This window comes from Trematomus bernacchii, unplaced genomic scaffold (assembly GCF_902827165.1).
Source record: "Trematomus bernacchii unplaced genomic scaffold, fTreBer1.1, whole genome shotgun sequence".
NCBI classification, from domain to species: Eukaryota; Metazoa; Chordata; class Actinopteri; order Perciformes; family Nototheniidae; genus Trematomus; species Trematomus bernacchii.
The window spans coordinates 297416-358363 of NW_022987513.1; the positions used below are offsets into that span (position 1 = coordinate 297416).

At 40.8% G+C, this 60948-nt stretch overlaps 2 protein-coding genes across 2 annotated transcripts; one reads left to right on the forward strand and one right to left on the reverse strand.

Annotated features, from left to right (window-relative positions):
* The first annotated feature begins 25512 nt into the window (after positions 1-25512).
* LOC117499987 (beta-galactosidase-1-like protein 2) lies at positions 25513-37569 on the forward strand. Its single transcript, XM_034152709.1, has 19 exons — positions 25513-25604; positions 26084-26269; positions 26851-26919; positions 27506-27601; positions 28264-28372; positions 31862-31954; positions 32105-32186; positions 32700-32764; positions 32880-32964; positions 34249-34386; positions 34586-34666; positions 35355-35464; positions 35557-35703; positions 36406-36477; positions 36625-36703; positions 36806-36893; positions 36975-37086; positions 37194-37310; positions 37483-37569. The coding sequence occupies exons 1-19, from the start codon at positions 25513-25515 to the stop codon at positions 37567-37569; spliced, it is 1908 nt and encodes a 635-aa protein (XP_034008600.1).
* Positions 37570-38558: 989 nt separating this feature from the next.
* LOC117500047 (galactosylgalactosylxylosylprotein 3-beta-glucuronosyltransferase 1-like) lies at positions 38559-45588 on the reverse strand. The gene is made up of 7 exons (XM_034152741.1): positions 45551-45588; positions 42970-43012; positions 42274-42416; positions 41249-41760; positions 40459-40755; positions 40044-40149; positions 38559-39241 (listed from the first exon to the last, which is right to left on the reverse strand). The coding sequence occupies exons 3-6, from the start codon at positions 42383-42385 to the stop codon at positions 40063-40065; spliced, it is 1008 nt and encodes a 335-aa protein (XP_034008632.1). The 5' UTR covers positions 42386-42416; positions 42970-43012; positions 45551-45588; the 3' UTR covers positions 38559-39241; positions 40044-40062.
* Between the last annotated feature and the right edge of the window lie 15360 nt (positions 45589-60948).

Below are 60948 nucleotides of genomic sequence, written 5' to 3' on the forward strand. Positions count from 1 at the left end.
TTAACCTGTTTCACACCTTCCCCCCGGTACCGGGCGGATAAACGCGTCATTTGCAGGAAACAACGTCTAAGGAATCTTAATATTGAATAAAACTATGAATGTGTTATATCCATGTAACGGGAAGAAGAAACTCAGCTAACTGATCTTTTTAATTTTTTTTTTTTTCAAAAAAAACCCCACAATGCTAGCACTCAGCCTCTGAATTAGCCTCGATCGAAAAAACGGGACCGACAAAGGCACTTAAACTCACTCATAACTCCCTTATTACTTATCCTAGATGCACAACCAAACACTATTTTTTGGTGTCCTGGAGACACTGAATCTACCGGTGCCCACCTCAACACTCAGTGATAAACATTCGCGACGCTATCAACGAAAGCGTACATCATCACATGTGGAGCTAAGAAGCTAAACATGTAAATATGGCTTACCTTGGTCAAAAGTGGTCTTCAATGGCATTAAAACGATAAAAAAACGATGCTGCAGTTAATCCATAGGTTCATCCTATGTGTCTGTGCCTTCTTTGAAATTATTTCTGATAATCCATAAGCAATACAACTGCGTTTTAGTTTCCAAACTCCAGAAGGAGACATTCCTCCAGTTTAGTTTCGCTTTCCACACGCGAAGCGGCCACATTTTTTCTTTACAATGTATGTGTATGTGAGTCTCCTCCTTCGATTCTATTGGCTCTAACGGTCACAAGGGTATGTCAACCAACCAGATCGAGCAAGGGGGGCCAGAGATAGGTCAAATCCACCCCAAATGACCCCAGATGGCCCAGTTTTTGGCTAAATCTCTCTAAAAAGGTCAAATTTCACTTGTTTTGCATCAATCTTGATACAGGGTACTTATTATATGTTGTACTTTGGATTCCTAAAGCTTTTAGTCTACTAACCCATCATCCAAAGGTAGTTTTCACTATCTGTAAAAAATAATTTTTGGACGGACACTATAATTTACAGTTTTTTACTATGTAAAATCTGAATTTTCTTTAAAATAAAAAACATTTATATTGATTCTGACACTTCTACATCCAACTCACAGGTTTATCATTACTTTGAGAAAAAAGATTATTAATTTAACCCTTTTAGAAGGGAAGATATGGTCATTTGTTCTGGGAATGTCATTTTCGAGCCTGAGACCTGAAAAACAGGCTCAGAGTGGAACAGGTTAACAGTGTTATGGCTACTTTTGTTCATAGCCTAAATGGTGCCATTGTTGACCACTCCAACATTAGACATGACAGTCCTGGGCTTTTTTTGCGAGATAGAGTTCATTTCACCCCTAGGGGAAATGATATTTTTTTAAAGTCACTAGCCAATTGCCTGAAAGACCATCTCCAAAGACTGTGAACTGCTAAAATGTCACTATCACTGTTTTTGGATTTGGCCTTTAGAGTATGTTTTCTAAGGCCCTTGCTAAGCCCAGACTGTCATGGCTAATGTTGAGTTAGATATTACATCTGTAGCCATAACACTGTTAACATGGCTGCTCTTCCTCTTCCCCACATCCCACCCCACCCCCCCTCTTCCCCCCAATGGACTCTGTAGCTCTCCAGGCCCATGCTGGGCATGGCTGTCTGTCAAACCTTTTTTTTTTTTTTTGTTATTATGTTTTTTGTTATTTTATTTGTTAAAATAATTCTGTAAATATTTTAAATAAATCACATTCATATTTTCACTTCTTTTGTCTACTGCTTACTGAAAATGTTAGCTATCACATCCAAATCTGACTATCAAATGAAAGGATAAGCTAACCATACAATACAGAAAACATTACACATTAAGGCTCAAATCTTTTCCCAAGCCGTAGCAGTCTGACAAGAGTCCCAAGTTTAAAAACACAAAATCTTGACAATGAATACTACCTTGTCATTTATCAGTGACAATGCAAACACCAAGAAGGTCTTCCGTAATCCCATGTATTTTAGCATCAAATATTTCATAAGCATACCATAGAATGTAATTATGAAGTGCAATACCCACAATCCCTACAGGGTCGTAACATCACAGAAAATAATACCTTTTAGAGAGTTTCTAAATTGTTCAGTATGCAGATAATTATTTGTTTTACAATAGAAACATTTTTCTCAATAAATGTTCCCACATGTTGTGAGCATCAACTTTAAATCTTTTGTCAACAAATAAAAAACATCTTAATTTCCTTTACGACAACATTTTGTTTATAACACCACTACATTAACAATAAGCATAGGAATATGATAAATGTCAACATTTAAGATTGTGCTTTTACTCTTTATTTAATCAGATCTATTTCTCATTGAAAATGTACGACTTAAGTAGACTAGAAAATAAATTAAAGATGTGCAACAACTGTATCAGTAATTAAAATGATATAACTTATGTACAGGGTTGGGAGGGCTACTTGCCAAAAACGCAACCAGTAACTTAATGTGAGTATCAAGATATAAAAGTAATGTACTGTAACCTGATAACTTTATTTTTCTTTTGGATTACCTCAATATCAAATGCAATGCAAATAAACACAGGAGAGAAGAAATATTAATATGATTTTTTTACTTAAATGTATAATATACATAAAGCTGATTCAGGCAGTAGGTGTATAGATTCACAATTAAAGTATTAGCCTACAGAACAGTACCGCTTCCAGAGAAGAGAGAACATCTGATCATTTTACAACAAACACTATATGCTCTTTTCAGGTTTTGAATAAGATTGTAATCCTGAGTTTCCCTACTATTAAAAAAAGTCAAACTAATCCGATTACATCTTTTCCTATGTAACTAAGGATTACACTTTCCTTTTTTTCTATACGATCTTGATTTGTGTTGGATGTAATCCATTACTACCTAAGCCAATAAAAGTCATAACTTTTGGAAAATTGTCTCAAGTTATAAATGATGCCTTCAATCTCTTTCACGTGGGGAAGACATCACATTGGCCGAGGCGTTGCAACTTCCCTCAAGCGTCCTACATGAAAGAAAGATCACATGTTAAAAATGTGTGCACAAACTATTCAGTATGACCCGTCTTAGTTTAAAGCCCACTCACCACGACAAGGTGTAGGTCAGGAATGGGAACATATAAGACGGGACAAAAATGCAAAAGAAACTAAAAAGCATGGACACAGGACATGGACAAACAAAAAATAAAAATGAGACAAACACACACAACAAAGTCTGCACACAATGCTAAAAACTAGTGCATAAGGGTCAAGAAGAAAACACAGGTTAAGGCAGTCAAACTCTTGAAAGATAGAGCTGAGATAAATGTTCGATAAAAATGTAATAGGAACGTGAATTTGATGAACAATCAAAAAGAGGTAAACAATGAACAAAAGAACACTGATACATTACAAAAGTATGTTTTTTATAAAAGTTTTACATTTTATAGATATATATATATTTTTTTAATTTGCATTGAACTGGTCCTTAACTTGGACAAACACATCAAGAAACCATAGCATACAAATGAATATGTGAGCTTATACATGTATTTGAATAAGCATATGTTTAACAAATCAATATGAGATTAGGCCCCGTTCATGCTAAGACATATTGAACAGTTTTCCATATGCTTACTCGTTTGGCAATGAACAGTTGCTTAACTTTGACACACAACTTATGAAACTATCTACAAAAACATGAATATGGAGGTTGCAAATGTGGTTTATGGATAACAGATCAATATAAACTTAGGCCCCGTTCATGCAGACTCTAAGATATACTGAACAGTTGAGGTAGGCAATATGTTAAGGCTCTTTGAACAATTTAGTATGTTACATTCCAATGTTTTTGTCTTTGAGTAGCATCCCGGCTTGGATTTTTGAGAGTATTTTACAGTTGGGCCCCGTTCATGCAGACTCCAACTGATAATCACAATAAACACTGAAAACAACAAACCAATAATTTAATATATATTATATAGATGTATAAATATATTTACAGATATTTACAAATATGCACACACAAGTATAGACAAACACAGATAATAAACAGTTGGGCCCCGTTCATGCAGACTCCAACTAATAATCAGGTTCACACAATACCCACACTGCAGTGCCACAAATACGTAAAAAATACCCAGAATATTTAACAGCAGACATTGAAAGTTACTCAGGCCCCTTTCATGCGGGCTCCAAGCAACATATACAATGTTTTCCAAAGAGAGTAAGGCTTGTCACTAGCCATGTTCCATGTTCCTTGTTCTAGGTCCGTAAATTACAAAAAAGGTATTAATTGGCCATGACACGTAAAACACAAACCAATAACTTAATATATATGATATAGATATATACATATATTTACATATATTTACAAATATACATAGACAATTTTTGACAAACACAGATAATAAACGTACACCTGCAAAACACAGAAATGGCCAACAACCTTTTTTTTAGTCTCCGTAAAAATGGATTAATTTGGTCAGTTTTCTACGGACTACTTTGCCTTCTTTAAGCTTATCCGTCTGCCGCCTTGCTATATGATTTAATCTGACTTTGCAGTACAAGGCAGAAGCCATCTTTACCAGAACATGAACATGGTTAGCTTCAACACACATGTCAAACATGTGGTTGTGCAGCTGTGGGAAGAGATTTTTCTCAGAACACTCAGAAAGCACCTGGTGGACAATTGCTGCTGTTGTTCCTCTTCCCTGTGGAGCCTTTCCTTCATTGGCATTTAGAAGCCGCTGAAAACATCTTTCGGTAACTTGACACACTGAAGTGATGCCTGGTGATGGTTTCTGTAGGCCACCTCTGTTCTTCAAAGTTACAAATGGATGCACAGAGTCAGCTGATGTCAGTGCATGTGAGCAAGGCATGCAGGTGACCTTCTGTTCTATCTTTTTGACAATGAAGCCTGCGATGTATGAGATCGCTGCTTCTTTGTACTCAGATAGATGGTTAACATCAGGAAGATTAGCAAGGGTGTCATCCTCAGTCACAATCTCTTCCACCGGCTCAATACCCAACCTGCGTGCTATGTTGATATTTGCCGGTGTTGAGTCAAGGATGGTTGTGTTGTCACGAAGAAGACAGTTACCTGTGCCTTTTTTCACCTGGTGCCTTACAAGGAGACGCTTGTATGCCCCTCGGAACTGCCTGACATTGGGGTTGTTGTTGTAACCTCCACGCGCTCTGATTGCAGAGAAAAACAGCTCCAAATGATCCTGACTTAGCTTGTAGGTCAGAAGGTATCGACAGGGGGCAGCTGGCTGCTCTACCAGGTCTTCGTAGATGCCAATAACACTTCTCCCACAAGCAATGAAACCACAGATGGGTGTTTTCTTCTGTGTGGCATGTAAAGGAACAAGTTTGTTGTCCTTTCCTTTCACTTTAAGCCCACGGAGAAGGGACTCAGCTTCTTCTAGAATACCGATGGCACGGTGTTTAGTTGCTGGCTTGATGGGTGCTTTGTGTCCTCTTCCGAGTGGGTTTCGGCTGTTAAGGACGTCAAAGGCTGCATCAATTGTGCGCAGGAACTGAACTGTGGCTGCACTTCCAGTAAACTGAGGATACTTAAGCTCCTTTTCGGAATATTCAAGGGCATCTGCCACACTGCTGCTAAATAGTTGGGCTGCAAGATTGACCTTCATTTTCTGATTTCTCCACTGGATGTGCGCCATTTTTAGCTTGTTGCCAAGACGCAAGCCCTCCTTCTCCTGCAGCTTGTGGAGCTCCTCAATGTACTTCCACATTATCTGCTGGCCATCTTCTCTTACCAGAACCCCAACTGTTGAGAAGACATTTCGAAGAAGCTTGAGCATATGACATGGATCCAGGATCACATAGATCTTTTGTGTGTGATCCTCAGGATGGAGAAAAAATGATCTCATGTCAAAAATGTCCAATTTGGCACCAAGCTCCCTGATCATGGCAAAGTTTTGGGAGGGTCCATCGCATGTCAAAGAGATAACCCTTACTCCAATTGCATGAAGCCTAACAAGGCTCTCTCGGATGAGGTTTGCTCTCTCGGTTCCAGTCATGCTGTTTATGAGGAAGTAAGCAATGGGGATCTTCCAAGACTCGTTGATTGCAACAACCATAAGGACCAATGCTTGGGTTGCAATCACATTTTCAATTTCTCCAGAGCCAATGTCAACATACCCATGAATTTGGTCCCCCCCAAACTCAGTTTGCTTATGGATGTACATTTCATCCATCATTAATGAGCAAACTGTGTCTTTCCCTGCTTCTTTCCTTTCAGCAACATGACTTTTTAAAGCTGTGAATGCAGCAACAGTAAATCCAGGATCTGCCGAGATGCTACTGTACCATTTTCGAATGGTCTGAGGATGAGGCAAAGACAAGTGAAACTTCTCTCTGACATAGTCATAGGCCTTTGGAGAGTAGAAGTGCAATGTGGTGGCAAATTGCTTCATGTTTTCAGAAAACACTGACTTCTTCTTTTTTTGTATTCTCTCAAAGACCTCTCGGGGAACCTCATCAAGACCATCAAGAAGAGAGGCACAGTCAGTTGAAATAAGGAGTTTCTTCTGAAGTACTTTTATTACACCTGCCAAGGAAGAAACTCGTGCCTTCAGTCTCCTTGTCTGCTGGGCCTTCAACCTCAGTTTTTTGCGAGCTGCGCATAGCTTAACCTCAACTTGGGAATGTTTTCTTTTTAGTGTTTTTGGAGACTCAGAAATAATGTAGCAGTGATCACTCAGAGAGCCGCTAGCCAGCTGTGTTGTAATGGTGTAAGAGTGAACAGAGGCTGAGTCTGCCTGTTTTCCAATTTGTTTTGTTTGTTGGCTGCTGCTACCGAAACCAACATCCTCACAAGCATTGACTGTTGGAATGTCATTATGCTCGAGATGTTGAACAACGGCTTCTTCAGGTGTGTCTTGTATCATAATGATATTGCTCTGATCAGCATCAAGACTGTTTTCACCACTACCATGGTCTACATCTGCAACCTCCTCATTGCTATTGACAGTATAACTAGGAGTGTCACTTACCTCGTCATTATTACTCACCCTGCTTTTCCTTCTAGGCTGTTGTTCTTTGCCATTGGTGAAATAGAAAATGGTGGGCACTGCAGTGTTTTTCAGGCATCTCCTTCCCTAATAAAAATAATAAACAAAAACACATAAAATAACTTTTTGAGGTCTGTAGATATTCAACTTTCTTTTGAATAATGTTGTTTTAAATTTAAGAGTGCATTATAAAAGACAATAGAGGGCCAACATGTTAACTATGCAGTTAATCCATTCAACAATTACGTGTTTCCAAGATTCAGATTCAAAGGTTTTATGTCATATGCACATAAGCTACAGTGTAGGAATGGCAATGAAAATCTTCTGTCCCGAGTTCCTCCAACAATGCAACATAGTTATCAAATCAAATCAAATCAGGTTTTATTTATATAGCACATTTAAAAGCGATTTTTGGTCGAGCCAAAGTGCTGTACATGTAATAAAAACACATTACTACAAATCACAATAAACGAAAATAAATTACAACAGATATATCTTAAAAAACAAAATAAAAATAAAACACACGGAAAAGTCAGGAGTCGTGCTCCGCTCTAACTAGAAAGCCAGAGAGAAGAAGTGTGTTTTTAGTTTTGATTTAAAAACCCCTAGGGTCTGGGCCGACCTCACATGGAGGGGCAGAGTGTTCCAGAGCCTAGGGCCAGCTGCTGCGAAGGCTCGGTGCCCTCGGGTTTTTAGCCTGGTCTTGGGCACTACTAGCAGCAGCTGGTCAGCAGACCTTAAAGCTCTGGCTGGGGTGTAGCGCTGGAGCAGTTCAGCTATATAGGCCGGAGCCAGCCCATTTAGTGCTTTAAAAACAAATAAAAGGATTTTAAAATCTATTCTGAACCGAACTGGAAGCCAGTGTAGTGAGGCCAGAATAGGGGTGATGTGGTCGCGCCAGTCAGCAAATGTGCAGCAGCGCAGTTATATAAGACATAAACAATAAAAGAAATTCAAAATTAAATTAAGAATAATAAATTAGTGCAGGCAGAAATCTATATACACGTAAATATAATAAGACGTAAACAAGAACAAAATGTAAAGATAAATATTGTATAGTAAGATGAAATTAAATCCTTTTTTTTTTTACAGTGATAGCTATTAAGATAAATAAGTTATAAGATGACAACAGATGAATGAATGATGCTATTAAAATAATATAAAAAAAGGTAATATAATTCATCTGTTTTTAACATAGAGTATGTGGGGGGAAATGGCAATTCTCTATCTATGATAAAGAGTCTTTGCATAAATTGAAGAGAAATGTGATGGTTTGCAAAACAATTCGATTTCTATGTTTCTATACTGACAAAATCTTAATTTGGCCTTTAATCAAAAGAACATTACTCATCACTGATGTGCAAGCTGTGCCATAACAATTATTTTGCATTGTATGATGTATAAAATGTATTTAATTAGTAACAACAATTTACACCTACAAATTGAACCATAAAAGTTGTTTTTTTTATAAAAAGGATCTGTACCAATGAGTCAGTGCTGAAGTGATGACTCTCAAAGTGTTCACTGCACAGGCGAGAAGAAAATGTGGGGGTCCATTTATTTCTCCGGATGTTCAGCACCCACTGGTCCAGCCTGTCTGGATCACCTAAAGGAAACCTTTATACAAAAATACATGAAAAGTTATATGCTAGGTGTGTAGGGTTACAGACTGCTTAACAAGCAAAACATAGAACTTAAATTAGTGATGCAATGCTGAAATGTAAAAATGTGAAAACATAGGTGTTTTAACCATCCTATTGTCTTAGTTTTCCCCCCCTTACTTTGGTGTTCGCGGTCAAATTTGACCGGTCCTGTTTTAACTGCTATTACATTAACACAAAAACCATTAATCATCACCACATTTCATTTAACACTCTTTCAAACTGTGGGGGGATGGGCACATAAGAGCGGGAAATGTATCAAATTGTTCTGTGTGTGTTTGTGTGTGGCAAGTGTGATTCACATGGGGGGATGGGCACATAATGGGGGGGGGGAAACACATCTAGTGTGTGTGTGTGTGCGTGTGCGTGTGTGTGTGTTTTATCCTTTATATACACAGTCTATGGTTTTATCTGATCCGGATGGTTACCAATTCCTTTTCTTTATGGCGGTCATTTTGGACCGGGAACACCATGGGTGTTACAAAGTTGACTAAATCATCCAAAATTCAATGAAAGTGGTGATCAGTATATGTTCAACTGTCTACTGTGAAGGATATCATAAAGCCTTAATGCAATCGAATGTAAAACAAAAAAGTTATGATTGATGAAAGTAGTAAATCGGTCAGATTTGACCCAAAGACAACACGAGGGTTAATGCCATATTCACTTAATAACGCATGAACAACTTTTACAAATATTTTCTATATAGTCTGTGTTGGTAAATGTCATCTAGGTTGCACATTTCCTGCTGAAATACATGCATGGGCCTACCAAGTTACTGCGTGGCACTTTGGTTTTGATAAAACAGTGTAGTTCCACTATATAAATGTTACATTCATAATCAAACGAGACAATCTGCAAGATAAATAGCTATTTGTTGTTATTCTTAATGCTTGTCATTCACACGTTAAGAAAATAAAATAAGTACCGATACATAGCAGAACAATTGTGGCGATGTTCAGCTTAATAAGCCTTGTTCAACATAATTTATTTAGCTAATACTACAGCGGGCTGCAGGCGAACCAAGTCCGCGTTTCGCTGCATTCCTTGATCTCCAGTTAGGTTATAACGCCGGACTCCCCCGCTGGCCGAAGCTAACGGAGCCGCAGGGACTAGCGCGTCCCGGCGGTTCCGTTAGCTTCGGCGGCCCGGACTCCGGCGGCCACCACTGGGATAATTGGGTCCCCTTTTAACATTTGCTCCCGTTTAGCATTATGGGCGTCATAGCCATATACTATAAAAGTCTTACCCAAGGCTGAATCATAAACTAAACTGTATATATATATATATATATACATACATGTATATATATATATACATACATGTATAAAGGGTTACGTCCTTAGCTGGCTAATAAGCTACATAACAAGCTAAGCTAACAAGCACACAAACACCTGCTAACGGGGTTAACATGTATAATATTATAATTTTACTCACCGAAAAAAGCTGAGAGTAGACTTCTTGGAACTTCTGTTAGTACATTCAAGCGCACAGCACGACATTTTAATTGTCTGGTATTTGTAACAATATTCCCTAAAAGGCACAATCACCACGCACACGGTCAAGTACAGTAACTACAACTAACTAACGTTGTAGCCTCTATGGTTGTAGCCTAGCAGAGTGGACAAGTTGCTGTTAGCTGACAGTGAGGCACGTACCTGTCACTCAATGTGACCACGCCCTAATTTATGCAAAAACTTTAAGACCTAATATAAATAAAAGGGTTGTGTTAGAAAACAATTCACTCACAGATTCATAATCATGAAGGTGGAATCTAACTATATCTATAATAATATTTATTGGATCCATGGGTAGAAACATGTTTTTTTAGGCTGTGAAATTAGGCATTTTAACATTGGGGTCTATGGAAATTGCTCCTTTCTGCAGTCAGCGCCTATCGGCCAATATATGAACTGCAGTTTGTGGCACTTCCGCATTGGCGTCCCGGCTCTTCCCCAGAGTTTGCCGCTTGGTCACCCCACAGAAACTGGCTGGAAAGCGGGCCCTAAGCGCATGCCTGTTACCATCTCACTGTAGGTCACCAATGTAATGTTTGTAGATCCCTTTATTATATTTATCCTCGCCATCCATAGTCTCTAAATAACTTATTTCACGTATATATGATATTTAGGCTCGCTGGTCTCATCATACAACGGCAATGAAAAAAGCACCAGGGGAGGCAGCCATAACCTCTGCCGCACTGAAGGGGGCGCACGTGAGCCCACAGGTTCTTGTTGCTACTGTAATTCTACGCTAGTGATGGGAATTCCGGCTCTTCTTGGTGAGCCGGATCATTTGGCTCGGCTCACCAAGAAGAGCTGGCTCTTTCGGCTCCCAAACGGCTCTTCAGTTTACCACATATTATACCTTTTATAATTCAATCAAATGTAGCCCTGTTTTGACTAATGATTTATATGTGTACACATATCACTTAAATTATTCAATACATCCTTTGTACTGAAGTATTCAAAAGTAAAAATTACATGTTTAATATCAATTATTTGCTGTGGCCAATTGTTTTCATTGCATTTACAGACCCTTGTATCTCTCTGATACCACCCAATGAATGCACTGACTTGCTTGTAGAACCACGCTACACAAAGCAGATAGCAACACCTATAAAAACTTAAGCATAGACATTTAAAAAAAGGGGCTACTGTATCGACATTTTAAAATTATATTTAAAGAAAAGGCCCTGACAAAACAGCAGGGCTCTATTTCAGTATTAACCAGTGGCGGCCGGTGGTCTATTTTTTTGGTGGGGCTCTTGACGTACCGGGAGTGACCTGTCTGGGAGGTCCGGGGGGTTTCCCCCCGGAATTTTTTTTCGAGAAATGACCCCTTAAATGATGACTTCTGGTGATGTTAGAGGGGGGGGAAAGGAGAAATCGAGGCTTAAAAATATGAGAAGACTGATCATAATCTTCAGTGTGGAAAATATTATTTATCAACCTGAACATCTACTACTTTACCAGGAACCGTTGGAAAATACATCACAGACAATGCAACAAACGTGGAGACAGAACAATCACTTCTGTGATAAATGCCCACTTATTAATAAACTTCTAACAACCATGGGAAACCTCCTCTCTACATATAAAGTGATATCCAAGCATGGGAAACAAAAGACAGCATTTACCTGTTTGCATCCAGCTAGCCAAGCCTTTTTTGTGTACCTGCTACTTGCGAAGCCTCGTGTATAAGTTTTGTCTTTTTCACGAGATTGCTGCGATATATTCAAATCGGGTTGGTCCGGTCCAAGGTCTTTAAGCAACAATTTATCTGCCAAACTTCTCCTTTCGAAAGGATTGGAGATTAGCTCTTGAACAGAATTAGGCGGGGACCGAGGTCCGGAGACTCCACCTGCACACGAAGCCATCCTCATCAACTACTGCGTCAACCGGATACGAGTCACTGTCCAAACTACTCACAGACTGCACGGGGCGCTGACATTAGCGCCCCGACCGTCATATTTGACGACGCTGATTGGCTGAAATTATGTTTTCGCGGCATAGTTTACACGTTACAGATAGCAACAGTCAGCTGCTAGTGGCTGCTGCTGCACTGGTTGAGGGCTCCTCTCTTATGGCGCATTTCCACTACACGGTCGGCCTCGGCCACACTCGGTACGGCTCGGTACGGCTTGGCCGCGTTGGGCCTTAACAGGGCCGACTCACTTCATGCTGCGCTTCCATTACAGTTTAGGAACTGGGGTAGTTACTATAGTAACGCAGTGTAGGCGGAGCCGTGACGTCATCTTCAATGAGAACTCCAGAAACACAACACAGCCGTTAGCTGTTAGCACTCAGAGCTCACAGCTCCTTATATATGTTCAGAAACTCGACAAAAGTTAAACAAGTACACACCACAGACTGCCTGTGTCATGGTGAATACAGTCGCTGCTTTATTTATGTCTGTATAGGCCGTTGTTGTGAGTGTGGACGGTCAGAGCATATACTGCGTTAGCTTAGCCAATCTCCATCTAGAAAAACACGCATTTTAAAAGGTTTTTCGCCTGCCTCTGTCTGACTTGACAAAGCATTAATTCATGGTTTTTACTAACCGGTATCAGTATGTTGTTACTTCGGCATCATTTTGAAACGTGTATTACAATTAAATCACGGTCAAATATGTCCATCTTGTTGTAGTTCTAGCCCTCTTGCCAGCGCTCCTCTCTCTAGTTAGAGCATACTCAGCCCGACTCAGCCCTGTTTGTTGGCCCCGATAGAACCACAATTTTGTCGGGCCAGAAAAGAGGTGAAAAAGTGGCCCCGGGCCGGGCCGGGCCGTAACTAGGCCTAGTGGAAGCGCAACCAAAAACGGGTACGGCACGACACGGCACGCTTAAAGCGAGCTCCACGCTGTAGTGGAACTGCGGCATTAGCGCCCCAGACGAGAGAAGGTACACGGGCAAGGCCAGGCAGGAAACATGTGACTTATCAGTAACTTTAGACATCGTAACACAATTTTAAACGAGATTTTATTGTAGATTATACATTTTACTGATACCAATTATATAATATTTACCTTGTTCATTAAAAATAAAAATAAAAATATATATTTTTTTTTAAAAATTTATTTTTTTTTAATTTTTTTTTTTATTTATTTTTTTTAATATGGGAAGAGGTGGGGCGGCGCCCCTAGCGCCCCTATGGACCGGCCGCCACTGGTATTAACTATAGAAAAAAAGACAGCAACAGCTGACATCAAATCTTTGCTGAGCCTAAGGATAATCATAAATAAATATCATAGTGAAAATAAATATATTGCAATGCTCAGTACAGCAGCATCCAACCGTCTCTAATCATAAAAAAACATAATAAAAATAAATGTATTGCAATGCTCAAAACAGCAGCATCCAACAGTCTCTAATCCTTGGATATTACATGTCACTGCATGCATGCACGGAGCAGCTGTAGCGCGGAGATCATCATATCATTCTGTCTTGTATTACTTAACAAAAAATAACAAAAACAAAAAAACGGCTCGTTCGCGGGCCCGAGCCGGCTCCCGTCGTTCACTTAAAAGAGCCGGCTCGTTCGCGACCGACACATCACTATTCTACTGTTGGAGCAGAACACCTATTGGGGTGGCTGATAGCCACCCCCTCTGCTACGCGCCGTTCGTTGGATGAGGCTGATCTCTATTAAATAAAGAAAGGAATTGAAAACACCGGAATCAAAAGTTATAACAATTATCTGAGTTTACTGGTAGGAAACCAAAAAAAAAAAAAAAAGTTATACAGAGTACTCCGGACTTCAGGTTTGTGATGCGATGCGGATACAAGTATCGGGACCAACCAACTCAGCAAACCAGAAGTACTTTTACATACAAAAACAACAGTATTTATATCCATATTTTGGGGCGGAGATGTGTCGACTCTTCCTTCCCATTTTACTCCGAAGCGAATCAGAGAGTCTGTGGGGAGGAGCTGTGTGAGCTGCTCACTCCCCCAGGTGTCCTTACTGGTTGGATCCACCTCTGGCCGGGTTCAATACAGCGAATCAGAGTTCTGACCAGAACGTGAGATTCTAAGGTTCTACAAGGTCAAAGTCAATCTTATCTCTGCACCGGTATTCACTCCCTTATTTTCCCATGGCATCTTTCACATAAACTGTTACTCTCAGACAATTAAACATTGTATACAGATATAATGAGCCCAGAAAGAACATACTGAACCTTGAAAAGAACATGTGTGTGCGCTCTGGTGAAAAGGAGCTGTGTGTGTGTAAAACAGGATCTCTGTGTCAGTGAGTTGTAAGTGAGAATATCATTTCTATATGGGATTACTTAAAACAGTTCAAACAATACATGTTTACTCTAATACAGTTTAGAATCATATCTTTTTACTTCACTACGCAGAGGCGGTAGACGCAAACAACAAGCTAGACTTTTGAAACTACAGGAAGATAAGGAGGACTTTTACAAAAAAGTAATAGAGATTGCTGTCCAGAAGGATAGCATGGACTTCATCTTCAAGTCAAGGTAAGACCACATTTGTAATGAAAATGGGATCTTACTAAGAAAGAACAATCCAATATTTAGATTTTGGGTATCCTTTTGTTGAATGGTCTGTTTAAAATGAATCGAAGCATCAGACTAAAAAAGCTTTTGAAAATAACCGAATATTTCGATTAAGGTCAAAATATAATATTTGTAAATCTGACTCTGAAAGAGTCAGTGCCTCACCAGCCATGAACCTCACCGCACGTCACTGCTATACACACACACAAACTAATTTTGCAGACCCTATCCCTCCGTAGTCTTTCAAGCAGGAGGAGAAATGCCAGCGTTCTCCGGTTTACAGGCACTGTGTAAATTATATATATAGAATAATTATGATGATGAATGCATTTTTGTACCCAGGGTTCGTACGGTCATTGAAAACCTGGAAAAGTAATGGATATTCAAAATGCAAATTCCAGGCCCTGGAAAAGTTATGGAAAACAATATTTTTCCCAAAGTTTTGGAAAAGTCATGGAAATGTAACTAAAGTTGCGTCAAATATAATTTACATTTGATCTAATCGCCGAAATAATCTGCGGTCGCGAGCTGTTATGTGCCATCATGACGCGCATCGTGTTATTTTTTTATATATGAAGCGCGAGCTGTGTGCTCGAGTCTTCCTGCCTGTCGGCTACCTACGGTGCGTTCGTTAACAGTAACTGTGCGGTCCGGAATCACTGTGGCACAGACTGGACGGCTGGCAAACAGCTGTTACATTGCATACATTGTCACTATCTGCTAACGTTAGCTTTAGCCTTAGTTTTATTCATAGGCTATAAACGGAGGTGGTATAAGTACATATTGTACTAGAGTAAAAGTAGAAGTACTCATGTCTTGTACTGTACTTGAGTAGAAGTAGAAGTACTCAGATCTTGTACTTAGTAAAAGTAGAAGTACCAGAGTGTAGGAATACTCTGTTACAGTAAAAGTCCTGCATTCAAAATGTTCCTCAAGTAAAAGTAGAAAAGTATTATCATCAAAATATAGTGAAAGTAGTGACAGTAAAAGTAGTCATTGTGCAGATTGGTCCATTTCAGAATAATATATATGATGTGTTTTATAATGATCGATCATTCAAGTGTTCTCAAAGCTGGTAAAGGTGCAGCTAGTTTGAATGACTTTGTATACTGCAGGGTAGCTTGTGGATTTACTCCAGGTGGAACTAAAGTCTGATTTAACACTTGATTATATTCACATCATTCATCCACATCTGTAAAGTAACTAAAGGTATTAAATACATGTAGTGGAGGAAAAGTACACCAGTTACCTCTGAACAAACAAGGAGAAGAAGAACCAAGTAGCAACACATTGAAATACTTAAGTAAAGTATCTCAACATTAAGCGCGTTCACACCGGAGTACTTTGGAGTACTTTTCCCACAATAGTTCATCAGAACTACGATATATTTGCGTTCACACCAAAAAGCCCCAGGAACTAAAGTAGTTCAAATTAGTTCGTCTGACCCGCTTTTCAGTCCCTGCTAGAGAGCAGGGACTGTTGTGGGAGAAAATAGTTCGTACGTCTGATTGGCTGTGCGGAATGCAAACCACGCCCGTTGGACTCTGAATTTTTTTTTGTAAGCGGCCATTGTATTTGCTCGCTTCGGCCAGCGCACCCGAAGAGATTACTTTTGTGAAAGCAGTTATTATAGCAACACTAAATAAATCATCGGAGCGGTGGAGTGATGAGGATGTGTCGGCGCTTCTGGCGATTTACTCGGAGGACGCGAAGCGCCGCATTCAGAAGCTTCTACTGAATGCAGTTTCCGTGGCTCAGCAAAGTTAGCAGACCTGGCAAAGTCATGTCGGGACGACTACGAAGGTAAAATAAAATACATGCACTGCACTGTTTTAATCTGCACAATACTGGTCTTAGATGTACTTTTATTTGCTCAGTAGATCGAGCTAGCCATGCTAGAACTTGCTATCATAGGTCCAAGCTGGCTAACAACATCTAGCTAGCTAGCTAGCTATTCTCAGCCATGCCCGCTATGAACACGTTTTGACTTGTGAATAAGTGTGCAATGTTCTGTAATTTGCTTCACTAACTCATGGCACTAATCGTGTGTTTCAGGCGAGGTGTTTCTCTCAGGATTAGAAACTAGTTTTCCCCTCCGGGATAAAACGATAATATAACGTTAGCAATTAGTATGCTAGCTGGACATAATGCTACCTCTGTATTGTTACCTCTAACAATACATTGTAGTTGCTATAATTTCAAGTCATTTGCAACATTCATTCTACATGTTAATGGTAAAAGCTTAAACAGTTGATTACCTGCATGCCACAAAGACTGACGTTCTAATATTTTTGCACATTTAAGCAGGGTTGCCAACTTTGGGTAGCTGGCTGGAGTGAGATTTTGATATCATGGGTTTAATTCGGTTTAATTACACATATGCGCACGAAATGACTGCTATCGTGTCAGCAGCGGGACCTTAGCATATATATAGGATATATATACAATATATACAAATACACAATAATGGACACAGACTATAAAGGGCACACAGTTTCATTCACTAATGAAAGTCAAACATGTTTGTTTCCACTGTTTTATTGTGTGCCTGTCGCGATAAGCAATTAATTGACTTATCGTACGATAAATAAAAATGAACTCGATAACTTTTCTGACCTCGATAAATTGCCATTTACATGAGGATGTGACTAGCAGTTTGAAAGGATGTACTTGAATTATTATTATATATTATCATTATGTCAGTGGTCTAAAATGGTCATACAACGGTGCCGACAATATTATCGTTTATCGCAATAATTTCCGGGAAAATGTATCCAACAAAATTAATTATCGTGAGAGGCCTATACATGAAACACACACACACAAACAAATCTACAGACTTATTCCAAACTGCCAAATATATTAATTAACACACTCTCACTCTCATATACTCTTTGACTCTATTTTGGCCTAGTAGAACAATAAGCAGCAGACTTTTACTTTTTTATCATTTCTACTGGATCTATGGTAGGGCTAACCCATACAGTGGTGGGGCTCAAGTCAGTATTTGTAATTACATACACGCTCCCCCCGACAGTGAAACGCCACGCGTGAGGTTTAGATTATTTCCCTGTCTCTCTCAATCCAAATTGAACTGTATGAAATAAAAAGGCACATTTGTCTTGTAGTAAATAAAAAGGGCGACCTGGAGCCAATTCTGCAATTTCCCCACAAGTGAAAGAGTTGACATGCTGAAAACCCAACCCCTGCAGGGTGGTCTGGTGGGATTCTCCCCCAGGAGATTTTTTGAAATACTAACATAAAATACACATTCTGGTACTCTCTTGAGAAGAAAAATAAATAAATCTATTACTACACGACATATTTAAAAAAATGAATGCCATTTTAGTTTTTTGTTACTTTGTTCTGAAAGCTGAACCTGCTGCTCCTCACAGAGAGAAGAGGGAAGAGGCTGTGTGAATTACTTTACATTGTGGATAAAGGGTGGATAGCCCCCATTGTTCTGTGTGTCAAAATGAAAGACAGCCCACACACCTATCAATCATCAAACCGTGGGGTCTTATTTCATTACGTGTTGATTTCCATCAACACGTAATGTTGTATCGATGTATATAGAGATGTACTACCGCAAAAGTATTCTCCGTCGGGACTTCGTGCAACAACACCACGCCGTTATCGTGATTCTGATTGGCCAGAAGACATTATCAAAGATGTTCTATTGAGAAGACGATCACTACGTGACAAAAGTTTTCAAAACCGTTTCTAGTCTTCGGTATTCTTGTTTTTGGCGTGAGAATAGTTTGGGCAGCGTGAGAGCGTGAGATTGAGAGTGAAAGCGTGTGTCACACGCCAGATGCGTGAGAGTTGGCAATCCTGATTTAAGTAGAAATGTAATTGAAATTCTATTTATTTTTCCTTTTTTTTATTGATTGTTATAATTGTACTCAGCCATGTTATGTTAGATGTCAATCCACTTACACTGTAACTACTCTGGCCTTGAAAGAAGGTTACACATCTAACTGATGTCCACTAATCCCTATAAAACAAAGTTCAAGCATACATTAAGCACAAAACAATAAATAAGGGCACTTTGATATTTATTCTTTATTTGATACTATCTATCTATCTTATCTTCTACTTTACACCTGCATTTTGTACACTGTCCCTGCCTGCACCATGTCCAATGTTGGACAATGTTGTCTCGTTGTTGCGATTAAACTGATCTTGTATCTTGCATATTTCACCTTAGGAAAGTGGGCACGCGATGACAGCTTCCTTGACACCATCATGGCGATGGACCGCCGTGCCATGGTCAGCAAGGAGAATGAGGACCTGCGTGCCAAGGAGATGCATGACGAACGGCTGCTGCATTCACACAAGGCCCAGGAATCGGACGACCAGCAACAAAATACCTTTCAGGCTGGGCTTCTGGCAGTGCTAAGCGAGCTGATTAAATCCAACAGGCCTTCAATACAAAAATTAAGAAAAACTTGTCGTCGTCGTTGATAAACTGTACAATGACTTGTTGGGAGGCGTGTGGTGCAGTGGTCTGGTGCGTTGGTGTTCGGATCAGGGGAGCACAGGTTCAAACCCCACTGCAGTCAGGATGTAGTTGTGTCCCTGGGCAAGACACTTCACCCCAAATTGCCTACACCTGGGACAGTTAATTTTGTATTATTGTGATTATATATATATGCCACTGTTATTAATACTGACACCTAACTTTGCACTAAGGTGTGTCTGCTGCTGAGCCTACTATGTTATATTATATATATATATATATATATATATATATATATATATATATATAATATATATATATAGATAGATATTAATATTAGAGATAATATAATTAGATATATAGATATATTATATCTATATAATATATATATATATATATATATATATATATATATATATATATATATATATATATATATATATATATATATATATATATATATATATATATATATATATATATATATATATATATATATATATATATATATATATATAGCCACTGTTATTATATTGTTTTGATACTACTGACACTTATTGATCTGCTGCTGATAAATAAAAGAGAACCTACATGCACGGCACTAGCATCATGACTGTCTTTGTTTAAACCAGCAGCAGTGTGTTGGAGCAGAACACCTCTGCTACGCGCCGTTCGTTGGATGAGGCTGGATCTCTATTAAATTAAGAAAGGAATTGAAAACACCGGAATCAAAGTTATAACAAATTATCTGAGTTTACTTCTGGTAGGAAACCAAACACATATACAAGTTATACAGAGTACTAGAGTACTCCGGACTTCAGGTTTGTGATGCGATGCGGATAAAGGTGTCAGGACCATCCAACTCATCAAACAAAAAGAAATTTACTTCAGGTTTGTGATGCGATGCGGACACAGATATCAGGACCAACCAACTCACCAAACCAAAAAGCATTTTACACTCAAAAACAACAGTATACATATCCCTATTTTGGGGCGGAGATGTGTTGACTTGTTCCCTCCCCCTTTTATTCGACAGCGAATTAGAGAGCCCCTGGGGAGGAGCTGTGTAAACTGCTCACCTCCCCCAAGTGTTCTTACTGGTTGGATTCACATCTGGTCGGGTTCAATCAGAGTTCTGACCAGAACGTGAGATCCTAAGTTTCACCAGGTCAAAAGTCAACGTTTATCTCCACCCTATCTACACTACATTCCCTTCCCATGGGGGTTTTTCACATAAACCATCCCTCCCCCGACATTTTAACTTTAGTGCACCCATAGAAAGAGGTCCATAACGACCTTAAAACAACATCTGTATGTGGAGGTGAAGGGGACATGTGTGTGTATAACACAAGATCTCTGGGTCAGTGAGTTTAAAAGTGAGAATAACATTCCTATTCTTAGTGATTATCAAAACCCGTTGTGATTACCTAAAACAGTTCAAACAATACATGTTCACTAAAATACAATTCAAAATAATACATGTTTACTTCAATACAGTGTAGAATCATATATTTTTACTTCAAGTGCAGCGGTACACAGACTAACCTGTGTGTGTGTGTAACGTAGTTCTTCAGGTGTGTATGCTTAACATGTATGTATTTATCACAGTAAAGATGGTATACAAAAGCTTTTTAAAGAGCTTTCAACCTCATCCCATTGTCTTTAACACACATTTAACATAATAATATACTCATATTAATATACAAATATACAGTATGAGTACTGTTTTGATACTGACATTTAATCTTTGCAATAAGGTGTGTCTGCACTATTGTAATTGTGTCTGTTGACTGTGGTAAATAAAAGAGAGAACCAAATGCACTGTACAAAAGATCAGCTTTATTGTCAATTTACAATTTCCATGCTGTTCAGATGCCTCTCCCCAACGTTGCTTCCAGGCGAATACAGAGGAGTTGAAAAGAGCCCTTGGACATTCGGAAATCTTTGATCCACTGTACATTGGTGTACGTTGGCACCACCTCCCACCAGGCCGATGTTCTATTGTTCACCCAGAGAGAGCGCGGGACACGACGCGTTCCGTAGTATTCGCATATCTGGAACACATACAAAGACACAAATTAGCCCTACATAACTCCATAAATCCTACATTAGATAGTATTAATGTGATTTAATGAACGTACCATTGCTTTTCTTTGGGCGTGATAACGGCCATCATCCTCAGCTGTCCTACGGCGAAACATGTCCACAGCGTGTGCTTTCGTCGTCCAATCCTTTTGTTAAGGCTTCTTAACCGCCTTCGCCTCCGACTCAGCATTTCTATTGCATTTGAATGGTCGATCTGTATTTGTATTTGTGGCTGAGTTATTGGCTTACATAACTCAGTTACGAAGCTGTATAACACGACCACCAAAACGTCAACTCCATACCGTGTCTGAGGTCCGAAGGTAAACAGAAGCATACAGCGGAAGCGGAAGTTTTTTTTCTTCTTCTTCTCTCGGTTTTTTGGCGAATTGCAACTTTAAGGTGCATACCGCCACCTACTGTACTCGCCGTGAAATTGTTTGCGGCCTGCCAGTAAACCCAAAGCAGAAGAAGAAGAAGTGACGTCAGCGGCTCATTTGCCTAATCCACCCCCAGGAACTCATTTTGGTGTGAACGCGATCTGCTTTAGTTCATCAGAACTAAAAGAGCTCTCATGAACTAAAGTTCTCATGAACTATTGTGGGAAAAGTACTTGGTGTGAACGCCCTTAAAGTACCTAAGTATAGTACTTGAGTTTATGAACTTATTTACTTTACACCACTGGCTATAAAGATAGAAAGACTAAGCTTTGCACAGAGGCATGAAAATACATTTTCAAAATGCTCAACAGTGCTGCCAAAATTATAAACTGACTGCTACACAATTAAAATAAATGCTTTTATATATTTCTATTAGATGTGACTCTTTGGCGTTTCTGTTATTATTACCACTGCTGCTTTAGTTTTTCTGACTGCTAAAATCCTCTGTTATTCCTCATTTGAAAGCCGATATTCCGTGGGGTCTGGGGACTCAGATCCTTGTCACCTTTTTCATACCTGATGAGTTTGCATCCCTGACTACAGTTGCTTTAGCGCAGGGGTGTCAAACTCAAGGCCTGGGGGCCAAATCCGGCCCGTGACTTCATTTCATGCGGCCCCACAACAGCTCTGAAAGAATATAATATGTGTATTATACGGTCCAAAATGTTACCTTCTTTTTTTTGTGACTTTTTTTCTTCAGAATTTGGCTTTTCTTTTAAAAACATTTTGTTACATTCTCACTGAAGGGACTTGCAATTATTTGCCCTAGACTTCTGCTTTCAGACGTAGTTAATTATGACGTTATTACCATATCCAATAACAATCCAATGCAGAGGCAATAACATTATTTTATATATATTAAATATTGATATAGTCTTAAAGTTACAACCGGCCCTTTGAGTGCAACCATAATGCTAATGTGGCCCGTAATGAAATTGAGTTTGACACCCCTGCTTTAGCGTGTAGAAGCTGGTGTAGTAACTATTTGATTTGTTTTAGATAGGCACAACATGTTTCATATGCTGACCTTATTTTCCTGTTCCATGTTCAAATAAACCATTTTCAGTGGTACCGCTGAGAAAGAGTAATTTTTTTCGGTCATGGAAAATTAGGTAATGATCATGGAGAAGTCATTGAAAAGTCATTGAAAATCATTGGTGAAAAAGTGTATGAACCCTGTTTACCATTAAAATACAGCAACACATCTTTGATTCATGTCGTTTATAACTGGGATATTACAGTTATTATTAACTTTGTCTGTACAAAGTAGCCTGTCCAGGAAATATGCCCAAATCAACAAAAACTGCGAGCCGGCAGGCAAGACGCTCCGCTTCTGAAATGCTTCTGAAACGCGCCTGGCAGGGTATGACGCCGGAGGAGGCCGGACCAAAACCGCGGCGCAGCCGTAACGCGGCGCAGACAGACCCGGTGGAATCCAGGGGTTAGCCTTAACGAGCTGCGCAATACACACTAATGTTAAAATCTGAAGAAGGCCTCTTTACCAAGCTCCAACCTAAGTTAAATATCTCAAAAAGTGTAAAAAATATCAAAGATCTGAATACAAGTTTAATAGCTGAATGTCTTGTGACCGTTTTAAAGTTGGAATGAAGTCTCTAGCTGAACGTATGTGGAAGAAGTAGCATTTGGCGCACGGTGTAGGTAAAAGAGGATTTGAAGGTTCCTCCCATTGAGTTATATGTTAAAAAAAGAGTTTAAAAAGCTGAATATTTCAAAAAGTATAAAATATTTTTAAAAAGTTTAAAGTTTCCCATCATGTGCTGAAAAGCCTGAATATTTTTGATATTTGCACAGCATTCGCACAAATAAGAAGATTAAAGAATCAGAAGAACAATAGTGGAATGCTGTTGCACAGCGCGTGCATCATTTCCAAAGTGCTTCCACAGCAGTGACACACATCTGTGGATAATCATGGATATATACGAAAATGGTTAAAACTGGTTAAAAATCTACTGCAGACAATCGCAACAGGTCAGATGGGGACGTTACGTTACCCACCGTCGTGGACACTAGCTTACTCCCGCCTGACTCGCCGCCCTCGCCCCCGGAGCAGCAGTGTTCGTCTCCCGAACCTCGGCGGCCCGCAGGTGCCAGGACACCTCGGCAAAACAGAGCCTGCCTAGGTATATCTAAACAAGTAACCAACTCACCGGTACAGTGGGGTAAGGCGGTCATTTTGCAGCTCGTGGTATAAAAATAGACAATGGCTAGAATATGAATGTAAAAATAATGCCATATTCTGCCATGCCTGTAGAAATGTTGGGTCAAATAATGCATACAATAGCACAGATGCCTTCACCACGAATGGCTACAAAAATATCTCATATCCCAAGCTTATCAACAAGCTAATGTTGCAGCTGAAATGTTCTCCAGGTCACAAAGTCAACCTCACATGATGATGTGATACCAGTTTTCAAGCACAGTAAATATTCTCTTCCCATAGTATATGATGGGACCAAGGTGATGATGTAGTACATGGTTTTAATAATACTTTTTCCATTCAATGTTTGCCATTTCAAACCATGAGCTGGTTCATATAATATTTGCCTTGATTTACAATATGTTCCCATTTATTTTATCAGTACAGTGTTTTAAGCTTTTGTTTTTTTTGCTTTGCCATAGTCCACTTTGGACTGGATGAAATATTTCAGGATTGCACTTTTAACACACTTGAAATGTTCTCACTTGCTTGGTTTCAAAACATAACAAATGCCATAATCTGTTCATTGCATCAATGCTATTTTTCATTGCTGTTGCCGGACGCTATTGCTCACGTAAACCTACTACTGCTGCACCCCCTGTAATCTCAGATGCACCCCAAGTCATTTTGTTCTGGAACCGGGCCTGTGTTGAATCAAATCGTATCGAACTGTATCGCAACAGGGGTGAATCGTATCATATCGCATCACCCGGTGCTTCAAATGTAACGTTCATGTATCGTATCGTTGGCAACGTATCGAGATGCGCATCGCATCGGCCTCAGTGATGGAGATGCACATCCCCTGGTAGAATCAGAATCAGAATACCTTTATTAGTCCCACAGAGGGGAAATGTACGTAGTTACAGCAGAAAAAGAGCCACAGACAGCTTAATGTTACATATGTTACATGCATTTAAAAGTATTAAAGTAAAAAATATATAAGACATTTAAAAAAACACCACACATATAACAACAGAGACTGTAACACCCCTGTTGTACAATATTAGTATGTGCAATATAACGATGTGCTATATATCAATATTTACAGCTTCGTAATTATTATTACTGGCTGCTATCTTGTAGTTAGACAATTCAACTTCTGTGATAAATCTGTAAATAACTGTGCAACAGCACTGCTATCACTGTTTTATTTAATACATGCTACACTTATTTTTTTAAATACTGTCACTGGTACTGGATGTGTATTTTGTCTATTGTTGTTTGTGTAATATCCATGTTGATCTTCAATATTTTATGTATGCTTCTAATTAATATCAAGCTATCTTTGGCTCTTTACTTTTGTTGTAACAATTTCCCCTCTGTGGGACGAATAAAGGTTTTCTGATTTGGATGCTGTACCCTATTTTTAAACATTAGATAAACCTAAAGTTTAAGTTTTTTGTTTGATTAAACAACTGTTATCAAGAAAATAATAATTTTTGATGCACTACATTTGTCATCCTCGTCTATACATTTTACAGAGAAGCAATACAAACACATGCAAAGCCTGTTGTGTTAAGGGTGTGTTTGATTTCCATAGCTCTGCACAGAGGCCCTCCCAAGAGGCGGTGCTTGTTGATGCCAGCATCGTCTGTGCTCAGATGCTGCTGTGGACTTAACCTGACTGCTGCCTCTGTCAAATAAAACATCTCACTTTCTTTGGATGGCTTTTTTGAGGATAAGAAATTGGCACAAGAGGAAATATGCACTCATCTGCCTGGGCATTGTTGGCTTCATCATTTACAGATATCTCATGTGAGTACATTTTTCAATATTATTGTTTCAGTTAGAGATACTTTGAGGCTGGTAGGCCTGATGCAGTGCCAACAGTGAATACATGATCCACTAAATTAAGAAATCAATGCTGCAGGCCTGGACATATGGATATGCTTTAACAAAAAGTGTGATTTGATAGCCCACCAAAACTATCGCAGATACAGTAAATCCCTTTACCCTAGCGTAAAACAGGGAGATAGAATAAAAGCAACTTTAACTACAGCATAAGTGGTGTGATGCCAACATATCAAGAGAAAAAGTGTATATTATAGTTTAAAAGGTGAATAAGAAGTACTAAACTCATCTGTTAGAGTCACTCTTGCTTCTCAATACAAATATATTCTTGCTGTTTTGCGTTTCTCAAACATTTCCTATCTAGCATGTCATATGGTCTTTCAAAGCACAATAGCCTATGTTCTACACTATGTGAGTGAGACACACAGGAACTCTTCTCTCAGGCTGCCAGCAGGGGGGCGGATCATGAGCAGGAAGCTGGATCTGAGCGCCAACTCGTCCCAGCTCACCCTGGAGGGAGAGCCCTTCCGCATCATCGGGGGATCCATCCACTATTTCCGGGTGCCCAGGGCCTACTGGAGGGACCGGCTGATGAAGATGAAGGCTTGTGGCCTCAACACTCTCACTACGTAGGAAAACTACTATGAATGTGATTGTTTCCCAAGACTGGTCCCTGCTTGACAGTGGTGTAAAGTAACTAAGTACATCTTCTCAAGTACTGTACTTAAGTAACATTTTGAGACGTATACTTTACTTTAGTATTTTAATTGTGTACTACTTCTACTCCACTCCAATTCAGAGTTTAATGGGGTACTTTTACTCCACTACATGTATTGAATACCTTTAGTTACTTTACAGATTTGAATAATGATGTGAAATATAATCAAGTGTTAAATCAGACTTTAGTTCCACCTGGAGTAAATTCACAAGCTACCCTGCAGTATACAAAGTAATTCAAACTAGCTGCACCTTTACCAGCTTTGAGAACACTTTAATGATCAATAATTATAGAACATATCATATATATTATTCTGAAATGGACCAATCTGCACAATGACTACTTTTTTTAAGTATATTTTGATGCTAATACTTTTCTACTTTTATTTGAGTAACATTTTGAATAGAGGACTTTTACTTGTAACAGTATTCCTTCACCCTGGTACTTCTCTGCTGCTTGAATGTTAACAAACAACATCATGTATCCTTGCAGGTATGTGCCGTGGAGTCTGCACCAGCCAGAGAGAGGGGTGTTCACCTTCCACACACAGCTGGATTTAGAGTAAGGGGGAGTGTTATTCAATTCATGATAAATCACTACACTTTATTTCTTATGGGATTGCTGCCCAAGCTTTCATTAAACCAAATGTGCAACCTAAACTGAAAAAACTGAAACATTGACTTTAATTAAATGTGTATTGTCAACAAATTTCACATAACTATATTAAGATAGTTGAAAGCTATAATATTAAGTTAAGTCAACGTTTCAGTTTTTTCAGTGTTCATATGTCCCTAATAAGAATGAAAACATCTTGCACCAGCTCTCCTGCTGCTCTGACAGTATTACCTGCTCTAAGGTGTGCTGGGAATACTCTCTTCTTCTTCTCATTATCCAAGCCCCAGGTCTCGGAGGAGGGGGGGGGGGGGCTTGAGGCCCCACCTGACAACAGCAGCATATTCCAGACAACATGAGCTTGTCCTGCAATTAACAACTCCGTGGTGACGAGTGAACAGGGACATTTGCCTGTCACAGTTTCATAAAGCACATTTCATACTCCCCCAACAACACGATATGGAGCTCACTTTGGGTCTAAACTTGTTTTTAAATAGAAAATGCTAATTCATTGTCTTATCCGACTTGGTTTCAGAGCCTATATTAACCTCGCTGCTGAACTGGGACTGTGGGTGATTTTACGTCCAGGGCCCTACATTTCCTCTGAGCTGGATCTAGGAGGGCTGCCAAGGTAGTATTCTTAACATTTAATTTAAAATGAATACCCAAATGTGTACAGGATTCAATCTAGACATTTTTTTCTTCGTATGTATAAAACAAGGATGCAGATTTAGATGAATTGAATTAGATTAGATATACTTTTTTATCCTAAATTGGGGATGTTTTTGTTACAGCAGCATGTAAAAAGTCCATGCATATAAATACAAAATAGACAACCAGTAAATATATACTTAAAAAAAACATTTATATCTACATATTTATATCTACATAGTAAAAAATACAAAATAGACAATATAAAACTATAAAGAATATGTTAGAAAAGACTCACCCACTAACCTACTACCTCTAAATAAACTACAAATAGGGTATATACATTCAAACCCAAAGTAGGTCCAAAAAGTTGATATGGTTGAATGAAGGTATTTAATTTGTATGTAACTTTATATCAGCAGCCCAAAATCAATCTAGCTCAAACATAAAGTTGCTACTTTTGAGGTGAGTCAGCTGAATAAATCACATGTTGCTGTAAGGAAAGACATTGAAGCATTGTCCAGCAATTTAAAATTCTTAAATTCCTGAATGAATTCATGCTAAGCCTTACTGTGCCTCTGTTGTTCTGGCTGCTCTTGGCTTCAGGAATAACTAAGCTTCTTGTTTCCTGTGTCTTCGCAGCTGGCTCCTCCGTGATGGCAGCATGAAACTCAGAACCACTTACCCAGGCTTCACTGATGCTGTCAATACTTACTTTGACAAACTCATACCAAAAGTGGTTCCACTGCAGGTCAGTATTAGTCACTAAAGCTGAAACGAGGGGTTACGTATGGTAACCCTTGTTATATAAGCACAGGCGGAGCCCTCTACTGGACTCTATGGGTACTACCTTATTATGCAAGCATTCACATACTGAGACTTCTATAGACCTAGCCGGCCCCGGGGCGGGCTTACCTGAATGCGCGCGCATCTCACCGTATAAAAGGAGGCCTCGCCTCCTGACCGTCATTCTACACCTCTCTTCAGCGAGCGGTATAGGACAGACAGTGCCCCGAATAGAGGGCTCCGCCTGTGCTTATATAACAAGGGTTACCATACGTAACCCCTCGTTATATCTCTCACAGGCTCTACTGGACTCTATGGGTACAGTGGGCGGAGCCCCGATGTATACACGCACTCAGTGGCGTGTATACACTCAGTGGCTGAGAAAAAGGCTGACCTGCCGTCAAATCCCTCATGGCAGGACGAGATGGCTGCTGCATATACTTTCACTGTAGAATGAGCAAGCCCTCTGTCCACCAGTAACGGTAAGTAGGATGAAATAGAGCCCAACTCACAAGATAGGGGCTCTATTCTCCGCTCCTCACACCATCGCTGGAATCCCACCCACTTTGGCCTGTAACAGGCTGTGGTGGATCCCGCTCTAGCTGCCTGGATAGACTGAATAACACTGTCAGTCAATCCACCCTGTCTCAGCCTCTCCCTCTCAGGAGCCAAGCCTGGAGAGGTTGGCCCAGAGTGGGTAACGCCCCGATTGCACCTGCCTCTTGAGACATCGCCCCCCAGAACTGGGGAACCGCCGAGGGCTGGCCTACCTTTATCTGTGTCATCTCTGAGTACCACGGTGCCCCGACGCGATCCGGTGCTACTAGGATGACTGACAGACGTTCTCGCCTCACTCTCCCCAGGAGAGGGAGAATGAGACGCAGCGGTGGAAAGGCGTAGAGCAGCTTTCTTGGCCATGGCTCGTGTGCGAACACATCCACCCCCAAGGGCGGGTCGTCGCTCAGAGCCATGGAGAACCACAGGGCACAGTGGCTGTTGCGCCGGCTGGCGAACAGGTCCACCTTTGCTCTCCCGAACTGGGCCCAGACCTGGTTGTGAACCAATCGCCCGGTCGCACTAGCCCCAGTAACTATTTTATAGTTAACATGCGGAATTTTCTGCGTGCAATGTGGAGAGTCAGGCTGCGGAATTTCTGCCGAGAGGAAACCCATCTCCTCCTGGGATGATAGATTTACCTCTCGCATACCTTTGAATGGAGGTGGGATGCTGCAAAACTGGAGTGAATAACCCCATTTCAGCGTCCTGTCCATCCACTTTGTTAACACACAGCTGAGTTTCCATTCCCCATAACATTGTGTCAAGCCCTCAGCTGTGGGGCCCCAGCCATGAAGCTGTGGTACTCCCTGGTGACCCGTTCCGCCGCAAAACTCCCCGTGAAGGGAAGTTCTGCTCATGGAGGGTTGACAGAGAAAGGGCCGATTTTTTACTGAGGTCCGTGAACGCACCGCCGCACGCTCTTGTGTGAGCGTGCGCTCCACCATAATGTCCCCTTTACCACTACGGTAAAGGGCATTAATCAGAGTCTTTACTCTAGGCGTACTGTGTTCCCTGACAGTAATACGCCGGCCATAATGCCCCTGTACCCGCATAGCGCTCTGATAGCACTTTCTGCGATTTATCACTCTCATCTGCGCATGCCCACTAGCTACCTCCTTCACAGGAGCTACACTGGGGCAGCGAGTGGGGAATTTGTACGGTCAACATTGTGTGTGAGTGTAGAATTGTGGAAACAAATGACACTCGGACTTGGATACAGATAAAAAAATATGGATCTGTGCATTATACAGGGAGGAGGCGGGATTCGAGAGATTTTCTCCCCCCGCCAGTCAGCTCCGCGAAGACGGAGCACCCCCACCCGTCCACTCTCTGCTGCTGCGGAGCCTGCCAAGGTCAGGCAGCCCGCCCCCGTGAGTGCTGGTACGCCGGTTCCACGGGGTGGGCCGAAGAGGTGGAAGGCGCCACGGGCACGGGAGCTCTGTGCCGGCGCCTCTCCCTTCGTCTCACCGTCGCGCTGCGCTCGTCTGCAGGGAAGCCCGTGGAGGAGCACGCTGCGGCACCTGAGGAAGAGCCAGCGGTAGCATGCGGCTAAGCTGCCCCCTCTCCTCCTCTAGGCGGCTGAAGCGCTGGGTGACCGAGGATATCGATCCGAAGAGCCCCTCCGTAGACACGGGGGGTCCAAGGAGACACTCTCGGCCCTTCTTGGATAGGGCGGTGAGTCCTAGCCACACGTGACGCGACGCCACTGTGGCCAAGGACATCACCCGCCCCGCTGCGGCGGCCACTCCATGGATCAGATTATTCATCTGACCGATGCAGCGGTCCGGATAATCGCTCCCGTCCTGAGGCGGGAGGGCGGGGGTGTCCGTCTGAGGAGTAAACAGGGAGACACCCAACACACCGAGATTATTCGTCGCAGCCGCCATCTGTGCCCCGAGCCTGAATATTTTATCCAAATATTCTAAGGTGTCTTGGTGCCGCGGTAGCGGGGCCAGAGGTTTCTTTCCCTCCGCCCAACCAGCTGCCTGCGGAAGCAGATGGGCCGCCTGACTCTCGTCAAGGGGGGGCACACCGGGACACGCCGTGTCCGAGCGGCCCTGCACCCTGATGATACCTGCCATGGCTGTTATCGGGGCCTTCGTCCTCAATGGCTGCTGCCACGTCGCCTCCACATACTGCCAGACATCTGGCACCGGGGGCGAGACGAAGGCCGGCTGTGCCGGATGCACCGGGCCGTAAAACCCCTGTCGAAGGCGGCTTACTGGCCTCGGTGGCAGTGGTGGGGGGGGAGCGGTAGGCCCACACGCTCCACCGCCAGGGTCATCACCGTCGGGAAGTCCAGACGCGCAGACCTGTGCTGGACCCTCCTGGCCGCCGGACCCGAAAGTGCCAGACAACGAGGCTTCCTCGTCGTCTTCCTCCTCCGTGACCGTGGCCACCCGACCCCTGGCCGAACTTCACCCGGAAAAGATCCCCATGATGTCGGCGGTTTAGCCGAGGGATCATCCGGCAGGCGTTGCAGGCCGGCGACCGTCTTCGGCGTGGTCCGGCCCCAGGCACTGGAAGCACAGGCGGTGCGGATCAGCCCCTGCGATCAGGCCAGGGCATGTCGGGCAGGTCCGGGGCTCAAGGAGTGGTGAGTCCACTTTTCTTCTCTTTCTCTATTCACGTCTTTGCTCAGTGTTCACTTCCGCTTGCTGAAGAGAAAGGGATGACGGTCAGGAGGCGAGGCCTCCTTTTATACGGTGAGATGCACGCGCATTCAGGTAGGCCCGCCCCGGGGCCGGCTACGTCTATAGAAGACTCAGTAGGTGAATGCTAGCATGATAAGGTAGTACCCATAGAGTCCAGTAGAGGGCGGAGCCTGTGAGAGATATAACCAAGTCTGGTTTACGTCTAGATCATATAACCTACTGTCATTGTTTATGTTTTTTAGTTCAAGAAGGGAGGTCCAATCATTGCAGTGCAGGTGGAAAACGAGTATGGTTCATATGCAAAGGACGAAAGTTACATGCTGTTTATTAAAGAGGTGATGTATTAGGCTTGCTTAATTCAAATTGCCACTTTAAACCTGCGTAAAAATACATACTTGTATAAAAAGAGATTGATAATGATAGAATGGATCATTATGATAGTGTTCATATATTTTCTTTTGCAACATTTCTTTTTATTTTGAAAGGCTTTACAGTCCAGAGGGATCAGCGAGCTCTTGCTCACATCAGACAACCACAACACATTAAAGTCTGGAGGTGTGGATGGAGGTACAAGTAATATTCTGCTCATTTTCAGGTTATTTAGTGTCTCTACTGGGACATGTCTCCATGCTTCAAAAAGCTCTTTCTTTTTCTCATACTGCCTGTGCTGCAGCACCTCTTTTCACCCTCTGTCTGAAACCAGAGCCCAGTCCGCTCTGATTGGTTAGCTGACCGGCTCTGTTGTGATTGGTCAACAGCTTAGAGATATCCCGCCCCTTAGCCTATCACGTACAATGTGTTGAGCGCTAGCCAATAGAAGTGAAATGTTTACGTAGTGATGTCATTATGTTACGGAAGTAAACAAATGAGTCCAATGGAGGCGTTTCAGGCAGGTGGGGAGTGTGTGAGAAGAGAGAAACTCCCTCTGGAGGGAACACAGGGATTTTAGCCTTTGCAGACGATTTACATGCACTAAAACCTATATAACACACTACAGGAAAAGGACAACCCTAAATGCATAATGGAGGCTGTTTAATAATACACACACACATACATACATTGTGATCTCCTATCTTGTAGCCATCAGATCAGTGAAGCTGCAGAAGCTTAATCAGAGAGATATCCAGGATCTGAACTCTATCCAGGTCTGTATCTTTACTTTCCACAATATGTGACTTTCTGACATTGAAGATATCACGCTAACAGTGATTAAACACTGGACAGTGAGCCAAATGTTGGACATTTTCTGCACTGTGTCAGCCTAACAGCCCCATGATGGTGATGGACTACTGGACCGGTGGATATGATGTGTGGGGGGACCTCCACCATGTGCTTCCTCTAGAGGGTAAGAAAGGCACTTATTTTTGTCAGTGTCTTTATAGAGGGAAAATGATTGCTAATAAGCCTATATCATCCTTGCACTGAATTTTTTCTATATGGCGATTTTGTTTTCATACTACCCAATTTGAATGTTTAAGGTACATACTTTATACATTTAACTGAAACGGAAAATCCTTGATTCAGCTGGTAAAATGACATTGTTACAGCAAAAGGACAGTGCAGACAAAAAGACACTAGGCTAACATATAAAAAAGAGGCAAGCAAACATGAATTAAATCAAACAAGTACACATCCATGCTAAATAAATCATAATAAAATGAAAATCCTAATAATTAGCAGCATTGTACAAAAAATATAGTTCCTGAGCTTTTGTTGCATGATATTCCCCTTTCTCCCTTCCCTCATTTTTCGGTTTCTCAATTATCTAACAAAGGTCATAACAAATACAAATATGCTGGATACATTTAGCAAATTTGATGGAAGTTCCCTAGATCACAGCTACTTCAAAACATTCAATGAAATATTTGTTTTGCAAGTTTTATTCCTGAATGGATTGTTCAGCATTGCTTTTTCATATATAGGTCTTAATGTTTCCCAATATTACTTACTATTTCACTTTTAGTCTGGAACACAAATATTTTCATGAAATGTGATTCACTCGTACCCTGGAGAATACAATAATAATAATAATAGCTTGCATTTATATAGCGCCTTTCAAGGGACCCAAGGAATGTAAGTTCTTCTTGGTCTGTTTGTGGCTTTTTGACCAGCAACACTTTTAAAGTACATTTTTGACAGAAATAAATCTACTAAAACATATTGGTAAAATCCAATTCTGCAACAAACAAAACTCATTAACGTAAGGCTGTTTTCAGATTGAACGCCATTGGTTTCTCATATGCCACAGGACAAAAAGACAATTTATTATGTCTGTTCTGATGGCTTTTTCTAGGCCACTGACTCTCTTCATAAATATTTCTTACCCACCAGCCGAATTAATATCAAGTCACCCTGCTGTAAACAAATGCTTCCTATCTCACTCAGTAATTTGCATAATTAGTATTTTCGTCCTGCTGTCATGAAGAACGCCAGCTACATGACAACAATGAAAATGCAAATGTGAAATTAAGGCCAATCTCCTTTTGATTTATTCTAGCCTGTGACAAAGACGTCAGCAGAGGGTCAAAACGCTTTAATTGACTTGGGTTAAACACTGTAATGTGATTTCCTGTTGTACATTTATGTTTTTAAGAAGTGAATTTGTTGTATTTGTTTGACTTCTTGTCAGATATGGTTTCCACTGTGAGAGAAATTCTGAGGCAAGGCATGTCTGTGAATCTCTACATGTTCCACGGAGGCTCCAGTTTTGGCTTCATGAGCGGAGCACTGGCTGATCCTTCCTACAAAGCTTTGGTCCCCAGCTACGGTTGGTTATATTCTGCCCTTTCACAAACAAAGTAGTTTCGTCTCTGATGCAATTTAACAAGGATTTTATTATAATGATGAAGCACTTCCATGTCAGGACTTAAAGAAATGATCCTCGTCTTCAGAACAGCATTGACCTTAACGCCCAGCAGGTGGCAGCAGATGATAGTTTATCTATGTTCAATCATGATGTTTTTCAGATTATGACGCTCCCTTGTCTGAAGCTGGGGAGTACACTCCAAAATACCATCTCCTCAGGGATCTACTTTCCAGATACAACAGTAAGATAAATACTACATTTAATGAAGTATGTCATTACATTCCATGACATACCTCTTTGCCTGATGTTATATAGTGCAGGCAAGAGATACACATAAAGGACAAACAGTATGATGAGATGATAATACCAGCTCTCAAACACTCCAAAAAAAATAAAAAGGATAAAAAACTGTGGTTATAGGATCCCTTTTACATTTTAAATAACTAGTTAGACAGTCCGATACACCCAAAGCGAACTTTCAGTGTCTTTGTTTGCACCATATACCAAAGCAAATCCCCTGTATGTGTAATTATTTTTAATTGTATTTTTCTGATTCACACGACATGCAGATAATATTTATTGTTCCATAATCCCATTCTCCGATAGAGCTAATTGTATTGCATTTTTAGCATTTTGATTTACCTTAGTAAATACAGTATTTTACCCAATGGTATAATTGTATTTTTATCCGTGTACTATGTTTTTCAATATTAAGTGGCTTTATCCAGTTTTAGATATTGGTCCATAATCTTTTAACATATATACATCAGAAAAACAAATGTTCGCCCTCTTCTTCGTTACACAATCCACATAATGGTCAATTTCAATGTTTAAGATGTTGTTTTGTAGCAGTTATCTCGTAAAATATCTTCTAATCTAAAGTAGGCTTAATTTATTGTTTTAATGTTGTCTTTGACCTTGTTGTACAGGAGGAGATAGTTTACCTGACATGACAGCCCTGCATTACAGGGAGGCTTATGAACCAGCCATCATGTACCAGCACCTGTCATTATGGGATGCTTTGAGCTTCACTGAGGGAGTATGTTTTATGTAAGATAAGTTGTATATATGTGTAATGAAAAAGTTATTCTTTTGAATCCTTGATAATTTATTTTCTTCAAATGTTTGCAGCCATTTAAATCACCCAAACCAGTGAGCATGGAGAATCTACCTGTGAACAATGGGAACGGACAGTCCTACGGATACACGCTGTATGAAACTACCATCACCAGCGGAGGGTTGTTGAAGTCTGGGGATAATGTCCGAGACCGAGCGCTAGTGAGTCTTTATTGTGCGTTATAGAATGGACTCACTCGCCAATGCAGATGCAGGAAAGGTTTGACCTTTGGGGGAAGATGCTCTCTTACCACAATTCAGAACATAAATCCTAAATAAATACTTTCAAATGTACAAAATATATGAAGCGAAAGCCAGGGTGGGTTAGCTTAGAAGCTAATGCCAACAGCCGGTTAGCTAATGAAGATAACACAACAGCCTGATGAAAAAGCTTAACAGTGTGCCTACTAGCACGTTGTTTACTCACTTATGTTGAATTTTTGAAGATATAAGATATATAACGTGGTTGGTAAGAATTAGAGGTGCTGCTAGGTCGGTTTTGCTAACATCAGACAGTCAGGCTAGCTGTTTCACCTTGTTTTGGGTCCTTTTGCTAACTGTCTGTATTTAGAGGTAGATTTAATGGAATAAATAAGTGACAATCTCCTCATCTAACTGACTAAGTGTGTTTTCGAAAATGATAAACTATTCCTTTCATATCAGTCCGGGCTATCAGGGGTTAGTCCATGTTGTTGGTATGCCCATTGTACACATTTTAGGACATAAAGCATATAGAAGATAATTGAAAAGTCGTGAAATCCGGCAAGCCTTCAGCCACCTTTGATGTATTTCTGATGATGTATTAAGTGTCTGTGGTTATGAATTATAATATAATTTAATCAACATCAATATTTTTCTACCTAGGTGTTCGTAGACAGAAGCTACATCGGCCTTTTCAAGCGCCAGAACCTGGAGCTTGCAGTTCCTGGTGGTAAGGTATGGCTTCAAGTTTGACCATGAAGGCCAAATGTCCATTATCTAATGTACAACTCATTCATAGTAATTGATTGGAAGGATTCTGAAGTGTCGGCATCTTGACTGGTAAACGTTTTAAAAGAAAAAAAACACAATCTATCCCTACAGGGACGACGCACCTTAAGTTTGCTGGTGGAGAACTGTGGAAGAGTCCATCAGGGAAGGGACCTTGACAAACAACATAAAGGTGATCTACAGACAATATGCAGTTCATTGCCATGCCTGCTGTAAAATCACTCAAGCACTCAGCAGGTATTGTACAAGCTCATTTTGATTTATGTTCTTGCAGGCCTTGTGGGAGACATTTTATTAAACAACATCCCCTTGCGGGATTTTACGATTTACAGCCTGGATATGAAACCTGGCTTTATTGATAGGTTTGTACGCTTTATTTAAATGAAAGCATTTCCCTTTCATTATGCTGTAATACTGTGTTTAAATGGAAACCTTTTTTTCAGTCTCTATCAGGCACCTTGGAAAACCCTCCCTGAAACTCCTAGCTTCCCTGGATTTTTCATGGGAAGGCTGTTTGCATACGGGTATCCGAGTGACACGTTTGTGAAGCTGCCAGTAAGTTAAATGAAACTCATAGTTGTATGCCACGTAAAAGTTTTAGTGTGTTTTTTAAAAGAAATACTTCATGATTGCATTGTGAAACCATGTCTTTGCCTCCACAGGCCTGGGAGAAAGGCGCAGTGTTTATCAACGGTATTAATCTGGGCCGCTACTGGTCGATTGGCCCCCAGCAGGCTCTCTACCTCCCCGGCCCCTTTATCAATAGTGGAATCAACCAGGTACAAATGTTAACAAAACAGCATTTGTTAAATGAATAGCTTCAGACTTCTCGAAATACACTTAATTCTCATTGTCATTGTAATGGTAGATTGATTTTACCCCAGCTAGTCAGAGTCAAGTCTCAAAGCTCTAACTCTCTTCTTTGTCTCTCTTTTTTGTTTGAATCATAAGGTCATAGTGTTTGAAGAGCAGGAGGGTGACTTTAAGGTCCTCTTTGAGGATACACCTGATCTTGGAATGGCAGCAGAAATCCAGTGAATGTTATCACTAGTTCTGATCTTTTTAGATCAGCTTGAAATTTGCAATTCAGAACTATTGTTTTGTTTTTTATGTGCACATATGTAAAGATTGGGGTGTTCAAATGGGAGTATTGTGTAGCTATGTACATAGAATACTTTTAGTGTAAGTGGTTTTAGAAGTATATTCTCTTGCCAATGGCTTCCAAATTGTTTAAAAGTAATACGTTCTGCTGGGGATGGAAGTTATATTTGATGTTTATAGTAAATATGTATGGCTTAACATTTATTGCATTACAAAGACAAAGTTAATGTGACACTCAGAGCTGAGGCATGATTGATGTGAACAGCTTTAATATGAAACACAAGTTGTATTGCAGCAACATAAGTCATTTATCATTGAGTGAACATTGTCTTTGAATGCCTGACACATGAAGAACTGACCAGACTCCTAACAGTCCCAGAGTCTAAATAACATTTGTACGTCGTGCCAGTGCAAGTCAGTGGGGTATGAAATCATCCTGAATCTCCCCCATCAGTTGGCCATTCATGGTGGGAATAATTGTGATTGTTTAATGTGGCAATTTGAAAGGATGCACGTCCAGTGTTCAGAGTAATGGCTTCATATTCCATGGACTCGCACATGCATAACTCACGAATAATACGTGAATGTACCAGTTACTATCGAACAATAAATCATTCTTCTGAGAATCCTTCTGTTCGATCAGTGGGACCTTAACACGCTGATGAAGATGTAAAGTAGGGATATTACATCTTCTCTATATATAAGTAGACCTCAGTTTTACATCATACTGTATCATAAATAAAATAATCTTAAGTAAATGACTAAGAGAAGACATTGCTGTTATACAGTTCACAGAAACGTTTACTTTTTTAAAATGTATTATGTCAAAAGATTTCACATAACTGTATTAGGTTAGTTAAAAGCAATACTATTAACTTTAAATGAATAATAGGTTCAACTTAATATTACTGCTTTTAACTAACCTAATAGAGTTATGTGAAATGTGTTGACATAATATATTTAATTTAAGTCAACGTTTCAGTTTTTTCAGTGTAATAAATCATTGCTCCATGTTCTCAAGTGCATGTGTTTCTGTGACAGCTGAGCATACGCAAATGTGTGTTGAGGTGTAACAGGACTCCTAATTAGTGCTGGGTTCAGGGTGCTATCTTAATAGCTCAGTGTTGTACAGTACTAGTGGGGAGGGCTCAGATCCCTCAGTGCAGTCTGTCAGTCAGAGCTGACTCACTTTATACAAGGGCCCCTTGTGTTCCGCTGCGCAGCCCTGTGCCAGACAGCCAGCTCGCTTCAGAACAAAAGGGCCCTATTTAATGCTGATTGGATGCTCGGCTGGTGTTGTTTGCACTCACAGGGCTCTTTATTGCTTGCCGTGCCGTCCCTTCCTGCAGTTTGAATCATGTAATATCCTTTGTTTTAGCTCTCAGATGAGACCTCAGTGGGCAAGCTTCTTTTGTCGACTCCTTTTAGTGTCTCTCATCATCCATCGCTCTGAGCAGGCTTGTTCTGTGCAGTTGTGCTTACTGTAGTCTGTTTAAGCACGATGCTTGTGCTTCCTCCTTGGATGGACAGGTATGCATTAATTGCTGAAGTACAGCTACTATGCTTTGATAATGTCTTTGACCCTAGCTAATCCAATGAAGAATTGCCCCTGAAAGCACAGACAAAGCACAAACATATGTTAAAAGCATTACTTTAAGAGTATACAGCAAAGCTTTAGCGCCTAAGTGAAGCCCTTATGAGCTAAATGCTTACTTTGGTATGCTAACATGCTCACAATGACAGTGCTAACACGCTGATGCTTAACAGGCATAATGTTTACCTTGTTCATCATCTTAGTAACTAGCACTTTTACATGTAACATTTGCTAAATAGCACTAATTACAAGAAACAGCCGAGGCTGATGATGTCATCAGTTTTGCAGGTATTCTGGCATAAACCAACATTTTTGGGGAGAAATTTAAAATGTAAAACCTTTTATTGACCTGTTTATGGTGCTAAGTGAAAGGTGGTTAGACTTCAATATTCATTTGGGTTTATTCTATGGGCACCATTTGAAATATGTATTATATTCAGTAGATATGGATACATTTAATTATTCACTCAGAAAAATAAATAAAAGCTCATGAAAGCGATTAATTAAATGTCAAGGGATTCATCTTCTGGGGACAGTGAATATTATGTGTAAACCTTCTAGTAAGCCATAATAGTGGTTTAGATATCTCAGTTTGGCCTAACATTACAATCCCAAAGTGACACTTAGTTTTGCTAAAAACATTACTACTTGATAACGAATCATAAAAAAACAGCATGAGACAAACCTTTAAATACAGACAGATATTTCAAGTAAGGTCCTCATCTCAGGTGCAAATATGCTCTCCTTTGGCCCATCCCTAAACATGAAAATTGTGTGGGAGTGCAGTAATTTGCATTTGTTTTATCTCTGCTATTACCTGTGTGATGTGAAGTATGTCATATCTCCACATCAGAGTCTGTAAATCCCTTCTTGCCCTCATTTACCAGCACAGGCTTCTCTGTCCGTGTGTGCCAGACTAATACCTGCGGCAAGAATAAAGTGATGGAGACAAGCAGAAGTAGAGCCAAAAATGATCAAACACTTATCCCAACATTTCGTCTTGTGCAGTTTCAATATACTACATCATGCTGGCTACACAATATCTAGAGGCAGAATATAGTGTTTTGAGCGATAAGTGAATAAGAATTGGCTTTAAATTGTTATGAAAGCCAGGGTTCTCAAGAAACATCGTCTTACATTAGCAGCATTTACAGAAGCAGTATGTTTTTTTGCTAATTCAAAGTTATTATATATAAGTCATTTTATTGAAGCAGAGAGCCTCCTTTTCTTACCTTGGTGCAGTTAGCAGCTTTAGGCTCCAAATCGTTGAGAATAACCAGCTCTTTCAATAAACTGCTCTCTTGATAACCTCCTTTCACCCCTCGTAACTTGAAAAAAGCCTGAGGATTGGACAGAATGAGGCGCAGGTTCACTGCAAACCCAGCCATGTCGATGGCGAAAGGTCGGTGGGGGTCAAATACCGTCTTCCAGCCGTACACCTTGCCCAGGGTGTTGACTTTAGGAGACTCGTATCTCAAGCCCCCCACAAAGGCCACCGGCCACACCGACACCTTTTTGGTATAACGCATCTGGTAATTGGAAAACAAAAGCAGAGATCACTCATGAGCAATTTAAACATTTCAAAATGTACATTCATCTAAAGACATAACACAGGTAAAAACATCTGGGAAAGGGTCGGGTTTCGGGAGCTCACAGTTCCTCATACTTGTACAGAAACTGTTTATAAATGTACAAACCACAGACTGTCAATGGCATGGTGAATTAATTTAGCCTAGCCTGATCTCCATTCAAAAACACGCATTTTAAAACTTGTTTGGCAGCCGTCTTGGGTTTACACTCGTCAAAGCATTCATTCATTGTTTTTACCAATCAGTATCAGTCTGTAGCTATTTGGCATCATTTTGATACAGGTAATACAACCTAACGGCAAAGTATGTTTATTTTTTTGTAGGTGGTATCTACATAGGGCCCCTTTAAACACAAATGTCAAACTTGCTTCGTGTCCGGTGTCAACACATCTGTAGAGAGAAATTCAGCTCTAAGAATGTTGCTCTGCTTTACCTCCTCAAACAGCTCCAGGCTGTAGGTGTTGTCATCATCTGCGAAGTACACCACCCCGGTCTGGATGCTGTTTTCACTGAAGGTCTCCCTGAGCCAGCGCACGGCCAGGTTCCTCTGTATGGTCCCCCGAGGTATTCTGGGGTCCTTAGTGTCCCCTCGTACCTTATAGTTTCTCGGTGTCTCCACATTGAGGTGTGTGTAGTTGAGTCCAGTCTCTTGGAGGAGATTGCTGACTAAAGTGGTCCTCCTCTGAGAGTCCTCCACCAGGATCCAGTGCAGGTTGGGGACGTGCAGCAAAGTGTTGGCCAGGCGCGTCAGCTCGGCCTTCTGCACCGAGCGGCTGTAGGTGGGGGTGATGATGTGGATAGTGGGCAGGATGTCGGACCATGGTGGAGGCCGGCTGTAGACAAACTCGGTGCGCTCCACCTCCACCATGTCCCGGTTCTGATGTGAGCACGACTCCTTGAAAGCAAAAGTATTCCTGGAGTTTGAGCGACCAAGTCTTCTGTCATCTGGGGGAAATAAATGATTACAGTGAGGCTCTGTGTCAAACACTGACACCATGTAGCTATTGTATATTCAGATTAATGTTTCTTCTTGACAATTTGTTGTTGTACAAAAAAGTGTGGACTGTCTTTAACAGAGGTGGGAGAAGTACTCAGATCTTGTACTTGAGTAAAAGTAGAAGTACCAGTGTAGGAATACTCTTAAAGTCTGTACACCTCTGGATGGGAGCTTGTGCTACATGAAGCTAATGCATATATATGCTATATAGGTTTGTTCTTGACTATTTGTTTTCCTAAATGAAAAAGTGTGACTTTAAACTGTAGAGACAATTTGATGCTGAACAATTTTTAAACAGACCCAATTCTCTGTGAGTTACACCCTTGGTTCATCAACACATGACCTTTTTATCTTGAGTTAGAACAAACTTACAGAAGCACCTTACTGCCTTTGCGTACGGCTATGAAAAATATGAATGGGACATTTGTTTACAATGTTACTCTGAACTCTTTTACACTTACCTTTGCGAGTAGAAAGCAGAGGAGTGACGGTGTTCTGGTGCCAAACCGTGATGAGCAGTGTCCAAGGCAACACGATCAACACAAAGGCGACGATGTCTCGTCTCTTCGGCATCTCCGGGGTCAGAACTGAGTCATGTCACTACCTGCAGGGCAGTGTACGGTTAGATACAAAAATCTATTCAGTCATCCTTAAAGTAAACATTGAAAGCTTTTATATTTATATGTAGCCTTCTGTCTTAGCCTGTGAATAGTTGCAGGTTCACTGAGTTTCCCCATCTAATGGCCCATCACTAAGTGAATTACATTTGGAATCCCTTATACAGCCCTTTTTTGAACATCAACTTACTTTGGTTGCAAGGCACAAACTACAAGGGAAGAGACTTTGTGTTAGAGTCTCAGCCTGCTGAAGCTGCTGCACAACAGAAACTGGGTCAGAAAATGCTCAGAGCTTTCTTTTTGTCTCATTTGAAAGCATACTGGTGTTTTACAGAGAATATTTGATCTACAGTGGGTCATGCCCTCTTCTGGCAGTTAACAGTTGACAGATCTGATTCTGGTCTACTGCATTCAGAGTGGAATCGCAATTTAATAATTTCATTATAAAGGGAAATTTGTTTTAACTGTCCATATGATAATAAACAAGATAGTAAATCATTTAGGATAAAAGCACTATAAGTGTCATTCATATTATCTTACCTGTTTTTATAGCTAACACCCATGGTGGTTTGGTCGATTATCCCTGCAGAGAGAGAACACACAGGATTAGAATCAGCCTGTCTTGATATACATTCTTTTTACAATCTTTTGAAGTTGTTCGATCTGTGTTTAGGAATTTTGGAAGGAGCTTATCACGGATGTTGATTGGTAGTTACAGTCATAGCACTGAATGTGTGAACTAAAGACTCTTTCTTGTCCATGACAGGTGTGATGACATGGTTATGACATGGTCACACCTCTTTAAAGCCATTGTGGTAAAAAGTTACCCTTTAGATTAAGGAATTCAATCCTGTCATGGAAAAATTGTGTTTTGTATTTATGGGCTCTTAATTATGCTATACGCTTTTTTATTACTCAAATAAAGTAGCTGCATTCTGCAGAGAGGTTTACAATTCTTGTTTTTCTCTTGATATTCATCTGATGTCATGGTCTTCTAATGTTAATACATCCCTGTGGGTCCAAGCAGGATAATATTTTCAAAAATGTTAACCCACTTTTTGTATAAAGGCTCTATTGCGAAGTAAGAATAAGGTACATATTTAAAAGGATTTTAAAACAAAGCAGGGGACAGAAGTATATGCATGTAGGATGTATCTTAAATGGGCTTATTCTGCCAATGTAAGCCACAGGTAAGGTAACTCCAACTGCAGACACAGGAAATGGTTTTGGGTCTTCACACACATAGAGGACAATGAGAATGGGAGATCAGTGGCTCAGCAACTACAAGCCAAAACTTTAATCAAACAGCGACCACAAACAAAGATGGAAACAAAAGTGAAAAGACGTCTGAGGAGAAAAGAAGGAGGGATTGACTACATTTGGGGCTGTTTTCAAATAATCCCCATATCAATTATTCATCATGAGTATGATAGAAAGTAGAAAGTCGTTTGGGAAAAATAGAAGATTATTGGAGAAGTCATGCTTGCAATTCAATCTTGTGACACAGCTAGCCATTGTTTGCACTGTCATTGAAAAAACTGCAAAAACACTTATGTCATGATTTGGCTCCTCTCGGGCTTTAGTATTTGCAAGTTGAACCAAGTCTGAAGCAACACTAGTTTTAGTGACCAGACTAATAGGTTATAAAGCAATCTAAAACTGAGCCAGAATATCCAACACAGTTAACAAAGTCTCATACAGGACTTTATCCATTGTCTTTATTCTTTATAAGGTCAAGTGAGCAGGTGGAGGGTTTTAGTTGCATGTCCACGTTCCTGAGCAGCAAAATCATTTCAGACTATCAGACGGGAAGTATCCAAAGAGAGGAGCTTGCCCACATTCTGCAAAGCGTAGTTTAGATCTAATCTGATGTTTGTTAACTTGTTTCTGAAAAATACTGCAAAGTCTTCGCATTAAATGTTGGTGTGATAAAGGGCTGACTTGTTTGGGCTGAACTGGCAATAGTTGAAAAAAAGCATTCTGGAATTATTTTGATTTTAATAAATAGCCTTGAAAAATGGAAGTGTCATGGACTTGCAGTTACGTTTTTCGCCATTTGTACTTAGCCTTTCTACATTTTTCGAAAATGTGTGATACCCCCAATTATTTATGATGGTTTGAGTTTGGATTTAATCATCATGAATTTAGCTGGTGATGATGTCAATGGATTGTCTTGCTGTTTATAGTTGGTGACTAAATCATCACTAAAAGAAGGAAGGATCAAAGGGCTCGTTCTTTTATTGTTGCTTTTGAATTGCTTCTTTCAGGAAACGACCAAACAAACCTGAGTAATGAGTTAGTGCAGGTAAGCTTAGGGACCTGCCTTACTCAGGGCTGAATCACAAACATAATGACTCCACAGAGCTCACTAATGATGAGAGACCTCCACTGGATCAAAGAGCCAGGAGTTAAAGGAGAAAGTGGAAGATGGTGCCAGCCTCACTCTGAAAAAGAACGAACGCATTTTGTAAATTGTGTTTGGCACAGCTCATGAAAACTATTACTAGTTGCAAGGAGCAATAAAGGAAAACTGAAAGCAGGCTGAGGGATCCTCAATTTAAAGTGTTAAAACCAACAGGGCACTGTGCGGAACGAATGTCGGATCCAGGTAAAAAGCTTCATTATGCTGAACCACAACACAATAACTACACGTTTGCATTTATCTTTTTTGTGTTCAACTCCAACATAACAGCCCCGGCTTCACACTGTAAGCTGTATCCTGTGCAACTTCCATTAGAGCAGAGCAGATCCTCTGGTCCTCGAGGCAGGTGGCAGACAGAGTCAAACTGAAGAAAATCCCATTGTTTTGCTCCTTATGCAGTGAGTTTATAATATTGTCTGTGTTAGATAAAGCATATTTAGTTGCAAATAAATTCACAGGAGAGACATGATCAGGAAAGTCCTAATTACTGCAATCTGAATCGAAACAACTGATATTAATCCCTTAAATCCTAATGGTCACCTGTTCTGTATATGATGAACGGCTTCAGGTAATCTGCTGTTTTACTGTTTCTGGTGTTTCATGTGCACCCTTTTCAACTGATTTTATATGTAAAAGTTCATCTAGGAGCCGTAATTACAATAAAGTGTTAAGTCATTAAAAAAAGAAAAGTTTACTTACAGAATTAAGTGATGATCACATGTAATCCTGTGGTTCTGTGGTAATGATGAATGTACTGATCATAGCTGGGACGTGATGTTTCAGCTGTGAGGAACAGAGCGATCCATCAAGTGCTTTTCCTTGGGACAGGACAGTGTTTGGTGCACATATGAGCACCAGAGTTGGGGTGACAGCTCGTGGATTTCGTGCACAGCATCCGGTTGGTGCCATCCAATCCTCGGAGAGGGTCGCGTCCTCAGTGCCAGCCCCTGCAGAGACACAGGAGGTCACCCCTCTGGAAGAATGCTGCTTCTCATTGCAAAAACAAAGGCTGGGATTGTCAAAGCTGATGGCAAGGGGACGGGTGGTGGAAGGGGGCGGGGGGAGGGGTGCAGCCACGGCCAGAGGACTCAGGACAATGAAATATATCACATGAAAAATGTCACAGCCACACAAATGAAATCCTTATTGTACATGAAGCAGGATCTGAAAAATTGAGAGAGTCATGCAGAATGTGGGTGCGGTTTATCTGAGGCACAAACAGCTATAGTCACATGGTTCACCAGTCCAACACTGAGGCCATTTCTATTCATTTTACTTTAATTTCCTTGCATATGAAAGGAAGTGCACTCTCAATGGAGCCCTGTGCTTGAAAATTCTAATAATGGAATAGGGAAAAATATTCCTCTAATCTAAAAAACTCAACAGGTAGCGATGACGGAGAGCACTGTAAAAGCATCAGGCTGCATCATTGATTTAAGAGGATAGGTATATAGTGTAATGTGACAGTACACACGTTGTAAGTGAGCAGGTGGTTTGGCTGGGTGTCTACAACCATTTAAGCTTTAAAATCTAGCCTACTGTATTACAATCTGAGAATAGTATTTTCATTCACCAGCATGAAGCTTTCCGAGGGTAGCAAATAGATTATTCCCATATCAGACATGATTTATTATTGCAGTAAATCACATTTGTAATGCTACATTCAGATTTATATTGCTGAGGCCGTGCAGCTAAGGGGGGAAACCCATCTCACCCAATAAGTGGGTTGACAAAAAATGCTAATTGTTTATGTTGTTTTTTGTTAAGCAACAGTTCACGGTTTCATTTACTCAAAAGTGAGAAAGTGCTGCTTGTCCTTTTGAAATGTTTTTATATTTTTGTATTTATTTTTAAAATGTACATTTTCCTGTCCACAGTACTTTAACTTGAGTACTATTCTCAATGCTGTACTAGTTGTTGTAATGGAGTATTTGCAGCACAAATGTTAGTGTAATATTAGACATTAGGGTTGGTCATGAGCTAAATAAATATGAGGTGGATTGATGGTAATTGAGTGGCAGCTGCTACTGCTACTGTAAGAACTTTGCCTGATATGCTATGATAGGATGAAAACATTACATCTACCACCACTCTCAGCTAGGCATTGCAAAGAAAACACAGCCAAGTTAGCATTAATGGTGCGATCCAGTTGTACTGGGACATGGAGTGGAGTATCCGAGTTTCCAGTTGGACATTTCAACTGGAATGCCCCCTGAGGTTGGACTTCCTACTTGGAAACTGGGAGACACCTCACCATACCCGGGATCATCATTCAAGATGGAGTCTCCGCATGTGAACAGTTAAAGAACACTTTGATAATATAACATATCTAGCTCTTCTGTGTTATTTGTGTCACATTAAATCAACTGTACAGGTGCATCTCAATAAATTAGAATATTGTGGAAAAGTTAATTTATTTCATTAATTAAATTCAAAAAGTGAAACTCATATATTATATGGATTCATTACACACAAAGTGAAATATTTCAAGGCTTTATTTGTTTTAATCTTGAATATTACGGCTTACAGCTAATGAAAACCCCAAAATCAGTATTTCAGAACATTTGAATATTGTGAAAAAGTTCAATATTGTAGACTCACGGTGTCACACTCTAATCAGCTAATGAACTCAAAACACCTGCGAAGATTTCCTGAGCCTTTAAATGGTCTCTCAATGTGGTTCAGTCGGCTTCACAATCATGGGGAAGACTGCTGACCAGTTCAGTTCAGTGGGTGTGTATCGCAATGATGCTCGAAATGTCCCATATAGGCCTACGTCTGTTTCCGGTGACTTTGAAATTCAGTTCCTGACGGACGCCAAAAAGCCAGAGATTATAGAATTAAACAAATAAATAAAAACAAGGATAATTGTGTGTTATTGTTGAGTAAATAACAGTGTGTTATTTAGAAAAGAATAACAAATTGGAAGGAAAAAAAGATTAAAAAAAATACAGATTTCAGTATTCTGAGGCTCTGAGCCCCATTTCTTTTCCTCACTGACGGCAAATAAAGTCCGACATTATACGATTTTAAAATAAAAGCAATAATCGTGGCTTGATATTGAGTAAGAAAATGTTTTTATGAACCACACAGCTTCCGGTCTTCCAAGACCCGACCGGACAAAAAGACGTGGTGCAGGCACGAAACATACTACCAATAGAAATACATTGCTTTTAAAATCGTTCTGTGTGACACGAAAAAAAGGGGGAAATCGTGTTGGTGAACACGAATCAATAGATTAAATGTCGTGACTATAACACGAAATGCCGTGAGACTGGGTTGACAGTTCAGTAGGAACTTCAGAAGAGTCAGCATCCTGCTTGGTAGGCCTTGCTTTGTGTATTGATCTGCTTATGCAGAGATCCCTCTGTTTGAAGTAAGACTTTGCCTTTGGTCTGAATCAGCTTTCAAGTGGCCAAAGCAACACTCTCACACGATCTGACTCAGTACATGATGTGATCAAGAGCTCAGCTTTTTTAAAGCAAGCCTTCAGAGCTTGTTTAAAGTGTAATGGTTTGCTGTTGAATGTCCTGAACTTATGCACAATAAAAATAGGCATTGTTTGTCAGATATTAATTCTAGAACCAACTATACCAGCAAGAACCATTTCAAGTGTTAAAGAACAGACATTTAAGTCCCGTCACTCTGTAAATTCAGAAATAAGACGTTTTTAATTTTTTTAAACGTTTTATCTGTTTCTAGAACACACATGGCTGACTCTTGTACAATGTATAAAGTATTTGGTCTAGTCGTAGTAATGCAGTTTTTTTCATTAAACTCACAATTATGTTTACTGGAGGGCAGCCATTTTTCCTGATATTGTTACATTGTGAACAACAAAACTTGTCTGTAATTCAGGCAGATCAGTTGCTATCTGTTGTAGCTTGTCTGGTTCAACCCACACAATGATAGCAGACCCAGCTAAATATCCATAAAGAGAAAGCATCAAAGACAGATCGAAGAAAGGAAAGCTCCAGACCTTAACTGTAGCTCAGCATCCACTTCTCTGCATGTCGCCTTTTCCTCTCCTGCCTCCGAGCTCAAATGATTTCATCCAGACACGTTTTAAGCCCTCTCTGCTACCGTTTACGTCTCTTCGGTGTCGCTGCCATTCACACGTGTACACCCCTGAATGAAGGACAGGGCTTACAGGTGTGCATGTTGGGAATGTGCTTCCGAGCTCAGGCTGTGTTCTAGTGCTCGCAGACAGAGATGTGAAAGAAGCAGCTCAGTGGCACTGTACCCTCCCTCCCTCCCTCTGTTCTGCTCCCCTCGCTCTTTATTTCTCCATCACTCCTTCCTTTGCCAGCCTTTCCCCTTACAGCACATGAATGCAAAGGGTCTGCCATTAGATTGTATCAATGCTAATAATGATCTGATTCTTGCAGAGGTGTGAGTAGGAGAGACAGAAAAAGAGCAATAAATATGTTTCCCTACACGGAAAAACTGAAACATTCACTTTAATTAAATGTATTATGTCAACAGATTTCACATAACTGTATTAGGTTAGTTGAAAGCAATTATAATGGGTTTAAATAGGTTAAACTTAACCTAAAACAGTTAGGTGAAATGTGTTGACATAACACATTTAATTGAAGTCAACGTTTCATTTTTTTCAGTGAACCTGCCCACCATGATAGCTGATCTTGTCTCAGCCCATTAAGCCAATTAAAATCGGCAAAGCCAACGGCAGTACACAAATACAAACAGTGTCATATAAATCAGGCGAAGCCCACATTTCTGACAGCCTGGTCCAAAGTTTGAGTTATGAGAGCCCAGACTAATTAAAAAAAGAGGCTGATTTTATGAAGGTAGATATGGTGCAAAATGCGAGAGCGTGTAAAACCTGATGTGAGTACTTGCAGAAAAAAAATCTGAGCTTGTGTGCATACATTTACACTTGTATAAAATATCCACGTATCTGTGAACCAAATTTGAAGTCACAGAAGAAGAAACAAAAGTTTTGTAGCTTGTAGAAAAAAAATGAACTTAGTGATGAAATGTTCACTTGCAGAAAAAAATATATTTTTTAAATATATTTTCCATTACAACTGCAACTTGGTTATTACAACCTCTCAAATCAGTCATTACAACTTCACGAATCTGCTCTGTGGCAGTATAAATCGACGAATCTGCGGCCTTAACTTTTGCTACACTTCTCATTTTCACCTGTAGATGTGGGGGTGGGAGGGGGGTTGGAGCGAAGGGGCGGAGCTAACAGAACGACGAGGCTCGGGTCAGTCACACAGTCACAGCCATAGTCAGGTCGAACCGGATGACTGCGGGGCTAACGGTCCGTGTCTTCATGCTTATATCGGACTATTGTGACTCGCTCTGCGGTTAAAACAGACGGTGCATGAATGCGGTTTTGCGGTAAGTAAAATTTGAGTACTTATTTATGTGTTTATCATTTTAATCAGCTACGTAATGAATGTTAAGGCTTGGGTTAGCGTGTAAGCGAGTGGTAGCTACATCTGTGCTAACGATGCTAATCGTCCTGCAAGTTACAACCATAGACTGTATATATAAAGGTTAAAACGAAATAGACAAGTGTTAAGCGTTAAGTGGGATAATACTGTAGAACAAACGGCTTAGTCGTTCTGATAGCTCCGCCCCTTCGCTCCAACCCCCCTCCCTCCCCCACATCTACAGGTGAAAATTACTTTTGTGACACATTCATCGCAAGAAGTGTAGCAAAAGTCAAGGCAGCACAATCGTCGATTTATACTGCCACAGAGCAGATTCATGAAGTTGTAATGACTGATTTGAGAGGTTGTAATAACCAAGTTGCAGTTGTAATGGAAAATATATTTAAAAAATATATATTTTTCTGCAAGTGAACATTTCATCACTAAGTTCATTTTTTTTCTACAAGCTACAAAACTTTTTTTCTTCTTCTGTGACATCAAATTTGGTTCACAGATACGTGGATATTTTATACAAGTGTAAATGTATTGCACACAAGCTCAGATTTCCTGATGGTTTTCTGTGCTTGGTCTTCAGATGTATCATTGTAAACATCTGTTTTCACAGGTAGGGGCTTCCAAACATGGACAGGGCACAGGCAGTTTGAGCTCGGAGCCGTGGCATCAGAGCTAGGGGAGAGACGGTAAAAGTCCTTGATTGCAGCTAGAACTTTACTTTTGGCTACTGTTGCATTAAAGTTCTATGAACTCCATCTGAAGGTGATGTGGTGATAGATGGCAATGGTTTAGAGCTGTGCTTTAAAGTTAGAGATGCGTCAATCAAATTCATTAATCGTCCGGTTAACTTTTGTACATGGAAAGCACCCGGGACTGAGGAAGAGATGTTCTGACAGGCAGGAAAGTCGGCACTTACATTGGCACACTTTAATCTGGAAAGCAAAATGCTTGGTTGTCAAATGGTTACAACCATCTGACAATTTGGACAAGGGTTTTTGTTTAATTTGCCAGAAAATAGCTGAAAAACCTCTTTAGGACAGCACTCCTCAGACACCTAGTTCTGTATGGTATGGTTTCTGGTTTGGTTCTGACTGTGATTCAGGCCCCATGTACAAATTAAGTTCAGCCGGGTTAGGGTTAGGGCTAGGAGAAGAGATTAAACCAAATTATTTTTCAGTTTGAGTATCATGTTTGATGTCTCTACCAAAACAATCAAATCATCTGCATAAACCAAACATGTAAGACATACTGCCTTGAGGAAAAGATACACCATTACATTTTTTCTGAGTTTGTCGATCAGAGGCTCGAGGACTAGAGAATATAACATGCCAAAGAGAGAGCATCCCTGCCTCAACCACCTTTCAATGCTAAAAGAAGCACTAATTATTTTCAGAACACTTAATATTACTATCAAGAACCCGGATCTTTGCTTTAAAATCTGGTTTGAACCCAAAAGCAGCTCAAATGTGCCTATATAGTATAGTCTTATATCAATGTAAACAATGGGGGACAATGTAAACTTAATTCGGTCCAAAATATCCGAATTAAGTTTACATTGTCCCCATTGAGCCTGCTGGGTACATAGTAGGTCTGGTCAGGATGAATGACAGACGCCACCTCTCTAATTCTCCGGGCTTCCAGAGTCTAGGACTGGATCTTGTAATTTCCTTTTATTTCCCTTATTTTTCCCTCCTTCTACCTGTCACTCTCTTTCTGCATCATGCTGTCAGGACACAAGGGAAGGTTGTGACCACCTGAAAGTCTGGAACAGTAGGAAGTGGAGCCAGGTGGGGCACCGGAACCTCCGGGTCCTAAGGAACCTCCGGGTCCTAAGGAACCAGGACCGGAGGGGCTGGACCCCCCCCCCCCACAGCCACAGCAGCACGTCGCTTTGCTCCAACCTTCTCCGGGCAGGCGCTGATCATGTGGCCCTTTTCTACTACGGAAAACATTTCAAAATTTGGTGCCAAGCTAAGCACAATGCCCACACATAAAATCACCCACACACCAGAACATATTGCCCTCAAAAGCCTCAAATGAACCATAGAGGATGAGGAGAAAGACAGGTATAATTGATCAGCTGTGCACACTTTGTATGCGACTAAAAAAGAGAAAGAGATGGAAAATTACCAAGCCACTGACTTAAAAAAAATCCCAAAATCACCTTTAAAACGAGGGACGCTGTGACATTTTGTGGACATTGAGAGATCACCACAATTGATCGATTAATTGCTCCTTTTCCCTGTTTTTGAAAGGTTTGACATTTAAAAAAAATGCTAAGCTACTGAGGGTAATCCAGCAAATGTAAGCCTAACCTTTACTAAATAATTGCTGTGCATGATGTGACACCCCCGCATTTGGAAGATTTGATTAAAATCCAAGTTCCTTAATGTAAAAATTGAAAGAAAACCACGGTTGTGTGCACATTAATAGACCCTGTAATGCACTTGAATAACGGCAAGAAACAAACAATGTTTCATGTAAGATGTGCACGTCAGGCAACAGATTATGAAGTGAAATAAGCCCCTCTGAAGCCGTCACTCATGTGCAGCACTGTGACAAAGCTAAGATGTATACACTGCTTTCTAAAAGTAGTTTACAATCTCTCTTTACACCTTCTCTATACAGTAAGTGATTGTCTGAAGTACTGTAGGCTTCTATATTTGTACTGTACTGAGTAATGAGTTTGGACTCCTTTGTTTATGCTGGGCTCTGGTTTCAGACAGAGGGTGAAAAGAGGTGCTGCAGTATGAGAAAAATAAAGAGCTTTTGAACATTCAAGCATGGAGACATGTCACAGTAGAGGCACAAAATACTAATATCAACCTGAAAATGAGCATAATATGGCCCCGTTGACTTAAAAAATTGACATGACTGTAAACCTGTAAAAAACAGCACCAAACTCACATACATGACTTTGCTGCACCAACAAAGTGTGTTGTGCCTTTATTTGAGTGTTTAGTTCACAGCTTTGTAATGTGAATGCCAACAGTGATGATTGGATGCTTTATAGTTATGGACTATGTTCTGTTTCTCTCTACATTTCTACAGTTTGCCTTGCAAGAGGAACAAGTAGGTCAAAGCGCCCTTGGACCCTGAAAGCAGTTAGACAGACTTTCAGATCTCATGGAAGTTTTCCTCTAGAGGGGTGAATGAGATATAGAGCATATTCCTGCTCATTAGTCACCTTTATGCAGGTTATTTCTAACATTGAAGGTTATGATTGCCAAAGAAAGTCCCTTGCAGCGGCGGACTGGGACTACAAATCAGCCCGGGACTCTCGACCGGCCCGGGACTCTCGACCGGCCCACCTCGGTGCCACTGTTACCAGAGAGCAGCTTGCACACATTGTAGCAACGGTGGTAAAACGTACTGAGGAAGGGAGAACAAGGCAAAGGAAGTTGCAAAAAAGCAAAAGGAAAGAGCTGAGCCAAGCTGACTGGCCTGGTATGTTGTCTCTGGTTGTCCCTGTGGGCACACTGTATGTCCATTCATCCTTCTCCAAGTAGGAGCGAGGCTTTTCCAAACCAGCAAACAAATCACTTCCCTAGCTCAATTGGTATTCTGTGGCTGGTTCTCCAGTCTTTGTGTTGTGAAATGAACAGTGGAATAACAAACAGATTCAAGTTGCAGGTGCGGTACCCAGAGGTGACTTTGACCGAAACTACTATTTATGCACACATGGAATGACATGCCCTCCATTGTTAAGGCACCAGCAGTTTAACTGCATGTAGCATTCTGCTGCTTTTTGCATCCCACGGTTCAATAACTAATAATGTCATTTGAGAGATGTAAGATAAGCTATTGTTTAGGGCTAACCAGAATAGTTGTTAGCCTAGCTGTGTCAAGCTACTGCGTGTTTTGCTAAAGCAACATTATAAGTCACTTTATAATCAATGTGTTGTCAAATGAACAGTGGAAGGACAAACAGATAAAGTCTGCAGAAGTGTTTCACTTACCCAGAGGTGACTTTTACTACTCATCATGCACACACAGAATGACTTATTATTATTATTATTATTAATTGACAGTGGTCACATTGCATTTGAAACTGTCATTGTTGTGGGCGGGGTCAGAGTTCAGGGACATTTTTCAGTCCCAGTCCATTCCTCGTAGCAGTGGAACTGTTTCTGCTAAGCTGCTGATGAATTATTTTAGAAATTATTTTGCGATTTTTACCAGCACAACTTATTACTGAGGTGGAGGCAGAAATCTCACAGACGTATGACTTGTATTCGGGATTGTGGGAAACGGTATTTCGATCTCTCTGTCTACACACAAACTGAAAGATTGGCAATAAAGTTGACTTTGACTTACAGTCTGAGCATATTAAACCAAATCTACAGTAATATCTTCAGTATGAGGATTAGTGCACCAATCAGCCTTCAAGACAATGTATTTTCACATTTTGTATCATTTGTGGTCACTTTTATCTTTTATAACATGAAAGATAGTGCTTCTGCCCCTTATAAAATATAATATGATGACTTTTGTATTCTCAGCCATGACAAAAACAGGAAGACACAGAATGGATGCTGTTGAATAAAGGTGTATTTATTGTAAAGAAAAAGCCACATATTATCAGTCTGTCCATCAGTAACACCAAAGGGCAGGATGATGATCCAGGAGAGAGAGAGGAGCTCTGACTCTGAGACTCCGGACCAGGCAGCTCCTGTGATGCCTTCAGGGACAAACGGAAAATAGGAACAGGCAAAAGCATTCCTGATATCAGAGGTGAGGGAGGGGCTGTCACAATGGCCTTTTTTGTGATCTACTATACTATGAGTTTTTATCACGTGCTATATTATCAATTATTTTTAATGACAGCCTACACTATGACTATTTAAACACATATTACATTTTATTTTTTTGTATCGCATAATATACTGACTTTTTAAGAGCCTACTTTGTTGTCAATACGTTTTTTAATGACATACTACAAAATACATTTTCTATGAGTTACCACATTATTACTTTTTGTGACATTATTTATTATTTATGACATACTATATTATCAATTATTTTTTGAGATGCTATACTATGATACTATTAACTATTTTATCAATTATTTTAAGACATACAGTACTGTAACATTGTTATCACATACTAGAAAATATTTGTATGACATTCTATTTTATGGCTTTTTAATTATATACTGTTTTACTGCTTTGTTATGACATACTATGTTATCGTGTTGTGCTCTCCTGACCTCTAGTGGCGGGAGTTGTGTAGAATTTTCTAATACACGTTTTAACTCGGGTTAATATTCTGATATTGTACTATTATACTTGTTTGTCCCTCCTAACACCATTACCCTGTCATAAAGACATTATATGTTGACCTCACTAGATTTTTAAATACCTAAATATATTCCACACCTTCATAACTAGAACAGACCAGATAGCCAAAATATAAGGGAGTGATGTACCGACTAACAGAACTAAACAAAAAAATTAATATAAATACATAATGAAGAGGAAAAGGGGGGAGGGGGGGGTGTCCATCAATCAGTAGACAAAAATGCGAGAGATTGGAAGAAGGTTAAGAAGGGTTGCCACTTAGTGTAAAACATAAAGGTTCTGCCTCTTAAGGAATATTTAATTTTCTCCAGTTTTAGAAAAGACATAACATCGCTGCGCCACTTAGCATTGGAAGGAGCTTTTTTGGATTTCCAGTGAAGAAGAAGAAGTCGTCTTGCCAATAACGAAGTGAATGCCAGAATATCCAATTGCCCCGAGTTGTATCTATTGTAATCTTCTGGGCACCCAAATATGGCAATATGGGGACAGACTTTCACAGTGAGTGAGAGTATTTTTGAGATATCCTCAAAAAACTTCTGCCAAAAGGAAAACACTAATGGGCAGGAGAAGAACATATGGGATAGATTGCAGGGAGAGGCTTGACATTTGTCACAGATGTCAATAACAGTGGGATATATGTGTGACAGTCGTGCCTTTGAGAAATGAACCCTGTACAGCACCTTGAACTGTATGAGAGTGAGACGAGCACAGGATGAACTTGTATGAATCTTGTTAAGAGCAGTGTCCCACCAGTGATCATCTAAGTCCACACCTAGCTCAGCCTCCCAGGCAGCCTTGATTTTAGTGGTGTGTGAGCTGTCATCGGTCAGGAGTTTGTTATATATTTTTGAAATAAGTGACTTTTGAAGGGGATCGGAACAAAGAAACTCATCCCATATTTGATTAGGGGGTAGAGAGGGAAAGGATGGAAACAGGGATTTGGCACAGTGTCTAATTTGGAAATAACGGAAAAGGTGAGATGTTGGGAGTTCAAATTCACTTGATAGATCTGTAAAACTACGAAAGGTGTTATCCTTATAAAGCTCTCTAAAGGTCCTCAGGCCATTCTCATGCCATACAGAGAAAGTGGGATCAGATAAGGCAGGTCGGAATAAATGGTTTCCCAATAAAGGAGCTAAAGTGGATGCAGAAGTAAACTTAAAATGCCTCTTAAATTGGTACCAGATTTTAAGAGTAGAACTCACCACAGGATTATTTGTATGTCCAGAGAGGTTGGTGGGAATAGAAGAGATAAGCAGCGCCATTGCGGAGGATGAGCCACACGACTGTGCCTCAAACTTACACCATGGAGGATGCATTGATTTTGACCAAAATGAAATCTTGTGTATGTGTGAAGCCCAATAATATAATTGGAAGTTCAGGAGAGACAGTCCAGCGTTAAGTCTACATCTTTGAAGAATAGATTTACTTATTCTGGGTGCCTTTCCACTCCATAAAAAGCCAGAAATATCCTGATCAAGTCTTAAAAAATTGTTTAGGTAGGAAGAGAGGGAGACATTGGAAAAAAAATAGGTACTTAGAAAGAATGTTCATTTTACCTGTGTTAATTTTACCTATAAGCGACAGAGGTAAACTCTTCCATCTTTGAAGGTCTGACTTGATTTTAGACATTAAAGGGGAGATATTGGCAGCGAAAAGGGAACTTAGTGTTCTTGTTACATTGATTCCTAGATACTTAAAGCCAGAGGGGCTCAATCTGAAGGGGACATCGGACTGGTTCAATTGTGATGTCAGAGCGTTAACAGGATAACATTCGCTTTTTGGAAATATTAACTTTGTAACCTGAGAATGAACCAAATGTCGTAAGAAAGGATAAAATTGCTGGTATAGAGTTACTGGGGCTTGAGACATACAACAATAAATCATCCGCGTACAGGGACAATTTAAATTCCTTACCCAGCTGCGATATCCCAGTGAAAGTGGTTGAGGTCCTCAGATATATTGACAAAGGCTCTATGGCTAACGCAAAAAGCAAAGGAGACAATGGACATCCCTTTTGGGTTCCTCTGGATAAAGTAAAATAAGGAGATTGAACGCCATTAGAGGAAATACTAGCCTGTGGGGATGTATAAAGAAGGCGTATCCATGAAATAAATATATCACCCAGCCCAAATGTACTTAGTACAGTAAGTAAATAGTCCCACTCAACCCTATCGTATGCTTTTTCTGCATCAAGTGAGATAACTACCTCAGGGGTCGTAGCGGTGTTTTTGGAGTAGATAATATTTTAAAGGGTGCGGACATTGTAGAATAGTTGACGTCCCTTTATAAATCCAGTTTGTTCTTCCGAAACTATGGTTGGGAGAATATTTTCCAAGCGGCGTGCCAAAGCCTTAGCAAGTATTTTCGCATCCACATTTATTAAGGAAAGTGGCCTATAAAGCCCCGGACACACCAAGCCGATTTTGGCCGTCGATGGATGTCAGGCCGACGATGAGCGTCCTGTCGCCCTACTCAGATTGGTGTGTCCCGCACCGTCGTGTCTTTTCGGCCGTGCCGACACCTTTTTGGCCGAAAGCCTACCGATTTGACATGTCGAATCGGTAGGCAATCGGCCAAAGGCTGTCAGTCAAATAAATCACTCTGATTGGCTGTTCAGCTAGCGAATTAGTGCATGAGAAGCGAAACGGAAGTGAGGGACCCAAACAAACTATTAAGAAGGCAAATCTGAGATTTAATTTAACTCCAGCTCTCGACACAGGTTCGGGAAAGCCCCATGAGCTTCTCGCTGTAAATGGAACGCACACGCTATTTGTTGTTTGTTTATATCACGCAGTCTGTTCTTCTTCCTAATAGTAAAAGCTAAACTTAGGTAAACTTAGGTTAGGCTCCTGCAAACTTGAGATTGATATAGAGCAAGGCACTTATAACCAGATTAACTTCCACATACAGAGAACTTGGTGTATGGATTTAAGTCAATAAAGAGTAATCATTGTTCCAGAGGTGTTCATCATTAGATTAGATTAGAATCTTTAATGACCACACAGCCAGCACCCGAGGGCAGGCATATGTCTGGTGATATAGCAAAAAACTGGGAGGTTTTTAGAGCAGCATTTGAGGACTTCTTGCTCGCTACAGGTCTGACCGAAAAGACGAATGCGGTGCAGGCAGCCACGCTGAGACGGCTTATGGGGAACGAGTGCCGGCATATATGCACAACGTCACGCTGACCGAGGAACAAAAAAAAGACCCCAAAACAATTTTGGATGTGTTGGGGGATTATTTCAAGCTGGCAAAAAATGTGATTTATGAGAGATACACGTTCGGATGCTGCAAACAAGGACCGGACGAGCCGATCGATAGCTTTATAACAAAGCTGAGGGAAAAAGCATCATCATGTGAGTACCGTGACCTGAAAGATGAACTGATTAGGGAAAGGCTGGTACTCGGTATTGCCAGCGAGAGCACCAGACGGCGACTGCTGCGTGAACGGGACCTAACGCTGCCAACAGCTGTGGAGATTTGCCGCCTTGCAGAATTGACGGAGTCACGCATGAGGCTTATTGAGACAGGCGGACAGTGTTAATGCTCTGGTGGACAGGCAAGGCGGACGACGCAAAACACAGTGGAAAACACAGCGGCTGAGAGAGAGCAGCAGTGGACCTGCAAATACTGTGGAAATGGACACAAACGGGGCAGAGAGCAGTGCCCAGCCTATGGTAAGACCTGCCGAGCATGTGGCGTTTCAAATCACTTTGCAAAAGTATGTCAGGCCAGCAGCAGAGCAGAGAAAATGAGAAAAGTTCATGTTGTTGACAATGTCGAGCAAACTGAAGGGGACTCAGATACAAGTGAAAACCTATACAATGTCACTGAATATGTGGGGAATGTGAAAGCACCTGGACGCAAATGGTTTGTGCACCTACACCTGAATAAGAAAAGACAGCTATGCCAGCTAGATACAGGGGCCACTTGCAATGTTATGGGCCGCCAGTTTAAAGAGAAACTGTCACCAAAGACAGCCTTGCAGCCGACCAGAACAAGGCTAAAGCTGTACTCTGACACATACATGCCAACCCTGGGGAAATTTCACACTAAATGTGTGGTCAGGGGGAAAACACACAGACTTGTGTTTGAGATAGTGAACACCAAACAAAAGCCCCTGCTAGGTGGTGCTGCATGCACTGATCTGGGCCTTGTGAAATTCACTATTCCAAGAGAACTACTGCCAGCGGAGGTGAACACTATTGATGCAAGCCAGTCTATGCCACTCACAAAAGAAATGCTACTGAAAGACTTTCATGATGTTTTTCATGACCCGATCGAGTCAGTCCCAGGTAATATTCATTTCGATCTGAACCCTGAAGTGACACCAGTCCAGTGCTCACCACGAAATGTCCCTGTAGCGCTAAAAGCCTGGGTTAAGGAAGAGCTGGACAAACATGTGAAAGCAGGCAACCTTACGCCAGTGACAGAGCCAACAGCGTGGATAAGCAACATGGTGACAGTAGCTAAACCGGACAAGATAAGAATCTGCATTGACCCAAAGCCTCTCAACCAGGCACTTCTCAGGTCCCATTACCACATGCCAACGCTAGAAGACGTCTTGTACAAACTGCCCAAGGCTCGTGTCTTCACACTGGTTGATGCTCGTGACGCTTTTCTCCAGTGCAAGCTTGATGAGGAAAGCAGCCGCTTGACGACATTCTGGACCCCATGGGGTCGGATGAGATGGCTCAAACTCCCGTTTGGAGTCTCAGTGGCGCCAGAGATCTATCAGCGCAAGCAACATGAGCTGCTATCAGGCCTGGCTGGCATCGAGCCTATTGCGGATGACATCCTGGTGGTCGGGTGTGGCGATACGGACGCAGAGGCTGAAGAGGATCACAACACCAACTTAAGAGCTCTCACGCAACGGTGCAGGGCTGTGAAGCTCAGATTGAGTGAACGCAAGCTGCAGTTCAAGCTCAAAGCTGTACATTTCCACGGCCATGTACTGTCTACAGAAGGACTGAAAATCGACCCAGAGAAAACTCAAGCAGTGTTGGACATGCCGACGCCCATGGATGCTAAGGCAGTGCAACGCATGATCGGGTTTGTGACATATCTGGCTAAGTTCCTGCCAAGGCTATCGGAGATCTGTGAGCGTCTTCGCAAACTCCTGGATAAGGACACGGCATGGCACTGGCTGCCAAAACACGATGATGCAATACGCGAGATAAAGCGGATGGTCACCAACACGCCGGTTCTCAAATATTATGACATCATAAAGCCTGTAACGATCCAGAGTGATGCCAGCATGAATGGACTGGGGTGCTGCTTGCTGCAAAAGGGGCAGCCCATAGCCTTTGCCTCACGCGCACTGACACAGACTGAGCAAAACTACGCTCAAATAGAGAAAGAGTGCTTAAGC

What these genes read in the sequence shown, in the direction of transcription:
- LOC117499987 (XM_034152709.1), top strand. Translation starts at nt 25,513, where the DNA reads ATGGCTTTTTTGAGGATAAGAAATTGGCACAAGAGGAAATATGCACTC. An exon ending in AGGATCTGAACTCTATCCAG is followed by an intron (nt 32,765 to 32,879) that starts GTCTGTATCTTT and finishes GCACTGTGTCAG; the next exon opens with CCTAACAGCCCCATGATGGT. An exon ending in CCATGTGCTTCCTCTAGAGG is followed by an intron (nt 32,965 to 34,248) that starts GTAAGAAAGGCA and finishes ACTTCTTGTCAG; the next exon opens with ATATGGTTTCCACTGTGAGA.
- LOC117500047 (XM_034152741.1), bottom strand. Translation starts at nt 42,385, where the DNA reads ATGCCGAAGAGACGAGACATCGTCGCCTTTGTGTTGATCGTGTTGCCT. An exon ending in TCTGCTTTCTACTCGCAAAG is followed by an intron (nt 41,761 to 42,273) that starts GTAAGTGTAAAA and finishes TATTTCCCCCAG; the next exon opens with ATGACAGAAGACTTGGTCGC. An exon ending in AAGCTGCTAACTGCACCAAG is followed by an intron (nt 40,150 to 40,458) that starts GTAAGAAAAGGA and finishes TTCTTGCCGCAG; the next exon opens with GTATTAGTCTGGCACACACG.